This window comes from Pollicipes pollicipes, unplaced genomic scaffold, assembly GCF_011947565.3.
Source record: "Pollicipes pollicipes isolate AB1234 unplaced genomic scaffold, Ppol_2.1 Scaffold_5724;HRSCAF=6776_pilon_pilon_pilon, whole genome shotgun sequence".
In the NCBI taxonomy this organism is placed as follows: domain Eukaryota; kingdom Metazoa; phylum Arthropoda; class Thecostraca; order Pollicipedomorpha; family Pollicipedidae; genus Pollicipes; species Pollicipes pollicipes.
Window position 1 is genome coordinate 14810995 of NW_023596746.1, and position 56002 is coordinate 14866996.

The 56002-nt window shown below is 51.2% G+C and overlaps 2 protein-coding genes and 1 long non-coding RNA gene across 3 annotated transcripts; all 3 read right to left on the reverse strand.

Moving 5' to 3' along the window:
- Positions 1-34295: 34295 nt before the first annotated feature.
- On the reverse strand, positions 34296-35466 carry LOC119102706 (flocculation protein FLO11-like). Its single transcript, XM_037226164.1, has 2 exons — positions 34600-35466; positions 34296-34433 (listed from the first exon to the last, which is right to left on the reverse strand). The coding sequence occupies exons 1-2, from the start codon at positions 35464-35466 to the stop codon at positions 34296-34298; spliced, it is 1005 nt and encodes a 334-aa protein (XP_037082059.1).
- A 6234-nt stretch (positions 35467-41700) lies between these two features.
- LOC119103992 (ketimine reductase mu-crystallin-like) lies at positions 41701-45916 on the reverse strand. The gene is made up of 4 exons (XM_037227706.1): positions 45774-45916; positions 44303-44504; positions 42858-43055; positions 41701-42586 (listed from the first exon to the last, which is right to left on the reverse strand). Exons 2-4 carry the CDS (start codon positions 44340-44342, stop codon positions 42513-42515), a joined length of 312 nt encoding a protein of 103 aa, XP_037083601.1. The 5' UTR covers positions 44343-44504; positions 45774-45916; the 3' UTR covers positions 41701-42512.
- Positions 45912-54036, reverse strand: LOC119103993 (uncharacterized). The gene is made up of 4 exons (XR_005094851.1): positions 53992-54036; positions 47569-47756; positions 46285-46429; positions 45912-45938 (listed from the first exon to the last, which is right to left on the reverse strand). It is a non-coding gene; the product is annotated as an uncharacterized LOC119103993 (long non-coding RNA).
- Positions 54037-56002: the final 1966 nt, after the last annotated feature.

Here is a 56002-nt window from a genome sequence, read left to right on the forward strand (position 1 = left end):
CCATACCTGCTCACAGTCTTTGTTATCTCAAATACTGTGGTCTCCTCGGTCACCATGAATGTGACGTGGAAAATCGTGACTGCATAAAGGGTAATTGTCAAGACTGCCCTGGTGAGGAGGGAGTAAGGTACTTTTTGTCTTATTCTTCCGGGAAAGTCACCGTTGAGGGTAGTCCAACTCTTGATGGCGTGAATCGTGAGATTAGCTGTACACAGTGGGTGGGCACGGATTTCTGTACGCCAGTAGAAATCAACGAAACAGCGGAAGAAAGCATGACACTTATTAGCCGATAAATTGCAATGTTGATGAGCCACCACATTGCAGCCGATAATCGGGGTGGTGCTTAATTATGCAACGACTGGTGCAAGCGATGGTAATGTGGCTTTTCTGGGCTGCTTCTTTGAAAGCTATCATTCGTGATGGAAGACGCGGTCCCAGACCTCCACTGCGATCCCTTTCAGTGAGCTGAGCACACGCTCTTGGCATGCTGGTGGCAGGACGGTGTGCTGAACCACCAGGGCTACTGTTCTAGCTCTAATACTACACGACAGTGAGGCGCTACTGCCAGATGGCGATATTACCGCCTTGGTTAATGCGTTTCAGCAACGATTTGTCTCGGAAATTCGTGCCGCATTGTGCAACCTTCAAAACATTATTTTACAAATGGCATTACCGCATGGCAAAAAAAATATAACTTGATCAAGGTGTGCGACCATGAGACGCTTCGGTTACCTTGACATTGGTATTGCCGGTGATATTTTCGCAACCCTGCATGGTAAGGGGACTTGTGACGGCATCGGGGGCACTGCTGTAAGAGAGCCTCAGGTGCACCCATGCCCACCAAATGGTGATGACGGGGGACATGTTCATATATCTGTCGAAGAAACTGGTCAGCAAAACATTTTCATCAACGTTTCATGATGTCTGACAATGGACTTAAGCGATGGGACACCTCTGGAGCACGTGCGACACGACGCGAGACATAAACACAATAGCAATCGACGCACAGCACTGACATTTTTCAGACAAACAATAACAACAGGGGCTTTAAAAACAAACTATACCTTTTCATGAATTTTTCCCTAGCCCAAAACTAACAAACAAATTCTTGCACAACTCTTCAGTTACTAGTTGGTGGGCGGCAGTTACCGTTCATGTGACTGTGGCTGTGTTCCTGCAGTGTTTGCTTTTAATGCATTTTATTCATATTCAAGTACCCAAAAGAACATGTTTTTTCTCTGTCCCACAAGACGTTTCAAAAATAGACACGCAGAACCTTCGTTTGTACTTATAATGCGGATGCTTCTATGTACAGTTAATTACATATGCCTCAGCGCGAAGTTACTCGATCCACACTTGGCGCCAGTCCATATCTTTCTTATTGGTTCCGTTCCTTAAATCGAATGCTCCACGTTTGAATATATTAAACAGACATATAATCTGATGAAATAACCTCACATACAACTAATGGTATGCTCACAAGTGGGAAAGAATGCTATAGACACCATAATTTTTCCACTGAGTGAGTTTGCTCCTCAATATGTCATTGCTTCCTTGTGCCAAGGAGCGTTTGTGCTACGTTCAGGTGTTGGTAAACGAGTGAGGCGAAATTGCCACCCGAGCGCCCACTTGTAGTACTTCGAAAGTACCGAAAGATGGCAGTAGCGGCGCTGGAAATGTTTGCTCAGCCAAAATGGCGTTATGCGCTCGGCCTTTTCCGTGGCGTTCTTACATATTTATCCGTGAGTTTAAGATGTTAACTCATGTCTACTTGCTCGGTTATGGCGCCACGCTTAAGTTTTTCGGTTATTTTTTATGTGATGAATAGCGAGTATGTTCAACCCCTTACATTATCTAGCATAGAAGGGATTCTTGATTCGAACTTGCACAGCTTGTTCAACACTGATTGACAGCCAATTCACGTCCACAATATTTGGAGATCGTGTTCACGGACACCGCATCTGAGCGGCTCGACGATAATATTCTTCCTGGCCTTGATCATGCGTGGCCTATGGGGTGGCAGTATTTCAGTGGCGTTCTACGGCGTCATGCATGCCTGAATGACCTTATAATTGTCTGCACGAAGAAGTCGGCACATCTTCATAGGCGTGTATTTCAGAAACTAATGGATTTTAGATCTTAAGAATGGCATGTTTGCGAGCTGCACCGATAATTTTCAAACTGGGTATTTCGGTTCAAACCCCGTACAAATGTGAAACGCTCCCTAAAATATTCACTTGCTTCTGTTTTTGAAAGTGATAAGATGAAAAAGGGAGGCCTTAGGGTGCCTTTATTTTTCCGTTGGACCTATAATGGTCCATGGAAGAGGATGGTCCCTGCGCCTCCCCGTTGCTGTGTCCGCCCTTAGAAATTCATGATTATAGTTATAGTTTGGTCAAGATTGATTCATGATTATAGTTGTTTGGTCAAGCGATAGCGTCGTCTATTAAATCGATGTCATGACAATGCGAATCCATACCGTGCTCTAATGCTTGACGATTCGCAGAAAACCTGCATATTTACGCGACGAATATTCTAATTTTCTGGTTAATTCAAGTTTCTGACCGTTTGCGGGCAGGTGTAAGCGGACTGACGTGGATGGACGTCGCGACTGAAAACTGCTGCTAGGGAAAAATAGCAACGTGATGGCATGCCATTTATTTCGTTATATTTAACACTGGCGCTCTACGATGCACTCAGTTGCTGACGCTATAGGGTATCACCTGCCTCTCACTCTGGCTGGAAGGGCGGGCACCGTGGGGAGTCGAGCCCCGTATTTCAAGACGCGCAGCTTAACCACTGCGCTACCGGTACCCATTCCGTGGTATTTCAGCGATCATTGTGATTGAGGTCAAAGCAACCACTGCAGCAATCAACAGCGCACTGTTGGTGAGCCTTGGTGTCAGAGGTAAGAACAACGCGAGATCACTGCAATACTAGCGCGACATTGATGCAAGAATTATCTCTAGGTGCGGTAGATAACGTGCCATGCATTCTACGTCTAACATATCACGTTCCGTTGCAGTATGAAGGCTTTGTAGACACTTGGCCTCCACCGTTCCTCGCACGAGTTTTCTAGCTATCATATTGTGAAAGATTACGGCTTGGGCCTGAGGAGCTGACTGTTACAGTATGCCTATAATGCCCTATTTCCTTCCCCGTCCTAAATTTATATCTAAATGTGATTGTAATATGCATAGACCAGCAATATTGTACACTCAATGAGATCATGTTGCACCTCAAGGGAAATATATCCAGCTGTATCGGTGGCATCTGGCATCACACCCGGGCACGGGATGGCGTCGATACCAAATGTTACAATAGTACCGATCGCCACTTTTTACCGCATTTTTTAAAAGAGTAGCCGAATCTGGGGAAAATCATACACATATGTCACTCATGTGGATGCGGGGCTGGCAAGTCGTTCTTCGTTTACCCCCCTCCCCCCCTCCAAAAAACTGAAATAGTTTCCGCTCTGCTGGGTATCTAATATTGCTTATCTGACAGACACTGAAACTTCAAACCTCACCAGAGAATCCAGCCCCGGAATCCATTAAAACTCATGAGCAGGTGCTCTCCAACTGAGGCAATGAAGGTCCAGCATTTCGTTGTCTTGCCACTGGTACTGGTCAATGCTGCTATATACTGGTACATACTGATGTACTGGTATGGAGATACGCTTTATGCTCCTATGTTTGTTAATTGTTATGCGGGTAGCCTGTCTTCCTGGGCATGGGCATGGACAGCCAGGCAAAGTACATTGAGCGTCTTTTTCAAATGAATGATGAATTCTACCATTTTGAAATTTATAGGAATGTTCTACATCTGAAGATATTGAGGCAAGCATCAGCTGTGATAAAATAACCTTACTGGCAACTGCTGCTGTATTTCTACGTGCAAAATCCGCTCTAAATAACTAAATTTCGGTATTTAGTTGAAAAGGTTCTCAATTCATCTTTTGATCGCGTCATGGAGCTTTCGTAGGGCGTTGGAGGGATGTCAAACTGGCTGTGAAAATTGCCATCCTAGTGGACGGACTGGTTAATTGGCAGTACTTGAAATCTCTGAGAACTATAATGGTAGTCGATGTGGCGTTTTCAGAACCTAAATACCGTTGAGTGCGAAGGTTTTGGCCCTTTCTTACGGTGTTCTTGCATGTCAATGACCTAGCATGTCGGAACCATTAGACCTTCTCCCGGTGTGTCTGTGCCACTACAGTTGCTGGTCGGCGTTTCCGTGACAGCAGACCTGTCGGCCAGAGGGCGCGTGACGGCGGAGCGGCGCCAATGACGTCACGGGATGTGGGTCAGCCGTGCGCCGCGCGCGCGGGCGGGCGACGCCGCTGGCTCGCTAACCACAGCGCTGGTGTGAAGTGGCGCCTGGTAACAGCAGGGCTGCTGGCTGGCGGGGTCCGTTACGCCGCGGCAGGCCAGGTCAGACGCTGGCTCCCAGGGCGCCGCGGCGGGCCAGGTCAGACGCTGGCTCCCAGAGCGCCACGGCGGGCCAGGTCAGACGCTAGCTTCCAGGGCGCCGCGGCGGGCCAGGCCAGACGCTGGCTCCCAGGGCGCCGCGGCGGGCCAGGTCAGACGCTGGCTCCCAGGGCGCCGCGGCGGGCCAGGTCAGACGCTGGCTCCCAGAACGCCGCGGCGGGCCAGGTCAGACGCTAGCTCCCAGGGCGCCGCGGCGGGCCAGGTCAAGCGCTAGCTCCCAGGGCGCCGCGGCGGGCCAGGTCAAGCCGCGATGCGTCTTGAGGCACCGCCCTCCGGGAAGTCCCCTGCGCGCAGGGGAGTTGTTTCCGTAGGGAACGCTGGTGGGGGGCTCGGCATAGTAAGGGGGGGGGGGGGTCTGCAGGTAACGCCGTTGGGCACCCCCAGGAGAATCGCTCCGGAGAAGTTCATCGGTGACAGTTGTGGGCAATGACTTTGATCAATTTCATTGAGAACTTACCGTGTTTCTGTTGTCGTAAGCGATGAGGTGTTTGGCAGTACCTTGTGATTTAGAAGCGTTTTTCTGACTTTTATGCTGGTATTGTGTCTGGCTGGGGGCGACGCGTCCTCAGTTTTGAATAATTCACATCTCCGTTGTTGGTACCAGCCATCAAGTAAATCCTACGTTCGAGCGCACCTAGGATGTCATATGCACACCAGAGCAGGAGAGCTTGCAAGATTGGACATAGTCACACCTCTCCCCCGTAGTTTCAAAGTCGTTAAGAACACGCTCAGCCTGGAGAGCTTATCAAACGTAACCATCGCTGTCGACGGCACTTGAAAACCTTGTCCTCTCGTGTATCAGAGGAGAGCGTTTAGTCAGGTTCTGTCCAACTGGCTTGTGCGTAACGGACCACAGTTTCACCCGAGAAATGCTAGAACGTTTATGAAACCGTGAAGTTATCAGAACTGGTATCCGGACAATAATTCACACATGCAGACCAGCACCACATGCTTCACACATGTCACACAAACAGGTTAGCCTACCCGTTGTGGTCCCCGATCTCAAATTCCGCCAGCTTTATCTCGGAGGCACTAGCAATCGCTGCTTTATCCAAACACATTGGCCCACATATATTTTATTGAGTTTATGGTGTAAGGAATAGTGGGAGAGTGGGTTGGGTAAAGTGTATGCTAAATTGGAACTATCTAAAGCTGAACTGAACTGAATCGAACTGAACTGAGCTGAACTGAAGCAACAGGGAAAGTCTCCATGAGCTGCCTGCTGCCGAGCAGTAATAGCTCTCGCGTATAGGTAATCAGTACAAAGCCCCGCATCGCTCTGACTGTATATCACCACATCCGTTTGCATGTTAACACGTCAGCACTAAAGAGCTCGGCCTGATTTCACTCGAGGAATGTCGCTTGCGGTAAACAGGGTGGAGCACTGAGCCCCCCAACCCTCGCCCTCAATACACCGCCCTCATCGAGAGCTTCCCTGGAGCGCCACACAGAACGTGCCGCGTGAGATCTCTGTACGAACGCTCAGGCGGCATTGCCACGAAACCGCGAGCAGCGTCCGTCAGCTGTGCGCGGCAGGCTCGCCGGCCTCCCCACAGCTTACTCACTCTACTTGCTGGGTGGGTTCTTGCTCTTGGACGTGGAGGACGTGTTGAGCTTGGAGATGCTGCTGACGGGCCCGAAGAGCACGCGGGCCGTCACTTGGACACCGGCGCCGTGCAGGTCCGAGGTGCTGCCAGAGATGCTGCCCGCGCGGAACGTCGTGCGCTGGCTCTCGACGCAGACCGGCTCCGGCTGACTGGAGCCGCCCCCCAGCGACGACATCGCTCGGCGCGCCTCTGCAGCCGCCGCGGTGTCTGCTGGTGGTCGGGAGGGGCGGTGGGTTCGCAGAGCCGGCGGCAGCCACGTGGGGGCTCGGTGGGTCTTCGGTGGGAGGGGAGGGGCAGGGGCGGCGGGGCGGCACCAGTCCGGCAGTGTTTTCACCGGCTCGCGGCAGAAAGTAGGCCGCTCGGCAAAAAGTGGCTCCAGCCGTCCCCGCCGCGCACGTTCGGGCACACACACACTCACACACACTCACACGCGCACGCACACCAAGTCTATGTACAGGTATGTACAGAGGGCCGGCCGGCTGCTGCTGGCGGGGCGGGCGGACGGCGACTGGCCGGCCGGCCGCCGCCGCCGCCCTCGCCCCAAATTTGGGTCAGCGGGTCCCGGCGTGAGCCGTGGTCCCGACCCGGGTCACGCCGGGCGCCACCCCCACCTCGCCGCGCGCCCGGCCCGGCTCGGCCTGGCGCCGACCGGCCGCCTGAACCGCGCAGGTCATCCGTCAGTGCCCCCGGCCGCCGCGCCGGCGCGACCACAGGTGCAGGCTGTGGGCCGATCAGGACCAGGAAACTGTCGCTACAGCATGACCGCACGGTATTTTTTCTTCGGCGCTCGTGCAGTTAGCTGCAGACGGCTGCCTCGCCAGTGCAGAGCGCCCGCACCGGGCAATGACCCACCAGAGGGCAGTGACCCCAGTGCCTTGGTTCACTGTTACCCTGTCGTCAGTTATTCAGGTTGGCCCAGTCGGGCCGGCTGGCACACCATGTGGACCGACCAAGCCGGTGACCTGGGCAGCATCTGCCCGGATGGAAGGGCCGGCGGCTCCTCACAGCATAGCGTGGTCGGTGCCACATGCCGTTGCTCCTCCCCCCCCCCCCTTCCCCCCTCACCCTAGTTGGGCTCGAAACCTCTGTTGGTGACACACTGAGTCCAAAAGTCTGTGCCTGAAAAAGGTTTAAGTGGCCCCTGTCAAATCTAACACGACAGGCTAGTGACAGGTGTTGACAAACTAATGAGATGAATTTGCTGGCTTGCTAGATCGCTTAAAAGGCAAGCCACAAGTCGGTTCCGCCGTGCCAATCAGTCTGCGAGCTTGACTCTGACACCTCGGACCCGCGCTAGATACCAACCGAATCCTATCCATTCCTGTCGCTGCTTAGGTTTTTACTCATCCGTCATGAAACACTGCAGAACACTGAGGGGAAATTTGTCTGGTGCAATTGGTTTTACTTGTCACGAGCCCGCTCTGAAGCGATCTCGGCCGGCACTAATTACTTGGCCCAGGAAACGGCGGGAAAGGGAGAAAGTTGGCGCGCCTCACCGTTGGCAGTAAACATCAACACCGCCCGCTGGGTCACGTGACAGTTGGGGCTGGCGCACTTGATCTGTCCGGTCACCGGCGTGGATTGTTAGGTGCGAGGTATTCATTTCAATTTTTGAAGATTCGACCCTAGCCTCGTAGGACACAACGCCAAAAACGAACTAAAAGCGTTTCCACCTTAAGCATCATTCCAGATATCCCTGGCTAAGAAGGCAGCAAAAAGCGTCAGTGCCGAATCACGTGGGCCACGTTAGTCGCCATTTTCAGAGCGACGAACTCTGAGAGTCCCAGCAACGAACCCCGAGAGTCCCAGCAAAGCTATCCGCGGCTGCGGCTCTTTGGACTGCCGGCTGACCACGAACCTGCCCCGCTGGATAATAATTTCAGTCGGCACTTCAGTCGATACCCTTCAGGGCGCTGGGCCGATATTTCATGAGGCGACACTCCAATGCGCACCAAATCCGACAGTGACACCCACCTGACGCATCACTGTCATTTATGAAGTTGTTATGGGCCCGTTAAGACATGAAACAGAGACGCCGCGCTGCAGACCCTCCAACCAGGCTCGAGTGCTGTAAGAAGAGCATGTCTTCATTGAAGCCAGCTGGTCGTCCGTCCACGCAGTAGCCTCCGCAAGAGGTCTAAGACAGCCAGGGCGGTGCTTCCTGGCAGCCTCGACTCGTCACGGCCCCTCACGACCGAGCGCCACCGTAACGCGCTGCCGCCCGGACGGCGACACGGGTCGCGTCCGCCGCCCGATTATCGAGTGACGCGGTGGCCGGCAGTTCAGTGGGGCAGTGGAGCAGAGGCGTTTCCAGCTGCAGCACGACGGCAGCGGCGGATGTGAGAGGCAGCGTGACGGCGGCCGCTCGGGCCGCGGCACATTCGTCGATGCGCGGCGAGCAAGCGAACGCGCTCATGGCGCGACAGCGCTGCAAGTTTGCCGGCATGGTCTGGCAGCTTCCGACCAAATGCTCGGGTCCCACGCTGGAGCCATTCGTCGAGCGGACACCACGCGCACGTCCGGCACCGTGCGTCTGCCGTTCACCGCCGCCCCTGTCTTCCGGGGAGCCAGACGGAACAGCGTCCTGCTGACAGGATGCGGCCGGCCTACCTAACCCGTTTCCAGGGGGCGGCCCACCGACGCCACCCGGATAACCGCCCTGTCGGCGGGGAGGAAGGAGGGCGACCTGGCGCGATTTAGGTCGACCGGCAGCGGCGCACGCAGCACGCGGGCTTAAATAGGGCCGAGTCATGGGACCGCCGCGCCGCCGCCGGCGCCCGGCCAGACGCGAGGCCAGCACAGGCTGGGGCACAAGCTGAGCGCCCGTCATTACGCCGATGCGTCTCGTTCGTTTAGTCATGAATTATCTGGGCGATGCTGTGCGGTTTTGGTTGTCATTGATAATGGGTCAATATGATGGGATGGGTGATGGCTATATCTCAATTAAGTGTCTACATATTCAGGAATCTCCCATCAAAACACTTGCAGCCTCTAACGACGGCATTTCAGATCTCCTCGTGGTCAAAAGCCCCCCGGGGGTTGCAGGGATTCCCAGCTCCATCTCCCTCCCCGAGAAGCGACGGATCTCTCTGAAAGCCGGGGCCGACCAACGGGGTGACCCGTCCGAGAGCTGCCTCAGTGCGGTGTCCTGGTGACCCGTCCGAGAGCTGCCTCAGTGCGGTGTCCTGGTGACCCGCCCGAAAGCTGCCTCAGCGCGCTGTCCTGGTGACCCGTCCGAGAGCTGCCTCAGTGCGGTGTCCTGGTGACCCGTCCGAGAGCTGCCTCAGCGCGCTGTCCTGGTGATCCGTCCGAGAGCTGCCTCAGCGCGGTGTCCTGGTGACCCGTGCGGGAGCTGCCTCAGCGCGGTGTCCTGGTGACCCGTCCGAGGGCAGCCTCAGCGCGAGAGTCCTCTGTTTTAGAGGGAGAATTTCAGACGTTTTTGACCAGCTGCCCATGACTCGCCGCGACACCGGTGATGGGGCACACTCTCCCCTGACAGGCATCGCAATGATGACGTCAGTTGGCCTGCGGCTATGGGCAACTAGTGGCCGGCAACTGGCCACTCTATATCTTATTTCCATAAATTGCACGTTTGTTAGATAAAACGACGAAACCCCTTCCATCAAATGATAGATACACACAATGTGGCTCCCATTAATTTACACGGGTGTGCCAACTGCGAACGAAACCCATTCTGCTTAAAGCAAATGCACATGATATCCATTTATTTAAGGCGCATTACACTTAACCGGGCGCCATTTTATTGCCTCAGATGCCCGCATGCCTTGAGTGCTGAGTGAGCCTAGTCCTACTAAATTCGTCTCCAATGTTTGTGGTCCTACACGGTGAGGCCGCTGCGCCCGGCAACAACTTGCGGAGAGTGCGGGCCAGTCGACACCACAAGTGATTGCCGCTTGGTGATTGCCGCTTCTTCAGATGACTGTTCTTTTGGTGGGGAGGGGGGAGGGGCTGACGCGCCGATTCGAGCAGTGGGACCCCCCTTGGGATCAAGGGGTCCACGTCGGTAGGCTAAGTTGACCCTTAGTTGATTTTTGGCTGTCATTGCATAGAACTATGGCTTCCAGCGAGCTGGTGCGTGCATGCGTGCGTGCGTGCGTGCGTGTGTGCATGCGTGCGTGTGTGTGCGCGCGCACGCGTGTGTATCTGTGTGCGTTCTGTTTGTGGGGGGGGGGGGGAGTAGGGATTAGGGTTTTACTTATTCAGCTAGTTCAGCACATTGATGCAGATCAAGAAGGATGAGAGAGAATCCACTCGGCGAACGAGTTCTGGAAATAAAAGGGACTCGTAAACCAGTTAAGTAGAAGAAGCAAAAGAAAGTTGCGATCACAAGTACACCTACAAGTTATGCTTCCACTTTGTGCCACTTTTCACACCACCACCCTTCAAGTCGAACAACAGTTACAGCGACAAACATTCAGCGTCCAAATCATTCCAACAAGCTTCTCGGACGCCATGCTCCAACGTCACCAACTAATTCGTACGCAACTTTGCTAATCGAGATGGTGACGTCATGGTGATGAAACGCCAGGCCATCTAGAGGGCTGTTTATGTGGCAGCCTGGAGCTGTGCGTTAGTGAATGCCGGTAATCAGTACCGACCCCGGGTGGGTATTCCAAGTGCGTTGCGAATTCAACACATCCTTTAATTATATTACACTGCTTAGGTCCAGTTTAAAGGAACTTCTCCTGCGACATTCCACCCTGAGTCTGCCACTGCTCGTGGCCGGCCAGGTGGGGCCACGGCTCAGGCCGTACTCCTCGGGATGTTACCCTGAGTCTGCCACTGCTCGTGGCCGGCCAGGTGGGGCCACGGCTCAGGCCGTACTCCTCGGGATGCTACCCTGAGTCTGCCACTGCTCGTGGCCGGCCAGGTGGGGCCGCGGGGTCAGGCCGTACTTCCTGGGATGCTACCCTGAATCTGCCACTGCTCGTGGCCGGTCAAACCTGCGGGGCCACGAGCTCAGTCTTGTTGGAGGCTGGCTGCACCCGCGCGTTGGAACGCTCGGCGCCGGGAGAGAGAAATGGTGAGTATGGCGGGGAGTTTTTGACAAATTGGATGTGAGTGAACTTTCTAAATGTATTAAAGGCTCTATGATTTAACGGATTATTTCGTAGGTGGCATTCCGCCGATAACTGAGTGACGTGTGCGGTCCTACGCTATGCTAAAATGTCACTGACATGTGACTGATTGCAAAGATGACTTACGTGATCCATGTCCGATAATATCGTACTCAATCTTTGCCAGTCATTGTTCGGCAGCTCAAAGTAGAAGCAAACTAACGGAGAGAAAAATGACGATGCAAATCGTGAGATTTAATTTTTACATCATTTTGGGTCATGACTGAAATAAAAACCTACGGGAACGTTAACAGGGGTGGCTACTTACAATGTTCTTACGATTCATACTTTGTCCTGCTAGGCTCTTAAGGCTCGCAGATTCTCAAAATAAGTTGAGGGGCTGAGCAATCAAGATTACACAACCTTCCTCAAAATTATCCCAAAGTGAGTTTCTTTCCGGATTTGGCCTTTTTCTTCTCAAAATTGCACAGGGGTGGCTAGAGCTCCCGGACTGAACAGGAGAGTACCCTTTTGAGGAAACGAGAAGACTGGGGAGATGACACCTGAAGTAGAAGATGGTTCTATCTTATCGTAGTTGATAGAATGTAAGAGTTTTTGTATGTTGAGGTTTTGTTCGGTGGTGATGTTGAGTGTCATTCCAATGCGTTATGGATGTCCTGTTGCAAGTGTTCGTGTGTCAGTTAGAAGTGCAGTGACGATTGTTGGCGGTTGATGTTGGCTGTGGACGAGGGTGTTGAACAGCATCAGTTTATGTGAGTTTCTTTGTGACTTGAGTGTTCCATCCCAAGTCGTTCAACAGAGCAAGAATGTGTGTTCTGCAGAGTGCACCAGTGATTAGTCTTGCTGCTTTGTACTGAAATCTGTCAAGTCTAAGGGAATGGTTGTCAAAAGTCCGTCATATACCACATCACAATAATCAAACAAAGAATGTGAGCTGTATATATGTCGTTGAGAATATGTCGAGGCAGGAGTCACGAAAGTGGGTAGGGAGGCTGTGCTAATTTTGGAAATAGTGCCATTAACGTGCTGATGAAAGTGTAAGTCGGTAGATGTCGTCAGGACAAGGTGCGTATGGCTTGTAGCAGAACGGATTCGTTGGTCATCAAAGGCCAGTCGCGGTGGGTTAGGTGTGTTTCTGTTTGTGAATGTTTGTTTAATTGGTTTCGTGCGTTGGACGTGATGAACAGGTCTTTGCCGAATTCTCGTATGCTATGCAAGTCGTATTGAAATACCACTTGTAAGGTGACTGGGTCGTGTGAGGGTGTTGTGCATAAGGTGGTATCGTCGGCAAAGAATGAAATGTCGGGATTCTTGTCGGCTAGGTTGCTAAGGTATATAAGCGCATGGGGAGATCCCGGAACCCACCCCTTTAACGGGCATCCAGCATGTACAATTCTAGCGGTGGTTAAGCTGTTGCCTACCTTGACTGTCCGCGAGCGGTCTGAAGTATATGATTCTAACCAATCTCGGATAATTCCTGACAAACCACGATAGTTCTTACATTTGAGTAAGAGATCCTTGTGCTATTTCTTGTCAAAATATTTACTTACGTCTAAGTAGATGGTTGTCATTACCTCGGTCCAAAATTGGATAAAAATTGTTTATTAAATATAGGAACTGAATGCGCTTGCTATGTTTGGACATAGTACAGAGTGCAGAGAGCAGCCCATTATCAGTAAGGTATGTTGACAGACGCTACTTACGATGATGTTTTCAAGAATTTTCGACACACAAGGAAGTAAACTGGTTGGTCTGTAATTAGCAGGATCCGAGCTTGACCCTTTGTTTTTTTTTAATGGGATGAACCTTTGCTTCCTTGCAGGTGGAAGAGTAATACGTTGGCTTGGTGACATGTTGAGAGTTTAGTGAGTGAAGTATTATCAATTTGACAGTCATTTTTAATATTTCTGCTCGGGTATTGTCAGAACGGCACAATTTGTTTGAATCGAGAGAGCTGAGTGCACTCAGTATTTTATCCTCTGCAGTGACTATGCCGTTTAAAGTGGGTGCTGGACCCGCAACCGCAGTCTCGAGGGACAGGTTGGTCGTCACTTGCGAGTTGTGATTATCTGGAAAAGAGTCACCTGGTAGGTTAGCTTTATCTAGGTCTTAAGTCAAGGTTCAATCGTTGGCACAGGACCTCTATTCGGCTCATCGGGCCATTGACCGAAACAGGTCGGAGTGTCCGCGTGCTGCGCTGGGACTCTTGACTGTCACAAGGCCTTTTTCCATTGTCTCATTTAGACCCTTGTATTGCTATTTCTGTCAGAGGGCCCGACCGACACAGTAGTTCAACTGGCATTCGAGGCCCAGTCCCGGCCCGTGTTCAGCATGTGTGCTCATGGCGGACTAGAGTCCCTTGCCGATACAAGGTAACACGTTAGGCACAGTAGACCACAGACTGAGGTTCATTATTTCGGGGCGCGATTGCTGCGAGAGGGGTTCAGGGACATTTGCGGATCCCGGCCTTGCCCCTGCTTCGGAAATGGATCCCACGGCACACATCGTCACAAAGCCGTCTTTTTGTAATTGCTATTTGGCATTGATAACATCTGGCCGATACACAGACCCTCATTGTCCCAGCTCCCCCCCCCCCCCCCCCCCTATGAGCGCAAGAGACCGCAGACTACAGCAATCGGGACCTAGGAAAGGGAGACGCGTATCCCATCTATCCTTAATTGTGATGAGGCGCAAATATCCGAGACAGCTGACGCGCCCTTCAAGATCAATAACCAATCAACTTATTGCAACAACAACAACAACAATGTGAACCAACTGGCACCCCGACAGCCACATGTAGCTAGTTAGTTCGGTTCATCATCTGGATTTTTACAAATGCGCACACAGGTGCGCAACCGCGTGTTTTAAATTAACACCGAAATGGCCAAAGTTCATGTGGCTTGCCAAAAAACCTGTCTCATTCACTTTGCTTTAAAGCAATCTGAGGAGTGCCGTTCTAAAACAAAAGAAAGATTGTTGTCCAAGAACAGTCGGGGCGTTGCGGTTAAAAACGGTTTTCAGCCAAACGAGTCCCGAACGCTTGAAACGTAGCGATTTTGCATTTGCGTGTAACGCTGCGGGCGAAGTCATTGTCATACGGAACGTACCAGTATCGCTTCGTGTTTACCGTAAGGCCAACTTTAAGTCGAATGTTCCAGTTTGTGGGAGAAAATTGGCGCACGCCGTTGCAAATCACTTCATGGAACGGCGGTGGCTGTCATGGTCGGTCTGCGCCAAAGCCATAGGGCAAATAGGATCAAAACCAAGCCCTCGAGTTGAAGGCCGAAGGTTCTTATCAATGAAGGCAGCAGCAGGCCTCCGTGGGATTTTTGAAAACTGCTGGCGAAAAGGAAAAATGGACCTGGACAATGTGTTGCAGTCTCCTTCTTACGTTTATTACGGAAAGACGATCTTTTGATAGCCAATATCTTCAAATACTTATCCAAAAGCTCATCCTTGAAAATATTTCCTAATTGAACATTGTTCCCAGCCGCCTTACATGGGTCAGTAAAGCTCCAGGATACGCGTCAAAAAATATATCCCAGTTGTCCCCGAAAGAGGAAAGCACGCTGGTTTCAAATGCATATTTTAAACCCAGTCAATCCCAAACTACTGAAATATTGTCACTTGGGTGCTTTGTCCCTGGCTGAGCTGATGTGGCGGAAATCGCAGCTATTTTTTGCTTTGGTTCTGGATTTGTTTCTGTTTGTAATCCTTTCTATTTCGATTTCAGCCGGTCATCGATCGCGTGGAAGCGACGCTGAAGTTTGCTGCTGTGAACTTATCTGATGCAGCCGACTCGGAAAAAGCAAATCACGCAGCATGCAAGCACAAACAGCTTCGCTCGTGCGGGACGACCCCGGTCGTCCCCGAGGCGGCACCCGCAACAGATATCGAAACTACAGGCGCCCCAGCCCACAGACCAGCAGACCAGACAGTATGGGAGACGGGCGCTCCAAAGGCTTCATGCGAGACGCTCTTCCTGAAGCTGGACGCTCCAAACAGCCCGCCTGACCAGCAGACAGATGTCTTAGACGCTCCGTTGCCTCTAGCAACTGCTCCGTCGGCTTCCTCAGATGGTCCGTCAGATGTCTCAGAAGCTCCATCAGTGAACTCACGCCAACACACAGTCCCCTGTCTGTTTTCATCGTCGGCTGTCTCGCACGCTCCATCAGCTGACTCAGACACTTCGTCAGCTCAGTCATACAGTCCATTGTTTGGGTCGAGTATTCTATCGGCCGGTGGTTCAGGCACCCCTTCGCTGGACTCCTGCCACCAGTCAGCTGACTCAGACAGTTCATCCCCTGAACCAGACAGTACGTCAGTTGGTCCAAGCTTATCACCAGCTGGCTCAACGCCACCTAACCCAGGCTCGTCACCAGCTGACTCAACGCCACCTAACCCAGGCTTGTCACCAGCTGGCTCAATGCCACCTAACCCAGGCTCATCACCAGCTGGCTCAACGCCACCTAACCCAGGCTCATCACCAGCTGACATAACGTCAGCTGACCCGCACCCCCAGTCAGCTGACTTCCACTCTTCGTCTCTCGACTCAGGTACTCAGGCATGCAATCCAGACACTGCATCAGCTGACTCAGACATTAATTCACCTAACTCACACACTTCATTTGCTGTTTCAGTCATTCTGCCTGCGTGCCGAATTAGCCCGTCAAATGATTTCAGCCCTCCGTCAGCTGGTCCAGGCATCTCGTCAGCTAACTCATGCACTCGGTCTGCTAGGTCCATCCTTCGAGATTCATCAGACTCGCAGTCATCATCTATCTCAGGTTCTCCATCAACCGTTCAAGATACACCGACAGCGACCTCCCAGACGTCGTCAGCTGATTCTGTCTTCTCGCTTGAGCGGGACAGGCTATCCGACTCTGAGTGTGTGCCTCCACTGCTGAGAGCCATCGACCAGAGTGCTGAGCTCGCGCCACCGTCACCAGAACCGGAAGGCACGGCCGCAAGGGGGGCCAGGTCAGCTGTGCGGGATCCGGACCCCGCAGCTGGACCCGCAGTTGGACCGGCGGACCCTGCAGTTGGGCCAGCGGATCCTGCAGCTGGGCCAGCGGACCCTGCAGCTGGACCAGATGACACCGCAGCTGGACCATCGGACCGTGCAGCTGGACCATCGGACCCCGCAGCTGGACCAGCGGACTCTGCAGCTGGGCCATCGGACCGTGCAGCTGAACCAACTGACCCTGCAGCTGGACCAGCGGACCCTGTAGCTGGACCAGCGGAACCCGCAGCCGGACCGGCGGACCCCGCAGCTGGGCCAGCGGACCCTGCAGCTGGACCAGATGACACCGCAGCTGGACCATCGGATCGCGCAGCTAGACCAGCGGACCCTGCAGCTGGACCAATGCACCCTGCAGCTGGATCAGCGCACCCTGCAGCTGGACCAGCGGACCCTGTAGGTGGACCAGCAGATCCCGCAGCTGAACCGGCGAACCCTGCAGCTGGACCAGCGGACCCTGCAGCTGAACCAGCGGACCCTGCAGCTGGGCCAGCGGAACCCGCAGCTGGACCGGCGGACCCTGCAGCTGGGCCAGCGGACCCTGTAACTGGACCGGCGGGCCCCACAGCTGGACCGGCTGTAGCGTCCGGCTGTCAGCAGGCCCTGGAGCGACTTCCAGAGCCAGCCGATGGGCCACAGGCGAGCGGCCGGTGCGTCCAGCGATCGCGCGCTGTGATTGGCGGCATGCTGAAACAGGACGAGCAAGTGTCGGCCTCATTTCTGTGCGAAAGCGACATTAAGCCCCTTATCTCGGAACGGGAACGTGAGGTTCTGAAGATGGAACCAAGAAGACCTATAAGCATCCTGGACATTTACACGCCGCCGCCAGGCCTGTTGGCGAGGGTGCCTCTTGACTGGGAGACCCCCCGTCTACCTGCAGACCGGATGCTGACCTCGCCGCGCCCGGAGACCGCAACCTCCGTGACGGGGGCGCCGCGTCTGACCTCCGCCGACTCAGACGGCAGTCTCCGCCTGGAGTGTCCCTGCTGCCTGCCGTCATGCGGCGTGGAGGGCAGGCGATTCTCGCGGCGGTACGGGGCTGGCTACCAGCCGGCCTCATCCCCCGGCGCATCGACCAGCCCTCTGCCCGAGAGCGGCGCGCCGAGGCGCCGCAGCCAGGGGTGGTGGCGCAGCGCCGAACCGACCGGATGGCGCGCCATGCGCTTCGAGCGGCGCGGTGTGCACTGCGACCCGCCGCCACCGGTCAGCTTCACAGGTCAGCCGCCGCCAGTGGGGGTCACAAGTCAGCCGCCACCGGTAGGGGTCACAGGTCAACCGCCACCGGTGGGGGTCAGACTAAGCGGATAATGTCAGGTAAGGACGAGGCTGAGGCGGCGCTCATGATAACTTCGTATGACTAGAACAGGACAGGGACGGATTCAGGATTTTGTCAAGGAGGAGAGGCCACGCTACATTGTGGTGACCCTGAAACTTGGTGTCCGCCCGTCTCACAAAAAGTTCCCCGGACTTGGCCGTTTTATTTTTAAATTTGTATGTCATTTCAGCAAATAATATTTTACCAGAATGGTCCACCGGATTAGCACTATTCCATTTTGAGAGGTCATTTTCCTTGCCTCTTTATAATGTGTTATTTAACGGAAAGAGAAGTTAAAAGCTTACAAATCATCGCGCATGTAGAAGGAAATTAAATGAAATTAATTAGAATCTAAAGTATGTAGCAAATTCACCTTAGGCGCTATTCACCATACAAAGGTTAAATAGCACCTTTCGTAAGTTGTTCACTGCATTTGCGAGGAACATGATTCACATAGATGAGGCTACCTAGCTTGTTGCCGTATTTTCCCAGGGTTTTCCAAGGATGCTGGGAAACCACTTGGATTGAACGCCAGCATAGGTGGAAGCGCCAACAATTTGCATTCATATGCCCAAGCCTCACTTGCGTGGGACTAACATCCTTTCTTTAGGATTCATCAGCGAAAAAATATTATGGTACAGATTGAAACCTTTGTGCTCACCATCAGGGAGAAAAAGATAACACTGGCGCCCGGCGTTTCTCCATGGGCCGCGCTGGGCGGGCTTCCCAGAAAAGTACGGCGGGGGTCAACGGGCCAGAGAAAATGACCGCCTATCGGAAAGGGGTCCTTCCCACGCTTTACAAAATCAATAATGTGCGTGTAGCAGGTCTTCTGAGAAACTTCACGTCTGTGATTTTCACATTGACACTCGGGACGGATTCCCACGTACAGCACCATTAACTCGTGACCCACGACCCGATGACAACCTCGCGCTGCTGTAACTACCAATTCTGTCCAGAGATCATTTAAATTCGAAGGCGCACAGATCAAGTGAACTGGCCAGGAGCTGAGGGGCATTCCACCCTATCAGGGGTCCCTAGCACCTGCAATTTGGGCAGTGCGAGGACCCTGGCCTTCTGATCGGTACGGAAGCCTCAGGAGCACATCACACGCTGGTCACCTCCCTGATGGGGTGGCCCTCTGACCAGGATATCTGGCGTCGAATCGACGCAGAGGCCATCGCTGATGCGAAAGGATTCGTTCCGGACGCACGGAGTCCAATGATTGGTAACAGGATAGCATTGCGGATTATCGGCCACTGGTTGAAACCGTGCGGCGGACCACTCGTTCGGGACTGGAGCCTCTGACTGACACAGCGCCTTTCCACTGTCTAATGGTAAATGCGAACCATGGCGTCGTCATTGTGTCATCTCCTTGCATTGTCAACAGGGCCCCGACCAGTGAAGAGGCCTGTTGACATTCGGGGTCTAGGCCCAGTACCTATCCAGCACATGTGTCCCTGGCTGACCTCGGGCCATCGCCAACACATGGTTCCTTGTGAGACACTGTAGTGTCCTTCGTTGCTTAAGGACCTCGGCCAATGCATTGCAGGCCCGGCCTTGCTCCTGCTTGGGAGAGGGGCACCAAATACCCGAGGGACCTAAATGTCGGTCCCTGTTGATATCACGTTGCCAGGCATTTTGAACAACCCGATTTTTGTTGGTGCCCTTTAAAAACAAAGAAAATAATCTCCCGAAATGCAGGTTATGGTGCCTCCTAGCTTATGGGTCCAGTTAAGGATTTTGTTACGGTTAGCAGGCACGACAATGTTGCGTCCCTCAAACTTGGTGTCGCTTGAAAATTTAAGCTTAAGGCTCTTTGTGGGGCCCTTGGGCTCCGGTGCCTTTTGAAAATGATTATTAGCGGCCAATTTTGGATGCTTCTGAAATTTGCTACTGATTGGATATAGAGGTTGTGGGATCCGTAACGGGGATTTTGGTGTCCCTTCACCATGAAATTTTGGTGCCCCTTCGGCCCAAGGTTGGGTGCGTAACTCCATTACCTCTTTCTCTGGATCCGATTCTGAGCAGGGCTATTTTTATCCCCACGCAAGCCACTTATCCCACTTATGCACTTTTTTATCCCACTTATGACTCTGGAAAGCCAACCAACTAACCAGACAAGGTCGTCATCTGGCAGTGAAGGTCAGCCCGTCTAAATTCACACGGATAAGGCCGTCTAAATTTATTTTCAATTTTTAAGAAGGCCCATCCAGGTTTGTGCATCATTCACATTTTGCAGGTCGCCTAATCAACTCGCACTATGTTTACATCGGTGCCACACATTTTTATCACTTCGTATTACATTGTTTTCAGAGCTGTGCTACTGCTTGTAAACATGTACTTATGTCAAAGCAGGGAAAACCCTGGTACTGCTTTTTCACGATGTATTAGTCCTCGCCATGCTTCGCCGCTTTTAAAATGCGTTCTGGTGAGGGAAAGAGGTCGATGCGACCTTCCGATGCTGTCAAACTAAAAAAGATACAACCTAGTGAAAAAAAGAACAATGGATCTCGCCATAAGTAATAAAGTTAATGTTCTGAGGCTAATATTTGACCTTACTTCGCCAGATCAAAGGTTAAATTTTCTTGGAAATCGAGCTTCATTAGTTTGCATGCACATAAGCAAGGAAGCATGTCTTGCTGCGAGACAAGACCTGAACTGATGTGCTTCTCGTTCATTTTTGAGTCCAGCGATATGCAGTTTTTGTTGTGTTTATAGTGATGCTTTACTGCATCTAGGTTGGAAGAAAATTAACTTGGCGTTGTATAGATATGCAGCTGCCTTCTTTACCGTGGCATGTAGATGTGCTGAATTATCTGGAGCCGTGTCCAAACTCTGCCTGAGATATGTTTAGTTGTTGAAGAACCCGGGCAAAGCCGTTGGTTTTCACTACCCTGTCATTCACAGGCTTTTCGTCAGCTCGACCCTCGGATTTCAAGGGCCTGGATCTGGAGAAGCTCTTCAAACTGACATGGCCTCCCACGCTGGGCACGCAGTGGGCTGGGAGAGTAAAGGTGACGTCCCCATCAGCCTCGGCCGAGTCTGCCTCCGGCGCGTGCGGAACGGGCGGCGCCGGCTCCGGCAGCGAGGACCGCTCCAGCGCCAGCGGCACCGCGGCTGGGCTCACACAGGTGTCGCAGAGCCCGGCGGTGGGCATTCTCAGCCTCGGGGTGCTGCGCTGCGAGGATGTGGTGTGGCTGCCGATCGCGGACGAGGCCCCGGTCGCGGGCGAGGCCCCGGTGGCGAACGAGGCCCTGATTGCGGACGAGGCCCCGGTGGCGAACAAGGCCCTGATTGCAGACGAGGCCCCGGTGACAAACGAGGCCCCGGTTTCGGACGAGGCTCCGGTGGCGAACGAGGCTTCCGTCGCGAACGAGGCCCCGGTCGCGGACGAGGTCCCGGTTGAGGACGAGGCCCCGATTACGGAAGAGGCCCTGGTTGCCGACGAGGCCCCGATTGCGGACGAGGCCCCGATTGCAGACGAGGCGCCCGTGGCGAACGAGGCCCCGGTTGCGGACGAGGCCCCGGTGTCCGGCACGCCGATGTCAGACAGCTCCGGCGTCGCAGATCTGAAGCAACAGGTTCAGGACGCCAGGAAGAAGTCCCCCAAGACACAAGAAAGGGTGGATCAGGCTGTGGCAGAATGTATGAAATTTGTCTCACGTGTAGAAATTTCGACCGAGATATCTTCTCCTGAAAGCGTTTCAGCATCAGAAATGCACGATGCGTTTTTGGAGAACCAAATGAGCCCTGCCAAACACGATAAAATGCTTCAGAAGACTCCATCTAAGTCAGCCGAAAGAGAACTTGACGCAAGAATCGCGTTGGAAGGAGCCTCTTTTTCTACGACTAAAGAAACAAAAAACGAATGCATTAACCAGGGCCCAGAAGCTCTTGCCGCTATGAACCAACGAGATTTTCTGGCGGACAAAACTGTAATACCCGAAGTCCATCACAGCAATTCAAGTACAATTATCGCCAAAACACCAGCTGTTCACACCATGATGGCGCCATCAGCGTCAATGCACATCAGTACACTGCGGGAGGAGGAGCGAATCATCGTAAAAGAGACACGCAGCGAGTGTAGCAAGCCTAGTGTCACCGTCGTAAAAGAGACACGCAGCGGGTGTAGCAAGCCTAGTGTCACCGTCGTAAAGGAGACACGCAGCGAGTGTAGCAAGCCTAGTGTCACCGTCGCTCAAGTGCCTCCGGACTCCACCACCGACGGGACGGGCGCTGGGCGGCGGCCGGGCACGACTCCGCGTCCGGCCGTGAACGGCGTCCTGCCGGCCGCGCCGCCACCAGAGACGCTGGAGCACCAGCGGCTGGAGCCGGTGTGGACGGCCGACGTGGACGGGGGGCCGCTGGACCTGCAGAGTCCGATCGTCTGGCTAGCCTGGGGTGTGCCGCAGCTCGTCTTGACTCCGGCTCAGGTACGAGCGCCGGTTCACTTATCACCCTCCCACAGCACGACGGTCAGATTCTGCGAGAAGGGGCGACCACATGCATTGGTGCAAACCAAGCGTGAAGCATGCCGATGGCGTGACACACACTGACCAAGGACGGTGGCCACCAAACCAATGTTCCCGAACACGAATAAAAGGTTAAGTAATAGGAACGCAAAAAACGGCATTCTCAGTTTATTCCATTGCATCACGGCCAGGCCTGATCACTAGGTTATGCTGGTTTGCGTAAGGTGTTGATTGCATGCGTTGCAGAGCTTTTCGCCTGCGTATTTTCTACTTCTTATATTATGCATGTCCTGTGCCGATATCTGCATTGTTTAAGTGGTTTTACACGATCGGGAGTCAGTGCACTTTAGAGAAAAAAACCCTTGATAGCTTTTCCCACGCGCTTGTAAGTCAGTGCACCAATCCAGAATTACTCTTGGAGCAGCTCAGCGTTTGGCTACCCGTTACAATGCACCCCAAAACTCCCATCTGAATTTCTTGAAAAATGGTCTTCGTATATGGGCCTTGAACCCAGCAATAACGAGCGGTAACTCTGAATAATTTCTTGTTGAGACGGAACACGAACCTGACAGGTAAGAGCTCATTGATGCTATTCGGATGGCATGTGAGTCACTGAAGCCCGAATATTGATGTTGGTTGATGGCATGCCATACCGTGTCATCGACCCGCGTGACACAAACACGCGGGGCCATGACACCTGCATGGTACGCTGTTTGTACGACACTTACGTTGTGCCACTTTGTGCCTGCCGCGTCGTTTGTGTGACACATCGTTACAATTGTCTGCAGCTCCTTTGGATGACCGAGACAAGACAAAATGCGCACATGTTGGCTCCTTTTTCCTAGGCGATTGAGATACAGAAACAGCTGAGGGTTCTGGGCAAGCCGACCCTCAGCCTCGAGTACTGGAAAAGCTTCAGCGTCCACTACTCCGCCGCTATCAAGAGCTTCCTTCTGCAAGGCATGGACCGTCGCTTCTACAACGTCGCTGTGGCCGGGAAGGCTGTGGATCTGGACAAAATGCAGAGTTGCGAATTAAAGGAGTTCTTATCTCCAGAAATGAGGTAAGGCTGATGTGTCGCGCTGCTTCATGTTGGCATGTGCTCAGCAATTGTAGGTACCACGTCCTAAGGTGTCAACGGACAGGGAAATCGATGGGGATTCGAAGGCCTCGAGTAGTTATGTAAACGGACCAACACACTGTAGTATTCTTGGCATGAACATCCTTGGGCATCGGTACCAGCTACTAGGTACTAGATGAAATTGCGTTGAAAATTAAAAAAGCAAATGCTAGTCGGAAACATGGCACGCACATTTGGCAGTTACATGATAAATAACTAGACATCTTTAAAAATGAGATAGTTATGCTCAGGGCTACTACAGCGAAAGGCTACACAGACATGGCATAACCATGGGACTTAAATTTGATAGCCCGTTGCATGGTTTTTGGTTGATACTACAAAATCGTTGATACGTTCTGGTAAAGTTATTAAAAAAAAACGAAGATTTCGACAATGCATTGGGTGGTTATCTTGCTTTCCATCTTTATCTATTTTAATTTTGTGTGAATATATATGGTAAATTTTGCACTCCAGACCTTCTAAAAATGCATACCAGGATGCATCTCTAATGATATATCCTAATCAACCACATTTCCTAATTCCACCACCAGTGCCACATCCGTCGTAGTCAACACGCCTGTGATGGGTATGCTATATGAGTTTTGACCTTTGCACATTGCTCATTTGCCTTCGCACTGCAACATATGGAGTGAAATGTGAAAATAAGGTAATGTTAGTAGAGCAGGTGTGAAGAACTTCGCTGCTGCTGTGCTATAATCTTGCTAGGCGTTACCTAACTTGCAAATCCACGATGTTGGCTGGATTAGGTGAAAAAGGTGCGCAGAGAATAATACATTGACCACTATCTACCTAATTTAATCGATCTAATCTATCTCCAAGACTACTTCAGAGCTGAGATATGGACCGCTGCTCATTAGCTGGCAGGAATTGCAAAACTTGCCAGAAATCGTCCCATTTTGCAGCAAAGTCTGCTATCGTGAACTGGCATGGCGCGCGCTTCATTTACGCCTCATGGGGTTCACTACTCACTGTCGCGTCAGGGCAGGCCAACTCCGCATCCACGCTGGCGATGCCGCTTTTTAGGCCGCAGGATGTACATTCCAACTTCTCGACGTGCATCCCAGAGTGCTGCACGCCTGTCTGGCCTGCCCTTTCTCATCTCCACCCTCCAATGATGTTGAAAAGGCAGAGAAATATAACATCCGGTTAGTAATTGAGAGACAATTTTGAAAGCGAACTGAAAGTCGCCAAAGCGCGGAGTCTTGTTTTTCAGGGAGGTCTCGGTGCACCCGTATCAATCTCCACCCAATGAACAAAGCTGGTGAAGGTACTTATGCATGTTTTACTGTTGTACGCGTTGTATGTTGCATCCCGTAAATACATGTTTTTAGGGTATTTATGGTACTTGTGTTGTACTCCTTCACACAGACTGTTGCCGAGCGCTCTTGGCTTCAGCTGTTCGAAAAAGACAACTGGTGAATGGCGCACCCTATCGTTCGGTTGGGTTAGGTTTGGAGCGCAATCACAACACAAATTTTGTAGCTCTGGTGCAAACCAGCACCATTTCCGAGCTGAAAATGCTTTATTAAACGTGCTAGATCGGAAAAAATCCGGTCACCGGATTTTCGGAATGTCATGGAAATAGCCAAGTTCGGACTAGCCCGCAAAGAGCAGCGTTTTCAGGTCACCGTAGCATTGGCGCCATATTATTCAGCCCCGTGATGACGTCACAGCGTCATCTACCTAGAATGCAGTAATGCGGGGCTTGGTTATACTAAACAAAAAATTGTGCCTTGATTCAGAAATGCTCCTGGGCCAACATGAGCATCTTTCAAATGACAAAGCCACACCTGTCATATTTGGAAACCAGTACATTCCAAATCCCATAGGATGATTTAAAACTTGTCATACATGCATAGCATGAACAAGGAGAGCTCCACCAATCGATAACCAACAAGTTTACCCGATAAAAAGGCCGACACAACCGATAACTAGTCATGTTCACTCTTAGTATACAATACTTGACTTTCTCCCTGCTGTTTCGAGAAACATCACGAAGACCCGAGGTCTAATAATGCGTTATCTACAATCTAATAACAAAGAGGTACAGCATGGATCTCATGGCATTTCTTGTGTGTTTATGAATGTACTGGTACACAATTATAATCCATCACGACAGCCGATATCTGATTAGGATGACAGGAAGCACGTGACTCAAAAGAATGATCAGACAAGTTAGTTGGCCCTGAAATTTTACCCTGCGGCCCGATCAAGTTGAAACTTCTATGCATACATTCTGGGCTCCCAATAACGGTTCACACGATCTTGGCAGCCTGCTAGATCATGTGTTCAACTTCAGGTTTGCCTTGCTGATTTGTCGTGCATTAGCAAAGTTCACTGAGTGTGCAGCATGTAGCGGAATGTATGTTGAGTCGCCGTGAGCTTGACATGCGCACTTCATGCAACTTAGTCGCACTGTGTCGTTGGTGATGACCCAACAAGGTCATCAGTGTTGCCGCAGGGACACAGGCAGGCTGGCTGGCAGGGCAGGGACACGTACTTCCGTTAGCTACCCAGGAGCCGCTCGGGGCCCTTGGGCGCTCAGGAGTCCCACATGAGCCCATTTCCCTTAGAAGCTCTTTTGGAATCAGCGTGCAAGGATGATGGGATCAGCATGACCGGATGATGGGGGAGTGGCGTGCCATGATGGTGGAGACCGGCGCGGCAGAATGTTGGGGAGCGGCACGACAGGACGACGAGGGGCGGCGTGACAGTATGACGGGGGGCGGGGTGACAGTATGACGGGGGGCGGGGTGACAGTATGACGGGGGGCGGGGGTGACAGGATGACGGGGGGGGGCCGGGGGGTGACAGTATGACGGGGGGCGGGGAGACAGGATGACGGGGGGGCGGGGTGACAGTATGACGGGGGGGCGGGGTGACAGGATGACGGGGGGGCGGGGTGACAGTATGACGGGGGGCGGCGTGACAGTATGACGGGGGGCGGCGTGACAGTATGACGGGGGGCGGCGTGGCAGTATGACGGGGGGCGGCGTGACAGTATGACGGGGGGCGGCGTGACAGTATGACGGGGGGCGGGGTGACAGTATGACGGGGGGCGGGGTGACAGGATGATGAAGATCGGCGTGACAGGATGGTGGAAGATCGGCCTGGCAGAATGGTCCGGACAAGATAGTTTTGTCCTTATCAGCGGAATGGCATGTCTCTTGAAACATCAACTGCCCAAGTGGGGTATATGCTGTCTGCATGGATGGCATATAGGTGAGCTGCCCAGGTGGGGTATATGCTGTCTGCATGGATGGCATATAGGCGAGCTCCCTTCTGTCTGCATTGTTTGCCTGAATAAATTGTCTTTCATCTGCGTTAGCTGTGCAGATGGGCTGTGTTTTGTCTGCAGCTGTGCCACCCGTCAGCTGTGCACATCACCTGCCTATACGGCTTGTCTGCTGTCTGCAGGGACATCCCGGCACTCGTGAGCCCCAACACGTTCGTGGTCTCCCGCACCGCTGGCTATAGACTGGTCTCAGGCGCCCAATGGACTACCCCAGGGATTCAGTCACGCCTCAGCAGCGGCACCCTCCTCAGGTCAGCGTGGCACCGCGCCTGGAGAGTCTAGCTGAACCATTTCAGGTCCTGTGTAGCGTGGAACGCGGCAGTGAGGAGCCGGGCAGCGAGATTGCGACTGTGGCGATATGCTGGTCATCGTCTGCACACGTGACATTGGGCAAGCGCTATAGAAACAAACATGCGTGAAGCGAATGTGGTATGTGAGATCTAGTGGGAGCCGAACTCCTAAATACTTGTCCTTGTTTCGGAAAAGTTGAGTGTAGTGACTGTATAAGGTGGCATTTCCTGAATTCTAGTGATCCATTTTCTTCTTTTACGATGCAAATACTCTGAAAGCGACTTCTATTTTAGAAAACTACCGACTGTACGGAACATTTCAAAGGTCCCGCAAGAGGCGGGGTAGCCTCGATCGCGCGACGCCTTGTGGCCGTTCAACATTCTATGACGGCTTCACAGTCTGAGTGCTGTCAAGCGGTTAAGTGGGATCTAAATACGTTGGGATCGTATTTAATATAGGTAATGGATTAAGGTAATGAATGGCACGCTGAAACCCATGAAAAGTCCACTGTTGAGCTGGACTTAGTGCACCGCAGTTTCAGACTCATGTCTTAGGGAACACTCTGCATTCATCAAGAACCCGGATGCCAAGACAATTGCCAACAACTGCGAAGGCTTTTGTCTTGATTCCTTTTAATAAGGGAAATGGATGTTTGGCAAATTTTCGTTTTTAAAACCTCATGAGCGCCAGAGCCCTCATCTGAAATAGAAAAGAGAGATGCGTTCTGTTTTTTTTTGGGGGGGGGGGGGGTGGGGGAAGTACTCAAGTGTGGTTTATTTACATCGAACCGCTATTTCGGTACCTATTGGCGTGCCATTCACGTGGTTGTTATAAATGCCATTCATGCCCATTCATTCATACCCGTAGAATATAAAACAAAATGTGCCAAAATACAGGCCTTTCGTAACTGGCAAAGCCGTTGTGCAAAGACAAAACCGCGTATCTCACGTTTTAGCAATTTGGTATGGGTAGTTTTGCTTTGCAAAACGTAAGAGAGATGTCTTGGATAAGTCTGGATGTGTATGTCTGTAATGTCTTCTAGGATAAGAAAAACAACATCCATATTTTTTGACACAGGGTATATGCATCGATTAACCCTTTCGTAACCAACTATTCAAATACCAGCTATCACATGTCTGGCATGTCATGCTGCAGAGTACTAGAGCTCCCTACGTGTGATAACGGGCGCAAAATGACCTCAGTGGTCGGCATGCTCTTAAACATGAGCAACTAAATGAGATGGGCCACCAACAACGCCACCAACATTGACAGCATTATCCTAAATGTGCCGTGATAGGACCTAGAAGTAAGCAAAAAATGACAACGTAACAACAATTTTAATTGAAGTACATGAATTTCTTCAGTCTTACCATCACTGCGTTACTACGGGCATAGTCTACACATTAACGAAGCGCCCTTTGAAAATGAAATAATAGCCTTCCCACGACGGATCACGGCGCAAAACATACTTAAAACCTCTAAAAACCTTTCAGCGTCTGCTTTATAGCTCAACGTCTTTTATCAGTGATTTTCGGCAGAGTGTTGCGCATGCATTTAAAGCATTTGTGTAACGACGCATAATTTGATGAAATTACTGTCAGCTGGCTACTTGCAAAATCGTTAAGCAAATGTAAATCCTTGCAATATCACAGGCATGGGAGGACACAAGGGGCATGTGTCCCCCCCCCTTAAGTTCCGAGGGGTCCTGCGTGCAACTCGGGGCCTGCGAGTAAGGGCCAGATTTGAGGGCCCGAAAAGCCGGTGGGAGGTCATATATAGGGGCTCGGCCCCTACGGCTGGGCACCTCAGTACTATCCAGAGTTCACTGCGCGCTGATCAGGGGCCCCCGCTGAGGGGATAGGGGCCTATATGTCGGTCAGACACCACCAATAACGCACAGTCGGCTCCGTATCGGCATGGGCCTGAAGGCCCATTCCTCAAGCAGGGGTAAAGTAGGGGCCAGAGATTTGAATTGTTTGGGACAAGCGTTTGTCACGGGGCCACACAGCGCCTAATAGACGCCCTGTGTTGGGAAAGGACCCAATTCGGCCAGAGGCAGTGTTCGAGAAGGCCCGAACAGCCTGGAGGGCCCGCCGGGACCAACGATCAAGGGCCTAATTGGAGAGCTTGAGGGCAGGAAGTGCTGGTTGGGTCTTGTTCAAGGGCTCCAGCCTGCGGGACGGGACCTCAAATGACAGTTCAGCGCCTTTTGCGCCGATCGGGGACACCCTGAGTCTATATGGACCAATAAGTCGGTCATGCACCACCAGTACCGCTTAGTTAGCTCCGTGTCGGCATGGATCTGAGGGCCCACTTCCTATCAGGTGCAAAGCCGGGCACCAATTCACATTGGTCTCTGGGACCCCTTCATCTTTGAGAGGCCCGCAAAGCTTAACAGAGGGTCCTGTGTTCGCAAGGGGCCCCGGGCCGACAAAGGGCAGTGTTCGGTGGGGTGGGTAGTTCAACGGAACCATCAATCAAAGGCCCGGTTGGAGGGCATAAAGGCCCGAAGGACTGGCTGTGGGTCGCATACGGAATCGCGATCCGTAGGGCCGTGCCCTGAAATATCAGTCCGAAATCCTCTTTCACCGTTTGAGGACTCTGAGACCATGCGGGTGTCTCGGTCGGCCAGAGGCCGGAGACCAGACGAACACCGAACAGCTGGCTCACCGTCTGTCTGAACCCTGAGGGCACATTTCCAAGCATGAGCAGAGACGGGGTCCACCACTTGCATCGGTCTCGATCCCTGAAGCAATGGTCGGGGTCGCAGTGTCAGTCATGGGCCCACAGTGCCTAACAGCGGATCACGTGTCGGCTAGTGGACCGATTCGGTCACGGGCTTTGTTTGGGAAGGCCCGAATAGGGCCGAAGGACACCTCCGGACTAAAGGTCAAGAGCCTCATTGAAAGGCTTAATGGCCCGAAGGGTCATTAAGTCACTGCAAGTCACATTAAGGAGTCATCAAGAGAAGGGTTATTAAGGAGAAGGGTCATTAAGTCACGTCCGTAGGGCCGTGATCTCAAATGTCGGTTCGAGTTTCTCTTGTACCGTTTGGGGAGCCCTGGGACAGAGAGATCCTCTTTTTCGACCAGAGATCACCAATGCCGAACAGTCAGCTCCGTGTCGGTCTGAGCTGTTGGGGCCCATTTCCTAAGGAGGCACAAGGCCGGGCCGGCGATTTGCATTGGTCAGCACCCTGTGATATGTGGGGCCCATGTATTGGTTGGGGACCCAGTGCCTAACAGGATGTTTTGTGCTCACAAAAGGCCTCGTGTCGGTCAGGAGAATATTTGCTTGACAGGGACGGGGACGGGTCCCTGAACGACACAGGACCTCTTACGTTGGTCGGGCCTCCTGTTAATGAAAATAGTATAACTTGGGATGAGTGTTAACACTGAGAACATGAAAGGGTTTTGCACCAGTCAGTGCCGCAGTATCGAGCGTTGAGCCCTCCATCCCAATTCCAGCATGGGCCCATTAGGTCAAACTGGAATCTCCGCGCCAATTATTGAAACACCTATGGCGATCACGGATGTTCTTGCGTCAGTGCGGGTTCCTGCGTCGATCCGAGGCCAACCGCGCGGGTCAGAGGGCCTCCCACTTCAGGAGGGGACCAGTGTGATATGATGTAGCCCTCGCAGGGCCTCCGGGTTGACCAGAGGATTACGCCGCGTGTCGCCAGAAGGGCAGCTAGGAGGCACCCCGCGCTAGGACGGAATGGCCCTTCAGCTCCTGACCGGGAACAGTAATGTGCCCCCTAGTGTTCTACTCAAGAGGCCCCTTGCCCGGAAAGGAATAAAGGGTCTCGCTCGTGTTGAAGAGTGGATCGAAATGACTTAAAAAACAAACAGGGCCATCCCATGATTGTCTGAGAACGTCCATTCTTTTCCAGAATCGCTAAGAAAAGCAACTTACGTCAAAAGGTTTCAGCATGCGCAGCCAAAATCTCGGGAGCATGGACGGCGATGGTCTGGGTCACAGTTTCCACAAAACCGAACTGCGTCGGCCACTATAGATAACACCACGCGTCCCACGCGAGAACGACCGTGATGAATAAATGGTTTCAAATGTCTCAAAATTACTTCGAACCACCCAAAGATAATGCCTGGCACATGTTTTCACAACTTTAAGATTGTTCTCTGCACAGATAAACAGTTACAGTAACACAAAAAATAGACATTCTTCCTTTTCCCCTCTAACTCCACCACCAGATTCAAGCCAGCAGCAATTATTGGCGCTGTAAATGTCAATCCTTCACAGCATCAGTATAAAAATCGCAGCGCCGAAATATATGCTCGCACTTCCTTCTAAACGTACGATTTGATATTCCAAAGCATCCAAAGGTACTTTTTCAGATTCATCATTTTTGTCCATCCGTAAGCCACGGCTTACGTTTAGCCATGAAGCCGTCGGTGCGCGGCCTATGGAGACTGCGACGCCCGGAATGGAGATTTTTCCAAGGTTTGCGGGCGCGCACGTTCACAAGTGCGCACCTGATTTGTATCCCAAATCGATTCTGGCTGAATGTTGAACATTTTTGGACAAACATGGCTTAGCCAATTCAATGCAATTGGCTGCCCTATTTCTATTTACAATGTGCATTCGCGGAGTCCCGAAAATCTCTGTAGAACCCAGATAAAAGTTCTGGAGAAGCCTCCGAGCTCGTACCAGTTTAGAAATAGTCCACTGGACCATTCTAAAATTGAGAGCGCCGGCTATTTATTTCATGCAATCGTTTAAAGCATGATTTGTTCAGTTCATGGACCATAAAATGAGGTCAGTTATTCAGCGGTAGCTTCTGCGTTCTATTCCAGTCATAGAAGGAAAAATGGAAAAAATGTCAAAGAAAAGCACGCCCTTATTAACAAACGGGCTTCATCCGGTGATTTGGGGCCCTTTGTCAGCTTCCCCCCCCCCCTCCCCGTGCCAAAGCTCTGGCTGCGCGACTGTATCCTTGTAGCGTCCCTGTCCATAGGTATGCAGTACTTACAGAACTTACTACAGTATTTACAGGAGCTTGCAGGGCTTACATACCTTAGCATGATCAAAGATGAATGGTCCCTGAATGAAATTATCCCAAAAGTCCGCTTTGCTTCACACAGCAACGACAAAATCAATGATAGAGCAGCCCGCATCCAGCGCCTTCGACCAATGCGCATTGCTCGTTGTCAGTCATAGTATTTTCCTAGAATTTGGATGGACTAAAGGCATGGGCTGAAGAAATATCCATAAAATATCTTGTTTAACGTAAAAGCATTCTTAAATGAATTCATGTGGTTTGCCTGCTGCGTGTTACTGAAATGACATGAAAATTGCAATTTTCCCTTGTCAGAGTGTTTAGTATGTGCTAAAATTTCTCAGTAACATTAAAAAGTAATTTCAAAAGCTTTTCAGTGCATTAATCCTTCGCCAAAACAGATGATAAGCTTCCCTTCACTATTTGCACTATGTGAAGGAGCCAAATAGTTTAGACAATTCCAAAGCATTGCACCAAGAATGGTGATTTTCGTTGGCTTATGTGCGGTTCATAAAAAATGGTGTCGCTATTGTCACAGAGCCGATGCTATTCCGTGCTTGCTCACGCATGCGCGTGATGAAATGCGTTTCTTACGTGAGCCGTTTCAGAACAATCTGACGGGAGGATACTACGGTAACCGTTTCAGATTTGATGATGCACGAATACGCGGAAATTATACACCAAACTGTGGACCAGCAAGGTTTAGAGCCGTGCGACGCGTCGATGAGGACCTAGGAGCACATGAGAGCACGCGATGGTGGCACGAATACTATCCTTCAACCTATTTTAGCGAAAAACGTTTATGGAGTAAAACCTAACTTGAACTTTGCCCTCATTTTATAAGCTACATTGTTCATTCGGTTTTCTTTAAGCCGACACGTAGTTTAAGACCAATCTACTGCCTTTCAAACCGATGAGGAAACCGTCAGAATCTTTTTAAGATCGGTCGCGAATCAAACTTGACCATTGAGAGATCACGCAGGCAGGTACGCCATAAGCCGACTGGCCGGTATCGGGTGACCGGACGAGGTCGACTCACTCCGGCGGGAACTGTGACGGTGACCTGGAAGCCATTCATTCCAATGGAAGCCGTTCATTTCGATATTAAAAACGGTCATTTAGACATTCAGATTTAGAAGAGCATCTGAATGACAAACGCGTAATAATTGATCTCTGTTCCTGCCATTCTTGCCGAGTCGCGTAGACGGCAGCGTCGTGCGTTCCGAGTGCTCACAGCACATCGATAGCCTTCATATGAAATTGGGTTGGAACTCATCATGAGAAGAAAAGGTGCTCTGAACTAAAGCGCCTTATTTTGGTCGATAAATTCGTATCTTATGTCATACCGATTTAAACAAAATCTAATACACCATGTCTCCAAAAAATAAGGTCAAAGGTCAAACTAGTTCACCATATGTATCTTATTTAACTGGAGGGCTGCATTGACTCATGGCCCGAAAAATGTAGATATCAAAAGCTTTCTGGCTCACTTTTCCATAACAACCCATTCGGAAACGGTTTTTGCGAGAACAAGTTGAAAAAATAGGGTTCGTGAGGTGATTGCGTATGTTTCTCCGCTGCTAGTTCCTTTCGGTACGCCGTACGGCTCTAAAGCTTCCAGAATTATGTCTTAGCTGTAGTAGTATATCAATCATGTCCTTACCAAAATTGAAGGAGGCGCTGAAAAATACAAATAGGGTAGAAATAGGTACTGATCACTTAAAAGACACTAATGCAATACACGACATGATAAGAAAATCTTGTTGTACTTCACTGCTTGGATGCTATCAGTGGCTTGTCTCGGTACTAAATCCTAACTCTTTGATATCTCCATCCAACTAAATGTCTATTTCGGATGCAAACGATGTTTTTTTTGTAATAAATGTGCGATGTTTTGGAAAATCTAGTCATCACACGCTGAAAATGACAACATGATGTCTAGGACAACCTTCCTTCACGATATACGTACTATATATAAAAATGAACCACGACCCAGAACTACCGTGAACTTGATATTGCTAGGGGGTGTCTTACGTGCGATAGTATTGTCCAAACGAAAAGTAACGTTGTGCTGCAATGTAAAACGCAAAGATTAGATTCAGAAATGAATATAATAATTATGCTTAAAATATGCTATTGGTGAAACGGCTGCACTATCCCGCGCTATTAGTACTTATGACAGATCCTAAGGACTTATCAGGGCATGTTTTTGTGCTTCAGAAGTAGGACATCCTCTTGAAATGCACCTATCCTTAACGCACCAATGGGACACTCCCTATCCGCGGATGATTTGTCGTGGGCTGATACATGACAGCATGCTTTACAATATGCACGGAATGGGAAAATTTTCGCATGGCGAACACGTAGGTGGCCAGGTGTTCTGTGTATTTGGTACCTGAAATACACGATCCAAAACGCAACAAATATGGCTAATAACAATAGAATGTAAACATAACAAAATGAATAGGTCATACCGAACACCTTAATAGACATACTTCAAAGAGTTCAGTAAAAATATATCATACTGAGAACCTCAGAGTTCTCTTTCAGAAGTGGGCTGGCCGCCACCACTGAGCGGGCTCGTACCTGTGCGGCAGGGTGCGCGGCATCAGGGCGTACGTGCGGCACATGTGCTGGTCTGTGGCGATCGGGCTACAAAGGCGACTGCAGCAGCGCAAGGTCACCTGCGAAAGGGAGCGGCGCGCTATGCAGACGCTGTTCGCCTATCTCGACCGGCGCCAACATGACGCCCTCACTGCCACTGACTCGGTACGTCTGGCCGGCGGGGGGGGGGGGGACTTGCCGCTAATGCGGTGATGTGGCACGTGCGACGTGAATGGGAGCGCTCGCCACCGACACGGCACGTGTGGTGTGAATGGGAGCGCTCGCCACCGATACGGCACGTGTGGTGTGAATGGGAGCGCTCGCCACCGACACGGCACGTGTGTTGTGAATGGGAGCGCTCGCCACCGACACGGCACGTGTGGTGTGAATGGGAGCGCTCGCCACCGACACGGCACGTGTGGTGTGAATGGGAGCGCTCGCCACCGACACGGCACGTGTGGTGTGAATGGGAGCGCCCGCCACCGACACGGCACGTGTGGTGTGAATGGGAGCGCTCGCCACCGACACGGCACGTGTGTTGTGAATGGGAGCGCTCGCCACCGACACGGCACGTGTGGTGTGAATGGGAGCGCTCGCCACCGACACGGCACGTGTGGTGTGAATGGGAGCGCTCGCCACCGACACGGCACGTGTGGTGTGAATGGGAGCGCTCGCCACCGACACGGCACGTGTGGTGTGAATGGGAGCGCTCGCCACCGACACGGCACGTGTGGTGTGAATGGGAACGCTCGCCACCGACACGGTACGTGTGGTGTGAATGGGAGCGCTCGCCACCGACACGGCACGTGTGGTGTGAATGGGAGCGCTCACCACCGACACGGTACGTATGGTGTGAATGGGAGCGCTCGCCACCGACACGGTACGTGTGGTGTGAATGGGAGCGCTCGCCACCGACACGGCACGTGTGGTGTGAATGGGAGCGCTCGCCACCGACACGGTACGTGTGGTGTGAATGGGAGCGCTCACCACCGACACGGTACGTGTGGTGTGAATGGGAGCGCTCGCCACCGACACGGCACGTGTGGTGTGAATGGGAGCGGTCGCCACCGACACGGCACGTGTGGCATGAATGGGAGCGCTCGCCACCGGCATGGTCAAGCCAGCCCCATCACTCCACTGATCTGCAGATATATTTTATAGGTAACTACAGAATAAATGGTATTAGAGCTCCGGCTCCCGAAGATTTTCTTAGCCTCATCAACTTTGTCATGGTGCGTAGAGTGGTTCATGTTCATTGCAATGCATTTTGAATCACTATTAAATGTACGGCATGGTGTTACATGATCTTTGTGTACCGTAACGCGTGATGCTACCTTCAGATTCTGCTTGCGTACTCACGCTTCAGCGAGTCTGTCCTGGAGGGTGAGATGCGAGCCCTGAACTCCTGCGCGCCGCTCCGCTGCCAGCATCACGTGATACCCATCGGCTGTAACAGCTGGCGCTGTCAGCTCCAGCTCTTCCTTCTGCACGAGCTGTGCAGGTACCGAAAGAGATACATCTAGCCAGGGGACCGGCCTACCGACAGCGATGGCCAACCGCATAGTCTGCGTTCACGTGCCTAACTATAACCCAGTCCGCATCTGCATGAAATGTATGTGTCCAAATCTAAACACAGCAATGGCAAGTGGCTGCTAGAGAAATTGCATTGATTTTGGTTTTGATTGCTCTCGATTGTATGTGAGTCCTAGACCACGCTATTTCTCTCGAAAAGTCATTTCATGTATCCAAGGCTTGACCTACATACGTGTGCCATCGACTTATTATGCCCCGAAGGCTATCGTCTTAATATAAATCTCAGAGGTGATTGGAGGGATGAGTCAAGACTTGGTTTCCCCAACGATTATAGTTTTTATACTGCCTTTAGAAATCTTGGAGGTTTGGATCGAATACTGAGAGGACCGAGACCAACGTTGGGAGAGCCTGTTCAAAGGGCCACACCTGGACCTTTCCCCATGGCTTGGTCCGCTTGTCCACCGGAAGTCGCTTTCTCTCCCGTTTTCTTTCACTGCAATGTTTGATTGGCTAGTGCATGATATAACAGGTGATTTTAATTATGTATTGCATGATTTGGGAGCGCATGCAGAGGGTTTGTTCCAATGCGCGCCGGCTTACAAACCATGTGAGTTCTGACAGGTTTATGTAATCCTAAGGCTACAGCCTATATCCATGAATGTTTGTCAGCCCGTCCGCTGCCATTCCGTCGCAGTCCCATCCGACCGCGGCTCGCTTCCTTCAGGCAGGTGGTCGAGGCAGAGCACCTGTACGTCTTCTCGCCAACGCCCGAGTCGTGCGGCCCGCCGGCGGCCGAGCAGTGAGGTGGGAGGACTCCGCGGCCGCCACCGGGCCGCGGCGCCTGAGGGGCCGCCGCCAGCGCCCCAGGTGAGCAATGACGTAACGCGGTGACGATGACGTCACACGGCCGCGGCCAAACATCTGCAACCGCAGGGTTCAGTGCTGGTTAACGGGGGAGGCACGTCGCATCCAAGAGCTTCACATGCTAGCCGTTTTCATTAAGGATTACGGAGCAAACTTCTTGAAATGAACTAAATTATTTGGTGTTGGTTTTCTACCCACACCCTTTATCAACGATTTTCGGCTACAAATGCTTCGCAGAGATTTAAAAACGGGTTGGTAAGGACGCAGAATTTCATAGAATTGCAGCTGACTGGTTATAAGCAAGACCATGCTTTCGCGGACAGGCATGGTGCCAGACTTCTTCCTGCCGAAAATTTTAAAAACGCTTTAAAAATGTTCGGTTGCATCTCTGACGCAGATGAGACAACACAAATTCCTCTACCGTTGTAGTGTCCCCCTCATAGGCATGCAGTGCTGACAGAGCTTACATTACTTACTACTTACAGAGCTTGCTCATAGTACTTACAGAGTTAGCAAGGCTTACATACCTTTAACCGATATGACAATATTAAGCGTTGAATGGACTGTTCCTCAAGCCTGCCTTGCTCCATACAGCTCTCATCTAAACGATAATGGAGCAGCTGGCATCTAACGCATTCGAGTGACGCAAATACTTATTGCCAGGCCTAGCTTTTTCCAAGAAGGTTAAACTAAAGACATGTACTGAAGAAATGTCTGCAAAGGGTCTCGTTCAATATAACAAATATATTCTTACTTGGTTACATGTCGTTTACCTATTGAATGTTAATGAGATTGCATCAAAAATTATATTTTCCATGCCAAGTGTTTAGTATGCACTAAAATCAAATAGAAACGTTAAAAAAAGTATTTCAAAGTTTTTCAATGCATGGATGCGTAGTGGAAACGAAAACAGAGCTTTATGCGTGTTTTGTTCAGAGAGCGCTAGATTTCATACCACACAGAGCTGGTCTCGATTTAACGGCAGCACTTCGGTGCCTCTCAGGACCTCAGAAGCCTCTCTATAGGACCCGTGACACAGGCTCAGTGTGTCGCGAAGTCATTTAGCCTGAAACTCGTGCCGGTTTCAGAGGCGGGCTAGTAATGACAAGAAGGCGTCAAGCAGCAACGTCAGGAGGGCGATTTCGGGGAGATTCGATGATAACAAAGACCCACCGCGCTACTCGAGGATAAGTGCGGCTCGTCGCTCCACCGGGGGATGGCCACGGCCCGCCGCCGCACGAAGACGACGGGGTGGGCGCCGAACGCACTCCGCGCGTTTCGCCTCATAGTAACGCGTGTTGTGCTTGGCTGTATTTTATGACCTGACTATGCAAGCAATTTATATGGAGCGTCCCTGTTTGAAACGTATTGTAGCGTTTGTTTAGTTAAACTGGACAAACCAGACAGTGATAGCAGCGGCGTTACCTGTCAAATATAATAAGAACTAGGTGAGTTGTTTTATGAAGCTGCGAGGAACATTACCTATGCGTAGAATGATTATCTTGGCTTTGTTCTCCCTTGGTAGCAACAGAAAGCTATGAAATCGAGGTGCATGTATTGGTAGTTCGGAACAGGCCTTTGTCTTAACAGCTATTGTGCAATAGACTGATCGGTGTGCTGAATGCTATGTTACTAATGATACTGATGTCTCCAATCAAACCACCTTGAATTTTGATCGTCACTTGAAGTGCACCATATTTGTTTCAATAGGCCAGCGGCCGAAGCATAAATGCACTGCTATTTGTAACTTTTTCCATGCCAATGAGGGGTAAGGCCCAGAGCAGGGCTTTATAATTATTGACTGTGCGTATAGTACCACGTGGCATGGGCATCAACAGCATTCCCAACAGATAATGTGTTTCATACTGTGACTCGGTTAACACAGCCCAGCTTACACTAAGAGAGGAATATTGGACGCAGGGTATGGTGAAAACACCTTTCGTGCTATCAACCTTTGAACTCATTAATCTATTTCAGCGGGTTCGATGACTGGTAAGATTGCACGTCGACTCAAATGGCCAATGCAGCCAACGCGCCCATAAAACCCAACAACTAACTAAGTTCACTCGTTCTTCAGCCACGTTGTCAATCTGCTTATCCTACCCGCGAACCAGTTCATTGCGCCAAATGATGACTGCCAATGCCAAACGGAATTCAGCTGTAGAAGACGAGCCAACTGATATACCAACGCGCGCTGTGGCCAAAAATAAATACATGGGGTTCTACCTTTCGGCGTCAGGGAGGACCTGGAGCGCATCGGCGGTAGATGAGCGCTCGTGCAGAAGAAAAGCCGCCGTGAGAGGTGGACAGCCGAAAGGCTAGCGCGAGACACGGAGCATCGCTGCGTCGTGCCCGGTGCTCGTCAGGAATGTGCTCGCCCCGCGAGCCCAGGACGTCTGCACACTGCGCAGTGTGTTGAATACCGCGGACAGTGATGACTGAGTAAGACAGAAAAAATAGGAAAAGGTGGGTTTGCAGCCTGTATATAATGCTGGCCTTGTTTTAAATACTGTACAACCTTTCAGCCGTATGTCGTTTACTTCCTCTCATGACAGCATGGCAACAATGTGTTTGAATAATCTTTGTTTCGAACCTCTAGGTGAATCAGGGAGCATACGAACGTTACGTTTTTGGGCGCTACGCTCAGGGCATCAAAAGTGCCTTTTCTGACACAGGCGAAATTTGGAACAGCTTAAATTTTCACCTGTACTCCAGTTTGTCTTAAATTGTTGCAATATACCTAAAAATGCTACGAACCGCACGAAACAAAGAAGATAAAACGCAATACGTTGCATCTCAGTGCACAGGTGGCCGGTGGATGGGGTAAAAAACTTCTGATTTACCGGATATGATCGGTAGCAAAAACTGCCACCTTTGTGAACCAATTGGTGACAGAATCGCAAAGATGAAAACAAATATCAACGGGCCGAACCATATTACAACAGTTCATTCCAGTTATACGAAGCTCAAAGCTTAGTATTGGTCTATACCCGCTAACGCTTGCGGCGTGACCATGTGTAGAGTACATGTCGAAACGTTGACGTTTGACTGTATGAGCAAGTTGAGCCATGATATGACATGCTGCCAAAGACAGTAGCTTTAATCAGGATAGTTTTCAGCAGGTGGCAGACACATGCTACAAACTACACTATATCAGTGCTGACGTTACGAATCAGCCGCGATATAGTGTTTTTCCAACAACCCTCAGATCAGTGCTTTTCTCAGATTTTTTCAGCCAAGATTCACTTCACATACTCAACAGTATAACATGCCAATAAACTAGGCTCATAACTATTCGTAAGAATTGAAGCTGGCCACAGCATCTTGCGACGAGCATGATCAGTTTGCTACGCAGCGTTTTAAAGCTTCGGCCATTTGGGAAAGATAGGCTCGATTGCTTGCCACGCGGTAGTGCGTTGGCGCTGCAAGGCAGTGGGCTGCTGTTAGTTGTGTCATGGGTGTAGGAACGGGGAGAGGGGGGGAAGGGGGTCATAGGCCCCCACTTTTCAAGGTGGGACCCGAAATGCCTTCCGCCCTTTTTCAAATAAAAAAAAAACGTTTAGTTTGCTTTTGTACTACCTTAAACATACATGCCGATTTACCAACCTCATCAAGCATCGTTTTCAATATGCTTCATCCCTTTCGTTTGTCCATTGGCCATGATATAACATCATAGCCTCGGACCCGACGCCGCGCGGCCTATGGAGACTGTAACGCAGGGCATCGAGGCTGTTGTTGCTGAGGTTGGCGAGCGCGCATGTTCAAAACCATGTTACATGATTTTCATCAGTGATCAATTCTGACTTAACACTGAACATATTAAAACGAACACGGATCTGCCAGGCCGATGCAGTTTTTTCGACCCCATATCGATCTACAACCTATGTTCAGGGGATCCTCAATATCTCTGAAGAAAACCGAACAGCGCTTGCCAACGCAAGTGACACCAGGCGGCGGACGCCGTGTCGATCTGTCCTCTGAAGATAAACGGTTACAGCAACATGAAAAATAGAGACTCTATCCTTACTGTTCCAGTTACAGCATCATATTTAAGCACAGATTTGCGGTGCTGTAAGGGCCAATCCGATCATCATTATCACCATCAAAATCTCCGCGGTGCCACTGCAATGGACGGGGCTTGGGTCATAAATCAATGAGGAACCGGGCCCTGTAGTTCCCGCCCTGGGTCGCGTTCTCCGCTGCCAAGTGTCGCTCACAAAACGCAGACTATGACGTCCAAGCTAATAGCATCACGACGGCTCCAACGGCTTGGAGTCACGATCATGTGCTGTAAATATTTGTGACGTCATTGGCAGAAGCCTCAAGTAGATGCTTCGCCAATGGGGTAAGTGGTCTTGGCAACGTACTATCAAGGAAGCCGCATTGGCGGCTCAGCCGTTCACCATTGTTTCACACGAAGACAGAGCCATTGTAGCACACATACGGCCCGATGTCTACGGACCTGGCTATCGCCCGCATCGCGTCTAAGGATTCGTAGATTCGCTGCGGGGCACACGCGACCACAAATAAAGCTGGCCGTTGGCTCGCTCCACGCCGTCGAGATGTGACCGGCCCGGCAAAGGGGCCTGTCCGGCCCTCGGCCAATCAGCACCGGCGGAGACGGATGGTCCCGGTCGGAGTCGCCAACGGAGAGTCTGGGCATTTAGCGAAATATTCGTCTGCAACGTGACGTGTATATCAAAGTATGCGCTATTTTGGGTCAACGCCCGCAGTAGATTCATTTCCAGATCGAAAGCTGCCGAACAGGGTTCATTTATCTCAAGATGCGTATAATCAGCGTCCGTGACCTGCATTCCCAGAACCCTCAAATTTAACTTGTAAAACTCCTTCAACGCAATCCAAACATGTTTGATTACTTCGCGCGCTGCAGGCGATGCCATAGTAGCATGGCAAATTAAGCAAGATGATTGGTAATATATATTTCCCGCCGCGCCGAAAACGCGATTTGTACAAAATTCCCCCATCCTAAGCCCACACATGTAGCTGTCATAACGTGGCAGTGGGCACCCGTGCCTTTACCTTGCTCGAAAACACGAGCTGCCAATGCAGTTCACCGAGCACCGCGCCGACAGCATCAAAGGCCACCACTGTGTCGCCAAGCAACATCTCAGAACAGCGCTGGCATTTGTACCAAAGACAATGGCGTCTTTGACGCTCTTGCTAGCGAAGCGACACGATCCAAACTGGACACGGCTAGCCACGATCAGCCGCGCTGCTCCATCGCTGGCAGCTACACACGTGCCACTGGTGTTTCATACCCTGTATCCAGCGCACCACAGCTTGTCTGCAGCTGCCGTCCCAGGACGGACTGGCGCGCAGGAGAAACCCGACATGACCGGTGGCTCCGCTGGCTGCCGTGCGGGGGCTGACCCAGCTACGTCACGCGGCGATGACGTGTGAACAGGTACGTGAACAGGTCATGGCGAACCGCATCAGCCACCAATACTGACCCCAATACCAGGAATCCTGGCGCGCGCATCACGCTGTAAGTATATGATATACAGAAGTTGACTAGACCCCACTATGGTAGCATACATCCCAATGTCTATAAAAATCGGGTAAGTTCCAGCACAAACAAGACTCCACCTAACGGTCGACGTCGCGATAAATGATCCGACTACGCCCCACTCTAAGGCCCGCGCGGTGGCCGTGCTGCGGGCACCGGCGTCGCGGTGCCGGCTCCGCCAAGCGCAGCCCCGGGTTGGGGGCGACAGTGCAGGTTCGCAGACGACTGTGCTGACTTAGCACGGTGACTGGGAAGCGCAGTAGCTGTCCCACACCAACCGGGCCGCCACCACGTCCTCCACGGCCATGCCTGGAACACAATGCACCACCTGTCATTGTCGCACATCGGGTAACGGGTAATGACCAGGCGCGTGATGGACACGAGCCCCTGTCCAGGTCCGGTCAGTCACTAGTCAGTGAGCACTGGCCAATGGTCAGAGGCTACCCCCGGCTCATCCTTGATTTTAGCAGCACGCCACGTGTGGACTTATGCTGTTCGCGGCAAGTGGAAATACGTACCTCCTCCCAAGCTAGCAAGCTGATTTTAGACATCGTTCTAGGTTTCTGAAACCACCTCTTACCGAACGACAGGAACGCAGTAACGCCGCCGCTCTTCACGGGAAGTGTTTCATTTAAAACTTCGCCAACTTCCCCATAGATGTCGACATTTATCGGGCCCATCTCACGGGCGGCCCCCTCCCGGCTGTCGGTGTAGACAGTGGCGCGTCGCAGAAGGGCCGGCTCCAGCTCCGTCTTGTGGGGCACGCGGCCCCCAACCACTGGGCCGACAGCGCGCAGAGGTTAGCCAGGGTGTAGGCCCGTCAGGCTCTGCACGCACCCCGTCCTTTGCGATATCAAAATATCCTCATAAAGACAACTATGTTGTACAATTGAGCAAATTATTTTCATTTGCTTGACCTTCATCGATTTCCTCTGGAAACATTTTCTCGCACGCGTGTAAATACTTTTTGGCGCGTTATGGTAGTCACAATGTGACGTTACACCAACATATGATGCCGATAGCAACAGAAAGTCAGGTTAAAACAAATCTTACAGCCACGGTTGTTCAGAGTGGCAACGTCCATGTTATGAACTATATGAAGGCTTCCTACTGCGCGAAAAACAAGCATTTAGGGTCATCTCACACGTTGCTGTGTTCGCAATGTCACGAGAGGTCAATTTAGACTACCGCTGAACTCATGTAAGTTCTCAGTTAAAATGTTACATAGACTACCCATCAGCTCCTCCAAGGCCATCGCTTATGAAATATGCAATCACAACTGTTCAAAGCGAACGGCAACGCAAGCGTTGTGAAAGGAATTTCAAGGCTGTCCTGACCTCGACGCCCAAAGCTTGCATCGTAGAACTTTATGTTGAAAGGTCTTATACGACCCTGAGCATGACTGACGGCGGATGGCTGCCTGTGATGTGGTCCAACTTAACACTACAGACTGCAGCGAGCCAACAGGTGCAATTCGCACTGCGGGATTGATTTCCAGTTGCGATTGCATGGAGTTCAAAACACTTCAGAATTGTTGGACTGACCTTGACCTATGACATCTCCATGACCCCCATTCCAAATTTTGTCGTTAAAGTGAGCGTAGCCGGCGTATGCTTGACTCCGGAGTTATATGGGCGAGTGTCAACGCCCCCCCCCCCCCATTCTCTGCAAGTGGAGGGTGGTCTCACACCACTGTGAGTCATAAAATAATATGACTGGAAGTTAGAGGAGAATATAACTTGCCACCACCTCTGACCCGAAGTCACTAATTTGGGTCATGCGGTGTACTGAGGAGTGCAGACATGCAGCAGGACAATTCAGATGATTTTGTTCAGTGCAGATCACTGTGTTTAGGAGTTCAATTTCCTCAAAGGGATCCCTCATAAAGCTTCATATAAAGTAAACACCCCGACCGGTATTGCCTGTCCTAGAGTGCAGGAATGCAAGAACACATCAAATATAAGCTACCTGAGATTATGCAGGCAAGAGCTAAAAGCGGCCTGCGCTTGTAATTTACAGAATTACCGTTGATATGGACGCCATCCTTGCCGACCCAGTTGTCCATGAGAATGGGATCGGGGGAAGCCGTGGTGGTGTTGATGACGTCCGCACCATCTACACACAGCCGGGCAGACTCGTAGTACACAAACCGGACGCCAGGGAACTCATCAGCCAGAGATGAAGTCAGCTGAGTGGCCGCTACGGCGTTTCGAGCAGAAATTCGTACCTGGCCGGGAGCAGAAGTGACACTGCTCACGGATATGTGACAAGATAGATAAGACGATATACCGTGGCATAAGATCATTAAAGTGCGGTTATTCCCATTAGGAGGGCAAACAGGAAATGACAATGTCATTAACGTATGCATGGTTAATTAAGGATAATGAAGTGTCAATATGGTCAAATCACAAAAAAATTAGATATATCCCAACGATATTGGAGTTTGGACATCGCCATACCAGTGATGGTTACATCTAGTTACACCATACATGAACATATCACGCACGACAGCTCCACAATAACAACCACCGCGAAAGTTCGCCTGGAACACACCAGTAAGATAACGAATACGTGCCTCAGTAAAGTGAATTCACTCAGTAGAAAAGAGTTGATGTTTTTCCTGTGATCCAGCACTGAATCAAAATAAAACTTGAACCAAATATGTGGTTCAATCACTGCCATACGCTTTAGTTACAGAGTAATTTGCAGGCTGTACGCAGTGCAACACCCTATCGATCAGAACATGCTTAAACTAAACTAAAATACATTTCCAAGTGACATGGAAAATGCAATTTCATACAGGAGCCTTGCATCACTACCCAGGTTGCTGGCAGATCAACACACTGCTAATTGGGGCACTGGCCAATAAGGCAGAGCGCGGCCATTCACACACACACTTGCACTATGGACGCCCACGACATTGACAGACGGCACGGCAACCATTTTACCAATGCATTTATAAAGGAGATCGCATCAGAACTATTAAGTCTTAACGAGACAAATCCCTTAAGACTGATTTGGCCTTGCAATAGTAACCACAGTGACGAGGTCCAGAATGCCGCAGTGTTCAACCTATTAACATGGTTTTCAACGCGCGAGACTGGTGGCAACTGCACAGGCTTCGAGCAATAGTGGTACCAGTGAGCCAAGCTCCCAAATTAGGTTAGAAAAATCCTGAAGATACTTTTGGTAGTGGCAGAAATCGAATCTTCTTTATACTTTTGCAGTGGTTTTCAGTTAACATGCTTTCATTTAAATAAGGTCGATTTTTGTATTTAGTCTGCTTTTCTTGATCCAGAATAATCGACATAAAGCAACCTGCACAAAATCTCCAACCCTTTCCATTTTGAATGATCTGAACGCTAGCTGCCCCCCACAACGGCAATAACCGGCTAAAGATGACCACTGACACAGCACCTGGTTCCCCTATCCGCGCCCGCCATGTACCATGTCCCCAGTGTCTGTTAACACTACCTGCTCCGCACAGACCACTGACCTCTTCTACGCCGCAATCGGCAGCCACGAACGCCTGGGCATGCGAACGCGCCTGTACGCCCGAGCCAAGCACGGCCAGCACCTGGCAGGAGGGGGCCAGGCGGCACGCGGCCACAACGGAGGCGGCCGCCGTGCGGCCGGCCGTAATGTGCTCCCCGGACATCAGCTGCGGCACAGCAGTCAGTGGCGGTGACAGCGGCGAGAACGGCCGCGACCCGCCGAACCCGCCGCCAGCCAGCCGACGGCGCAACACACGGTACCGTGGCATGCCCACGACACAGCGACTCCGGCTGGTTTACGACAATGGCATGTGGTGAGCAGTAGCTAGAAGAAGTGCCATCAGATTTCCCATCGTAGTTGTCATTGCCATTATCCGAAACAAGCGAGATAAAGATAACATGAACGATTAACACAGACAGAAGTCTGAAATTTTGGCGTTAGAGTTACGGATGCTACGAACACGCCGATGTCTCCACATGACACCCGTTATAGTCATGTTTCAGGCGACATACCGCCAGAAGTCTGCCATCCTCCGGACAGTGCAGCAGTACAGTTGATTGAATCTTGGGACAGCTGATGTTGTTTGGGTAGCTCGTTACCAGCTTTGTGGCAATGCTGCTAGCTTGCCGGCTGTACGCTGACATTGAGCCGAACCAACTGTGAAGCGGTGATGAGGAGAAAGTCAGGTGAATTTAGATAACGGTTAAAATAACTGTTTATATTTCCCTCGTGATGCACACAGCACATCCCTTAATGCTTAAACGGAAACCTACCATTCATTTCAATTCACGCGACAAAAAGACGACACAAAAAAATAAGGACAAAATTGCACTCTCCCAAACGATTCGTATCATGCTCTTCCTTAAGCGCCTAGATCAATCACATGGATGCACACAAAATCTATAAGTTAAGCCTGTTGGGCGTGCGCGTGCAATGGTAATCCGGGGCAATAAATGGATGGAGGAACGAAGTTCACTATATAGATTGCAGTACAAAACTAAAATACACTCCATGTTCAGGGCAGGTTAAATGTGTAGTTTGTACTTAACATTTCTCAGCCCGTAACTGAATGTGCAGTGGTGCAAACGCTACATTAGTTAATATATTTAACATTTAAATGGACATGTGCCCAGACTCGTCGCAATAAACTCTCAAGGAGTTGAGCGTTGCATTTTTGCACCGACAGCACGTATTGGCTGTTATCGAACAACTCAGCGTACTTTCTAGAATACTGGCATAATTTTTAGACCGGCCCGGCTTCAAACCCACGACCTTTCGATTATGAATGCGTCACGTTACCAATCGAGCTTCTGAGAACACCGAGTATATCAGAACAGGCGACAAATTCACGGAGTACCGGGCATGAGAACTCTTGCCTGGCGGGCCGAGAAAATTTGGCTCCTCCAGACAAAAAAGGTAAATAAATCGGCACGAGATCATACAGCCATCGCTCGTTTGGTGCCGGGTTGATACAAATTAGCGCGATAGGAATTCGGAGCACAGCTCAGTCCAGGTCAGCTCAGTTCAGTTCACAGTTAACTTGAACACGCGAACCCGCTGGGTGAGCAGGGAAAGTATGCCGTAGAGCGGTTGTGCTATCAACGCATTTCGGTGGGGTCTGATGACAATGCGCAGAAACATATGGCTTACGACCCCAATCCATGCATTTCTGCCCGCCTCAGCAACTCTCAGTTCCGTCGACTTCTGGACAAAACGAATCAAAACAAGAGACATTGGCACATTCCACAGTTCAAACAAAAGAAAGCAGCATCCACATCACAGTTCGGCCAACTAACCCATCATGCTGTGCCAATGGGATGGAAATGCGCACAGGTTGGCATACAGCGCCATCTCTTCTGGAGAATTCTGCCATGCTCTGCCCCACAGCCTCCAACAGGGGCTTCCACCGCAAATGTGATGCCACGGCGTCATCATTGAGGAATATTGGCGAGGTACTCTGGGCCATCACTGGTGATTCTACCGCCTGGAAAGAGAGGGCAAAAAACAAAGGGATCAAATACTTTCCTACATGTGTGCTAGTGTGATGAGTTAAATAAGGATGCATATTGAAACATTTAGATGTCATAGCGTCAATTGTCGCTGCATGCAGCGTTCACTTCAAAAATCTTCCGACGCTCCGGAATAAGGAAAAATCACAACATTCAAGCTCACAGCATCCTATTCAAAGCGTCAAGTTCATAACAACCAATGCATAATATCCAGTTTATGACATCCAGCGTTACCCAACTAAAAAAATTTGGAGAACAATGCCACCTACTGGTCAATTTGGAACTATTGGTTCCGGTATTATGCCATAAACGGATACCGCAGCCGATTTTGCGTTGCGACGAGTGACGTCATCCGGTGCACAGTATCGCCCGATGAGTATCACTATGCTTAGCCACGAACGTTCTGTTTACGCAAGCCCACTTTGTCAAGTCAGCACGCATTCGGTAGCAATCATATTGAAAATCTGAACAATTCAGAACTCAAGACCTCGGTCTCGGAGCTTTCTGATGACCCGGCAGTGGTTGCGCGGTGTTCGTGCAAGCCTCTTGCCAAATCACCACCTGTTTATCGTTGGAACTTGTGGATAAAGCCCCTATGGTATTGGGCTCAATTGCTTGCTTGATTGCATTGGCGATGTTTCGCGAATCATTTTGTCGAAGGAGTTGATGGGCTGAAAGGTTTCTAATTTGTCGGAGAATCACACGTGGTGCCAGCGACCATGGGATCCGGTTCCGTGTGCGTGTCAGTGAGGTTTTACGGCGCACTCAGCTGCTGAGGCTGTATGGTTTCGCCTGCCCCTCACCCGACAGGAAAGGCGGGCTGTTTCAGGGGCTACAAAAAAAATCCTTGAAAAAAGAACGTGGTAGGCGCCATGTTGCATTGTGAATCATTCAGTACCTGTGGGACATAGGCTCCCTTGTGCTACGGAGTCTATGTTGGGGCCGGACGTAGGACCAACAACAGCCAGGCACTATGGGAAATTCGTGCTGCCTTGTTCTATTGTCGCCATCACGTGATCATGAATTGAACGCCGGGTGACTATGCCATCTATTGGCAAAAGTGGAAAACATGGCTCAAAATTAAGTTGTTCAGCGCATTAGCGACGAACATTATTCACATCGATGAGACAGCAGTATCAGTCTTATTCCTCGGAAAAAACAGAAGAACAGGGTTATAATTAGGTTGATATTTCGGCAACATGCCTTCATCGAAACAATGCCAGAAGTGCCGTTGTTTCACCACTGTGCTGTTGTATCACTTCTGCTATTGTTTCGATGAAGGCACGTTACCGAAATATCAACCTAACTACATCTCCATTCCCCTGGTTTTCCGAGGAATAAGGCTGATACCACTGTCTTATCTATGAGGAAAACATGGTATTGCTTTGCCTCCTAACGACAGGAGTTGAAACTCATACTTAAGTAAGTGTCGAACGTTTCTTATTATTATGGACGGTTCCTCCTAACAACAGGAGATAGAACTCGTACTTAAGTGTCGAACGTTTCTTATTATTATGGACGGTTTGATCGCCGGATGGTATGTGCAATGGGCCTTATAAATTTGGACGTGGCGAGTCTGGGTTATGCGAAAACCGCCATTAGGAACGGAACTGGACGCGTTTTGGATGCTATGAACGTTGGATGGTGAGATTGAGGATAATACGTGTACTGGGAGCCGCAATTTTGGACGTTTTGATGATTCCCAATAAATGACAAGAATGGTTGGAGCAAGGATGCTCCTTCATGCCCATTTGTAAGTTCGCAAATGAAATATTCTGCAAAATGGACGAAATTCCAAAGGGGTACAGTTTAAAAAGCAGTCAAGCCTGATGATTGAGCGTGCTGACTGAACAGTGCTATGTACGACTGCCAAATAACATACCCAGGTCCACATCTGTACAGCCACCCAAAATGCTTGTGGGTTGGGTCGCGTTTATTGCAGTCCTGGGTGGTCCGTCCGAGTACAACAATAATCCTCACTGGGGGCGCAACCAGGATTTTCTTTAAGATGCAGAGGAAAGGTCAGAGCTTATTGAGAAATCGTGAGGAAACTGAAGTGTTTTCCTCTCACAGGGACAGCTTGCTGCCAGTGAGGGCGGCCAAGTCAAGCATGTTTCATACAAAGCGTTGCACTTCAGGAAGCTTTTGCCGAAAAAGTTCCCGGTAATGCAAAGCTTCAGAATGGGATCGTGGAGTCAGGTTTACATCCACCAAATCTTTGAAGTGCTGGAGCCCCTAAAATATGCCTCACATTTCTTTAAATGGTCTGCATTTACCTCATCTAATATGAAAATCACACAGTCTTGGTAAAAGTAGATCCAACATACATTTATAAGTATTTCAGTTACGCAGGCGTTGGTCGCGCACTAACCAACGTGGTCTCAATCAATCGAATGTAGCACGAAACCCGCAAAATGTTGGTATCAGCAGATGCACCAGACATGTTTGAATACTTAAAGCACTTTCATTTAGCTCTCTATACCATAGTGTGGCGGTAAACGTTTTACCTCATACGCACTATCCAGTCAGTCCGCATAAACCGACACGTAAACCTATGGCGCGTTCGGCCGAGGGAAAATAATTCAACGAATAATTATCTCTCCAAAAATCATCAGCGATGATTCTCCTTTTACGTTCCACAGGTCTGGAAATTATCCCCCAGAATGTCTCCCATACGCCATGCGCCGCCAGCAGTCATGGCTACGCATGGTGATGAAAAGTTCTCCGTCCTGTTCATGCTCAGAGAATTTTCCGGGATTTTCCCTCGGTATAGAAAGTTATCTGGGGTAATTCTTCGCGATGGCAGTGCCGAACGCCATTACAGAATCGTTTTCTCCAACACTCTGGATAATTTTTTGGATATTATCTGCGCACCGAACGCGTGCCTCCAGGCCTACAGTGCGGCGGGCAATGAATTATGCGACAACAACCGTCGCAAATATTTTCAGCTGATTGTGACGTCATAAAAAGAAATGTCACTGCCAACCTGATATTAGTTGCTCGCGGGACCGGACGGCACGAGACGGAATCACATAGGCTCAGACGGAGCTGAATAGAGCCGGACGGGACCGGACGCGATGGGGCAGGACCGAATGGAATCGGATGAAACGAAATGAGACCAGATGAAATCGGATGGCTCCGGACGGTCCGATGGCTATGAATGGGCCGAACTGACAGGATGTGACCGAGTGGGTTTGGGAGCAATCGAACCGAACAGGGCGGGGTCAAAAGATATCAAACACTACCAGACGCGACGGATAGAACCGGACGAGACCGGACGAGACCGAACGGGACCGGACGGTGCCGGATAGAGCGTAATGAGTCCAGACGGGGCCGGGCAAAGTTGGTAAGGACCGTGCCGGACCGGACGAGGTTGCACAGGAATAGGCAATACGTGCGGCATTTGACGTAATGAAACGGGACAGGAAGGAACCGGATGCAACTGGACCAGACTGGACGGGACAAGAAACGGCTTGACAGGACTGGAAGGAACCGAATTGGACCAGACCAAACCAGACGGGACTGGGCGGAACCAGACGGGACTGGGCGGGACCAGACGGGACTGGGCGGGACCACACGGGACTGGGCGGGACCACACGGGACTGGGCGGGACCAGACGGGACTGGGCGGGACCAGACGGGACTGGGCGGGACCAGACGGGACTGGGCGGGACCAGACGGGACTGGGCGGGACCAGACGGGACTGGGCGGGGACTGGGCGGGGACTGGGCGGGGACTGGGCGGGGACTGGGCGGGACTGGGCGGGACTAGACGGGACTGGGCGGGACCAGACGGGACCGGGCGGGATCAGACAGAACTGGGCGGGAGCAGACGGAACTAAGCCGGACCAGACGGGGCTGGGCGGGACCAGACGGGGCTGGGCGGAACCAGAGGGGGCTGGGCGGGACCCGAGGGGACTGGGCAGGACCAGACGGAAATGGGCGGGACCAGACGGGATCATATGGCCACAACAATAAAAAACGGGCCGGGACGGGTCTCGACCGGCCCCTTCTGGTCTCATATGGTGCCGGCTGGTCCGAGCCGGTCCCGCCTGGTCCCGTCCTGACCCGTCCGTTCCTAGTGACCACTTCCGTTGCTGCCCGATCCGGTCCCATACCGTCAAGTCATGTGTGGCTCCGTTGTGCTCCATCCAGTCTAGCCCGGTGCCATGTCTTATCCGGTTCCATACCATCCCATCAGGTCTCGTCCAGTTCCATCCGGTACAGTCCAGCGCCGTCTAGGCCCATATGGTTCCACCCAATCTCGTTTCGCCTCTCGTAACATTCCATCCTACGCGGCGATCTTATTCCATTCTGCGGCGTCCGGCTCCAATCGGTCACGTCCAATGCCGCCCGATTCCACCCGACCCCGCACGGCCACGTCTAGCCACGTCTCGCAGTCTGACCTAGTCTGGCAGCGTCTGACCCCGTCTGGTTCCGTCCGACTCCGTCCGGTTCGGGCAGGTCCGGTTATTTTCTATTCGCTTCTGTCCGGTCATATCCGGTGCCATCCGATTCCGCCAGGGCCCGTCTGCTCCCGTCTGTTTCAGTCCGGGTCCAGTCCGGCCTCATCCGGTCCCATCTGGTCCCATAAGATGCCATTCTGTTTTACCCGTTCCCGTCCCATCTGGTCCCATCCGGTTACGTCTCATTTGGTCTGGTTCCATTTTGCCTCATGACGTTTCGCCCGGTTCCATGTAGTCATATTCTGTTCCAACGGTTTCTTTCGATAACGTTTAGACCCGTCCGATCCTGTCCGGTTCGGTACGGTCCCTCCTGGTTCCGTCCGGTCCCGCCGATCCAATCTCGTTCTGTTCAGTTTCGTCCGGTCAAACCCGTGCCGTCTGATCCCATTCGGCCCGGACCGCTTACGTCCGTCCCATCTGAAGCCATCAGATCTTGTACGGTTCCACCCGGTTCGTCTGCTCTGGTCCTGCCCGGCCTGCCCTGCAGAGGGGTTTCGTCCGTTTTCGTCTCGTTTCATGACGTTCCACTAGTCTCGTCCGGCCTGGTCCGGCTCCGTCTAGTTCTGTGCAGCCCCGTTCTCTTCTGACCGGTTCTTTTCGGTCTCCGTGTGCCTGTCTGCACTATTTTGTCTGTCACCGTCTGTCTGCTAGGGGCCGCACGTGTGACGAGAAACGCCCATATGGCATAATGGGCTTGCCGGTCTTCCGCGCGCGTGAGCCATTTCCAGGATGGCTGTTTGTCGCTACGTGACGTCATCGTACGATCAGCTGGACGCGTTGGTGACCTTTACCATCTTCGCATGATTGGGTGCCAGTCGCACCGCAAATTTATGGGTTGGTCGGTGCGAATTAAGAAGGTCGCAACGGCAAATGGGTGGAAATCACAATTTATTGCAATCATATCACACATAGAGCTGAACAGATGTGCTGGAGGCATTCAGAAATGTCTGATGCTTCCATTGACACCGTTATTGTGTGGTTTGTGGTGTACACTTGTTGAATCAGCTCGTTTTTGGAAGAGCCAGGCCCACGCCGGTGATATCAATGCTTGTACACATTCATTTATCTGTGTCATGTTATAAGACATTGGGCTTTCATGATAAGGTGATAACTGACTCTCATATACACCTATCGGGATAAAACTTATATGCATCTTATGCAGATAAGATGACTTATTAAACCCACACACGATGATCGCGACGATCGATAATAAAAAAATGAATGTGCAGGGCGCATTCGGCCGACAGATGAGTTCAGGAAATTATCCAGGATTTTACAATAATAAACAAATTCCGGAATGGCCTTCGGCGCCGTTGACACCAAAAATTATACCAGATAATCTACGGTAGTGAGGGAGAATCCCGGAGAATCTTCAGAGCATGGACAAGACGGAGAACCTGCTGTCGCTATGTATAGCTATCACCGTTGGCTGCGGATGGCGCAAGGGAGGGAGACCTAACCTAACATGGGAGATAATATTTGGACCGACTGAGTATGAATGGAGGCTCCCGCAGACGATTATCGGAGAGATAATTATTCGTTAAATAGTTTTTACTCGGCCGGACGCGCCAATAAGCAAATCCAAAAAAAGATACATGACAATGGGAAAAAATACAAGCTTGGGCGCACATTTACAACCAGATCTCCTTTTACAACACCTTTAGTGCACGCAATGCACAGGAGCCTCCCATAATGCACCCAATAAAGACAAATATCCGCAAACACTGTCGGATTATATCACCTTACCTTCAAGATACAACAATCACGCCCCCACCGTGAGACACCGCGTGCTTGTTTGAGGCCGGCAAGGCATTACATCCGGTGTAAAGTCATCTGGTGGGTTGTGTACTCTGCGCGAGCTACCGCTGACGTCACTGGGAGCCACTTCGTCGGCCGCCCGCAGCGGGCACCAGATAGGTGACCGAGATCCTGGCTGCCAGACGTCTTGTGCTTTCCTGACTTCAACACGCCCACAACCTCGTGCCGCATGCCACTTGCGGCTCGCATACCCAGCGTCACCCTGGTCGTTGTCGCGGCGGCCCCCACCGCTAATCCCAACGTCTCCGCCCCGGCTGCCGCAGGAGACGAGGCGGCCGCCGTCGCAACTGTCTCGTTGTGCGGGGTCGCCATGAGCGACCACGGTCGAGTTTGGCGAAACGAGGTGCACGCTCAGTAAATATGCATCTTCCATTTTCGTCATTAGTGTTATCAGCAAAATTCCTGTCACAGATGTGAGGCTTATTCCTAAGTGACGCGTACTTCAAAAAAAGCTAGACAAGAAAATAACCTACATTTGAGTTCCTGTCCACTGATAGTTTAAAACTGCACTTGGGCGTCCGAAACATTTAATTTGAATGACGGAATGAGCCATCGTCCAGCCACAGCGCGCTGGCAAAGCTGCAAATTGGTACAGACACACACCTTGTCTTATCAACTGCCACGTTGTGAGCGGCCTTGCTCGTTAACTTGGCCGCCTGTTTACTCCCAGCCGCAGTTTACACTGCCTCCGTCAGGCGCTGTGCGGACCGGCCCTGGCCTCGCTGAACGGCTTCGCTCACTTGTGTTTGGAACAGTCGAAACACAAGGCCACAGAGAAGGATGTTCGGGCATTCCACGACAAATCGAGAGAGGCATGACACCAAATGTTTCATATTTTGATGAAATTTGTTCAGGGAGTTGACCTTATGCCCTCAATCCAACTGTTAAATTTTGGGTGAGGTCACTGTCGCTGAACATGCAACTGGGTGAGAAACTGCATCATTTCCCCTTATTTTTGTCATTTAAGTGTACAAAAGGGTCGGGATCCCTAAATTGTAATCCCTAAATTGTAATGAAATAATTTTGTCGGGAGCGGGTCTCCCAGTTCCAGGAAAAATTTGTACGTTTTTCACCTTCACAGAGGCCGAGTGATGGCCGAGTGATGATGACAGTGTCATCATCACTCGAGCATCATGAGAGGAGGGGGGGGGGGGGGGAGGTCAGGCAAGACAGCTTAGCGACGCTGCTGTGAAGGATCAAATATATTGCACATGAGGTAGCTTTTGATCTATTGAAAGGAGAGCACACGCTACCATTATCCCAGCCACAAAAAAAATCATCAATGAGTATTTTTTCCAGCCCACCTCTCAAGCCGCGAACAGCAAAAAGGCAAACGGCTGTCATGTTACCTGACCGGGCCCAAACAAAAGGTGGTCCTGTGCGCATGGTCAGGAGGGGCCGCCAACTACGAAAGCCACATAGTCTCTCGCCAGAGATCCCTAAAGCGGATAAAGTTCTGAGTTTTCCTGACGGGGACAAGACGGAGGTAAAGCTGTTTTACGAGTCGGACCTGGTCAGCCGGATGTGTGCGGGCAAGGACGACTGTACCGCAGTCCGACAGCTCGATGGAAGCAACAATAGAAAGCAAAAAAGACTTGTCTTGGGAACTTGCGTGAAGTGTATGATGTTCACAAGCGGAAATAAAAAGTCCTTTTGTCGGCTTCTCGGCATTTGCTACACTTTAAACGAAGCACTGCGTCTTGGCAGGCAGCAGCAGTAAGCATTCGGCACACGTGTGCACATATCAAAATCAAAACCTGCTTGTATCCGCTGTCGACCTCCCTGATTTGAAATATCGTGACCTCCTTCATTACGCTGTGTGTGCCGCGGAAAACCGTGACTGCGTGACGGGGGGTCGCAAGGGCTGTCCTGGTGAGGGTGGAGTAATGGACTTATGGTGAGACTGATCATAGACCGGGGTGAGCACAGATCGCTGTGC

What these genes read in the sequence shown, in the direction of transcription:
- LOC119103992 (XM_037227706.1), bottom strand. Translation starts at nt 44,342, where the DNA reads ATGGACAACTGGGTCGGCAAGGATGGCGTCCATATCAACG. An exon ending in GGATGGCGTCCATATCAACG is followed by an intron (nt 43,056 to 44,302) that starts GTAATTCTGTAA and finishes CTGTCGGCCCAG; the next exon opens with TGGTTGGGGGCCGCGTGCCC. An exon ending in TACTGCGTTCCTGTCGTTCG is followed by an intron (nt 42,587 to 42,857) that starts GTAAGAGGTGGT and finishes ATTGTGTTCCAG; the next exon opens with GCATGGCCGTGGAGGACGTG.
- LOC119102706 (XM_037226164.1), bottom strand. Translation starts at nt 35,466, where the DNA reads ATGCCGGTGGCGAGCGCTCCCATTCATGCCACACGTGCCGTGTCGGTG. An exon ending in CCACACGTGCCGTGTCGGTG is followed by an intron (nt 34,434 to 34,599) that starts GCGAGCGCTCCC and finishes TCCCTTTCGCAG; the next exon opens with GTGACCTTGCGCTGCTGCAG.